The sequence below is a fragment of the Pungitius pungitius genome, chromosome 10, assembly GCF_949316345.1.
Source record: "Pungitius pungitius chromosome 10, fPunPun2.1, whole genome shotgun sequence".
Taxonomy (NCBI): domain Eukaryota; kingdom Metazoa; phylum Chordata; class Actinopteri; order Perciformes; family Gasterosteidae; genus Pungitius; species Pungitius pungitius.
The window spans coordinates 9730801-9802050 of NC_084909.1; the positions used below are offsets into that span (position 1 = coordinate 9730801).

The 71250-nt window shown below is 43.8% G+C and overlaps 4 protein-coding genes across 5 annotated transcripts; 3 read left to right on the forward strand and 1 right to left on the reverse strand.

Annotated features, from left to right (window-relative positions):
- The first annotated feature begins 10352 nt into the window (after nucleotides 1-10352).
- htr1fa (5-hydroxytryptamine (serotonin) receptor 1Fa) lies at nucleotides 10353-23038 on the forward strand. Its single transcript, XM_037489516.2, has 3 exons — nucleotides 10353-10540; nucleotides 20073-20186; nucleotides 20533-23038. The coding sequence occupies exon 3, from the start codon at nucleotides 20534-20536 to the stop codon at nucleotides 21746-21748; it is 1215 nt and encodes a 404-aa protein (XP_037345413.2). The 5' UTR covers nucleotides 10353-10540; nucleotides 20073-20186; nucleotide 20533; the 3' UTR covers nucleotides 21749-23038.
- A 2620-nt stretch (nucleotides 23039-25658) lies between these two features.
- Nucleotides 25659-35082, forward strand: LOC119228470 (zinc finger protein 654-like). Its single transcript, XM_037488055.2, has 12 exons — nucleotides 25659-25830; nucleotides 26850-26995; nucleotides 27791-27872; nucleotides 28096-28231; nucleotides 28649-28851; nucleotides 29127-29263; nucleotides 29447-29588; nucleotides 29817-30101; nucleotides 30205-31338; nucleotides 31604-32391; nucleotides 32549-33576; nucleotides 33684-35082. Exons 1-12 carry the CDS (start codon nucleotides 25705-25707, stop codon nucleotides 33686-33688), a joined length of 4212 nt encoding a protein of 1403 aa, XP_037343952.2. The 5' UTR covers nucleotides 25659-25704; the 3' UTR covers nucleotides 33689-35082.
- Nucleotides 35083-36377: 1295 nt separating this feature from the next.
- Nucleotides 36378-42542, reverse strand: zgc:152951 (uncharacterized protein LOC569013 homolog). Of its 2 annotated transcripts, XM_037488056.2 has the most exons (11): nucleotides 42268-42542; nucleotides 40158-40397; nucleotides 39928-40045; nucleotides 39490-39642; nucleotides 39156-39341; nucleotides 38370-38443; nucleotides 38058-38255; nucleotides 37819-37956; nucleotides 37613-37702; nucleotides 37365-37508; nucleotides 36378-37128 (listed from the first exon to the last, which is right to left on the reverse strand). In XM_037488056.2, exons 2-11 carry the CDS (start codon nucleotides 40395-40397, stop codon nucleotides 37000-37002), a joined length of 1470 nt encoding a protein of 489 aa, XP_037343953.1. In that variant the 5' UTR covers nucleotides 42268-42542; the 3' UTR covers nucleotides 36378-36999. The 2 variants fall into 2 exon arrangements, with proteins under 2 accessions (XP_037343953.1, XP_037343954.1); XM_037488057.2 differs by lacking the exons at nucleotides 39156-39341; nucleotides 39490-39642 and having other exon boundaries at nucleotides 42268-42541.
- A 558-nt stretch (nucleotides 42543-43100) lies between these two features.
- c10h3orf38 (chromosome 10 C3orf38 homolog) lies at nucleotides 43101-46127 on the forward strand. The gene is made up of 4 exons (XM_037488058.2): nucleotides 43101-43323; nucleotides 43476-43651; nucleotides 43797-44035; nucleotides 44261-46127. The coding sequence occupies exons 1-4, from the start codon at nucleotides 43197-43199 to the stop codon at nucleotides 44622-44624; spliced, it is 906 nt and encodes a 301-aa protein (XP_037343955.2). The 5' UTR covers nucleotides 43101-43196; the 3' UTR covers nucleotides 44625-46127.
- The last annotated feature ends 25123 nt before the right edge of the window (nucleotides 46128-71250 follow it).

A 71250-nucleotide genomic window follows, 5' to 3' on the forward strand; every position in this document is an offset into this window, starting at 1 on the left:
AAAAAGATACATATTTAAATACAATTATCTTTTCTTCCTTAAAAGAAAAAGGATGTGTGCTGATGTACGCTAGTACAAACCAATTTCAATATTATGACTTTTACTCATCTTATCTTCAAGTGACAAGTGACGGTCCTCCATAGCTTTGAATTGTGCTACATTCTAAAAATAAAAAGGCTTCAGTCAAATGCAAAGGTCAGGATTTGAGATGATTTGAATCCCTGTCATAACTACGCTGTTCAAATAATCGATTTCACTGGAAAATAATTCACAGTACCGAGGTTTCCGTGGAAGCTTGAAATGGTCTCTCTCTCATATTCCACCCACCACATCAAGTCTATTTTCTATTTGGTCAAAAAATAATTTTATGGCTGCTATTATTTACACTTGATGGATTTGTTTTTCATTGCAAAATTAATTGCCCCGGTTCGGAGGGTATCATTGCAATTCCCCATTGGTAAAATCCCCTTAACAAATCTCTGCTTGCTGGTGAAATTAGAACTTGGAAGCTGAAAAATGAGGTCATGAGCCAGAAAAGACTGGGAAACTGAAAGTGTTAATATGGAGCCTTCTGACACCATAGTCGACTGTTAGCATCACAGCCCTCTGTGAGTGTACTGTAGCTGCCCCTCTGGTGAACTTCCGTTAACTTGAACAATATTTCCCTTTTTTGAATTCTCCTCTCCTTAAGCCCTCGAACGTTTTGGTTGGCTGCCTCAGAAAGTTCTTACTCTGACCGTGAATCCCCAAACTCCCCGAGTAAACTGTCGGCGCGCGAGGCTACAAATCCATGGCAACAAGATTCCACGGGCACCACGGCCTCAGGCCCTGCTCGTCCATACGTCTCATCTGCGTCCGTCACAGTTACGTTCAGTCTACGAAGTATCAGATCAAATCATCGCATTGCTTGCTCTGACAGCAAGTCGCTGCTCTCCGCCTCATCTGGGTTTTTTTTTCATCAAGCAGCAGATTCAACAGATCTAAATATGTGAGAAAACCAAATAGGAATAGAGTCCCGCAACGACAGACCGTACGAGACCAACCAAGAGCTGCACCAAGTACACGCTTTCATTTTGTTGAAAGGGATTTCTTAGATTGTACAGTCCGTGCAGGCTGTTGAGTAAAATAAATCCTTTACAGCCTGACCTCGTTGCCGACAATCATCACACAAAAGCAGCATGAGTCTAAAAAGTAAATTGTTGTTCAGAAGTCACCATTAGAGCGGAACAATTGTATAAATGGGATTTCCATGGTTACTTTTTTAGAGTTTTAAGTGGGAAAGTAAAAACACAGGACATTTCACTGTATGACAAGATGCAGATTGTAACATAGGCAGGTGGAGTGTACAGTGGATTTTCACATCTTTTTTTGTAACTTGCTCAACTAGCACCACATCATGAGAAGGTTGACACTGAAACAGAACAGCAAAGCTATGAGCTGTAAGGCAAGCACTCTCCATGAAGCTCCACCAGGCCATCTGTCTGCAGATTCAGTCCTGGAAATCCTTCTTTAACCCAATATTGCTGAATCAATCAAAGATTTTTTGATCAAAGATAACTTTTGGGAGACTCTTGGTATTTGATTCAGTTTGCCTGGAATATTCTGCCCCGGCTTTCTGACGAGCTCAGCCCAGTGTTGGAGGCAACAACGCGTCACCGCGGCGATCGTTCATGCTCGCTCTTGCAAACACTCAGCGTGTTTGGCCAATTAGAGATAGTGCCTTCTGTGTTAGAAACCAAAAGGATTCTGGGTTGTTGTCTTCTAATGCCTCTCTGAGAAAAAAAGACCCAAACACACACACACACACACACACATACATTTGTACCTTTCTTTATTATAATGATTTGATGAAAAAAGGTCGGCTAATTTCAAAAGCCATGTGTTTAGTTTGTTGTTTGCGTGTGATTCCAAGTGTAAAAGGTTGCATGAATGTTCCAATGATGGACATTTGCTTCCACCCTCTCGTTCATATCAGTATCACTCAAAAATCCTGAAATGCCATCCCACATCAGCACCTTTCCCTTGACATTTAGACCCACGGCAGACTGGACAATGTGTGCATGTTTCTGCTTCTCTTGTCGAAGGAATGATCTGATATGAAATAAGAGCTTCATCACTGCATTGGAAACTCCCAGAGCAGCTTTTTGCACAAAACTAATGCCACTCTTTTAAAACTAGTGACACAACAACTAGGCCACTTTAACTTGTGCATGGCTAAACAACTTATGGAAATTTTTGGAATGAAAAAGCGTAATGATGCTCCATTGTATTTTCCTGGATAAAAGAAAAGAAAATAATCTTTTTTAAGGGGGAAACTAACTGTGTGCTTTGAAGCTTTTTGGGGGCCGGTAATTGCTAGTTGTTTCATTTCTTTTCTGGGTAATAGGCACTGTGAAAATGAATACAGGTCTCATTGAGGTGAGACTGGAGCAAGAAGTCACTCAGGCAAAGATAATCCTGCAGCGGCGTGAATGAAGAATTACTCTTCCACTCTCATTTCGGGGACACACAGATAATCACATCCGAGTGTATCCCCAGACATTTCATAGTGGAGTGATCACCATTCTCATCTTGGGTCCCTTTCTGGATTCTAAAACTCGTCATCTCAGTTAATCCGGAAACATGTAGTTCTCCACATCGGGGACAACCGGGACAGAAATTGAGAAACAGAGAATGAGTCATCTCTCACAGCGGTGAGATTTATAAGAATATATATATATATACATATGACCGTGAACTGTGAATGGCTCGGCCCTGATGCATTCAGTACAGTTTGAAAAGCCGGGCACTTCTGGTAGGTTGAGCAGAGATAATCATCATACATGAGTAGAAAGAGAAAAGAGCGAGTCAAAGGCAAAGAAAAATGATTGATGAGGGATCTCAAGTGTAAGGTAAACACCCCCCAACAGAGCAACCTCTGCTTTAATAGTATTTTAAAGGCAGCCCCGCCCATCTTAACTGGACCTCAATATGAAACATGCATGTTCTATTCACATCCTCAAAGCACAACTCTGTCCACAATCGACCAAATTCACTTGTTCGTGCTCTCACACAGTGGCGTTTTCAGCGGGACAATGTGGGACATCTGAGTCACATCTTCAGGTATTGCTTTACTCCCTCGGCTGTCTTAGGAGGTTCTGAATCACTTGGCAAAACACTTCCTTCATCGCCAGCTGCTCCAGAAAAACAACAACCTACCAGCATGATTATTTAAGTTAAAACATTAAGAGCAGATATCTTTAATAATATCTGAATCATGCACCACTGAAACGCCACTGACAAAAAAAAAAAAAAAATCACCTCCCCGGCCCCCGGGTCTGTTTGTCACCAGGCATTATCTCTGCATCCATTGTTTGATAGCAAATGATCTGATTAAATCCGGACAGCAGAAAATGATCTTGGTGCAGTTTTGCGATTGCCTTGCCTCTTTTTACAGATCATTGCACTTACCAAGGTACAAAGTAAGCACAGACCCTGCTGGGAGTGTTCCATTTGATTCCTTCTGCAATCAGAGCAGAACCTGTAATGAGTTAAAAAGGACCAGATATGTGAAGAACAAACCTAAATGAGCTTATTATTGCATGATCCGCCATCATTGAACTTTAAAGGAATGGTTTGGGGAATACACCTCCTTGTTCTTCATAGCAAACCACTGACTGAACACGCCATTTTTTATTTGTGTGCAGTCTAACAAATTGAAATATTACACCCCTTTCTTGTGTCAAATAAAATCTGACATGAGACGACGATGAGTTGAGTCTCTGGAATAGAAAACATGTCTTGTGCAAAAGTCAATCATTCATTGAAGTGTTAGTGTATTGAGTTAGAAAAATGATTAGCTCTTCCTAATTCAATGACAAGCTCCAGTGAACAACGTGATCCATCCTGCCTCAAAAGGAGATGGGGCCGAAAGCCAATGGAGGTTTGGCTACGGCCTCAAGGACAAGGCGCTGCTGGGAATACAAACCACTAGAGCCCATAGAGACGTTTAACAACAGAGAAGGCCAGGTGGCGCCGAATAGCTCGGAAAAAACCCTTCCCACCTCCTCAAATCCCTGCAATGCCGTGTGTTACTGTGCCCATTACGAGGCATCAACGCTGGAAGGTGGCCTCGTTTTTCTCCATCCAGTGAGTAGGTGAGTGGATCATCGGATCGCTATCATGCTACATTATTGCTTTGGAGCATGCATGTGAGAGGGGCTGCAAGTCCAAGAGCGATTCCTCTCAATTCGACGTGTATCTTTGGTTTTGCGGCCTTTTTTGAGCGTGCGTGTTTGCGTCTTGTGTGCTGTTTTTGTGTGTGACAGCAGCAGCAGCCTCTATTATCCTCTTTGTGGACCCACCGGTCACTTTCCCGTCGCTGCCTTTCCGCGTCGACCCAACGGAGGGAGCACTCTGGAAAATTCTGTTCACAAACCCTCTTAGACACGAGGATGCATGAAACCGCTTTTGGACCGTCAAAGGAAACCTGAACACGGCTCCATGGGGCAACAGTGAACCTCCCACACTGTTAATTGTTCGCGATAACAATATGAAAACTGTGATTCAGAGTGCATTTCAAGGAGTCGAACTTCACTCGAGGAATCGTGCTAAACCGTACATGTCCAGACAAGGACTGGAAAGTCCGCCGACATGTGCGATGAGAATGCAAAGTGATTCTTGGCATCGTCTTTGGACAAAATGCTGGAAACTGTTTTTCCCTCCTTCCTTTGACGGTGTGACGTCTTAGCTTAGCTTGGAGCATTTCCCAGCACAGTATTTATATAAAGAGCCCTGCTAGCAACGTCTATTGGATGGATTGTTGTGCAAATTTGGACCACACAGCCACGGTCCTGTTAGGGTGTAGACGGCTAACTCACTAAATATCAGGAATCATCTATCCATTGTCAATAGGTCAAAATACACATTTTCCCCATGTGCGTTGCCATTGAACAATTCCTTCGCTAATTGGATTACTTACAGCCTCAGCTGTACTTTGTGTTTGACTGCAGCCTGAAAAGGTGAACATTTAATCATTGCCTTTTAGGGATTACTTTACAGTTCATTGTCAATGTCACCTCTAGGAGTCACAAGTAACCAAACTACAAGAGCCCCTTTTAACCAAATAAAAAATAAAAAACACTACCTCTTCATCGAGCCACAGTAGTGTAGAAGTGTTGGTGTGGAGTGGATGCCTGCAGAGTGGGCTGTAATACGATCAAAATGCAATTGCACTGCACTATAAAGCGTTTAATGTTTGATTTTTGTTGAGACTGAGTCTGAGTGGTGGTAATTCAGCTTGTTGGTGGTGGTTGTGTAATGTTTTCCTGAATATAAAAGCTATTCATGCAGGAACATTCCTGTTATAATTATTTCATAACAGACCATCAGCTCTTAAAATAAATCCTAAGAGTTAAAGTAGGTAAACAGTAGGTGTGTATTCGATTTTCAAATGTTCAACAGTGGTAAAAACAGTTTTTTTATTTACAAAATCATAATTTATTCATTTATGAATCTGCCTCTATTCTATTATATTCCGTTAAGGCCTGTTTTACCACAACGGAGAGCTGGAGATCATCAGGGAATAATCACGTCACGATGCCATCAACAAGCCGTGCGACCCATCGCTCTCTCTCTCTTACCAACGCTGGGTCGGTGGCCTTAAACTACAAACTACGACAATATAGGTTCCCCTCTAGTCAGTGTGTCGGGGACAACGCATGCTAGAGGTTTGCTCCATGCAGGGACGAGTGCCGACGAGTCGGTCTCTCTCTCTCTCTCTATGACTTACAGCCGACGATGGAGAAGGCAGCGCTCTCACGTATAAGTGTGACCCAAGGTTGTCCTTCACTACTGTTCCCACTCTATGGAAAGAACATTTGGTGAAAGGATTTGTGTTTGTTTTTGATTTGCAGTCGTGTAGGTGGTGAAATAGCTGATTTTTCTTGCGGAAATAATGGAACGCAGTTAACAGAAAAAGAACAATATCTAAATGCTTGTATATCTAGAGGCCTTTTAAACAAAGTATCTTTCATCCTCAAACAGTGGCAGTTTAGGAATGTGTCAACAAACAGAAAAGAAGATTTAAAAACACCTCTCGGTTCAGAGAACGGGTGTCCCGCAGACTTTTTTCTTCTTCTCCTTTTTAAATCAGTGAGTGGATCAGATTTGACACAAAGCATACTCTCGCCGTCACACTTGGATGATTCAGATGAGCCCTAATCAGAGCTGTGTTGTGACACATAAGAGGCCGGTATCTCTGCAGGGGTGTCATCACGGCTACGGCATCTTTTACTGATCTGATACTACGCATCCTCCCAACTCCAACTCTGCGTCAAATACCTGCGAACCCAGAGGAATGAAAGATAAATCCACACTTTGATGAAAGTGGTATTAAAGTGCAAAGCGTTCTTCCCTCGGTGCGCTCAGCATTTCTTAGAGGTTGTGTCAAATCTCCAAAATTGTGTTGAATTAGTGGTTCACAGAGACGGGTTCCTGGGTTCAACACGTTAGTGTTCTCTTTGCAAGCTTGGTCTCTTGTTGTCTGACGATATGCAATTCGCAACAAAAGGAATAGAGACTTCATGTTGCTTATATTTCAAGTTTGATGGGTTTCCTCAGTATTCATTTTACTCTCTCTACAGTGGTATGAACGCAGAGTTCTCTGTCTCTTATAAAAGCAGATGTTTCGGGGTTTCAAGCTTGTTTAAAAAAATGTTTTGGCAATAATCTCTGTTACATCAAATAGCTTTTTCTCTCCCTCCCCTTCGAAGCTTTGCAAAGAGCACAATGGCATTGTGTGGCCAGAAAAACAGCAATGAAAGAAGCATCGGATTCTCGGTGAGACGGCCACATCGGTGTAACCTCCTGTCGTCTGAGCCATCGAAATCCCACTGTAGCAGACAACGCAGCATCGCTTTTCAGAATAGCGGCCGACTTTGTGCTGCAAACCTGATGACTTGGTTGCATAACTTGCGTGATGGCATAGAGGAGTGAGTAAAATAGAAGATATACAGTAAGAGGAGTAGAAAAGCAAATTAAAGCAGTTTTTTCATTTTGCTTTTGCAAGCTATTTGGAGGCGTTGTACGTTCCGGTAACTAGCGTTTTACGATAGTTGAAGGCAAAACATGAATACTAAAATAGTGTTATTGTCTCCATGCAATGGGTAATTGTTACGTCGGACAGCATTTAACCGGCTCATTATGGAGAAGACAATCACACACGCTTGACTAAACCCTGATTATCGCTCATTAATCCATTCGGCTGTTTCATCTTCTAAAAGCGACGAGATGGGAGGAAAAAAAACTGTCATTGCTAATTAGCAACAAAGATGGTGACAGTCATCAACGCATTCAGGGAAGCCCGGGCGTGAGTACGGACCTCCAGCACGTCAAGCGACAGGTTGTATTAAAGGCAGTGCGATGATTTAAGGCTCAGTGACATTTGGTGCAGACTCTTGCTGACTACAGACTTTAAGGTGACAGGAAAATCGCTGTGGCTTGGCATTAATTCGATGATGGATCAAGATCCTTCTCCCAAGTGACTGGCAGGGTGTTCAAACCACTCCGAAAGCCCCTCTCTCCATTCCATGAAGATGTGGAGCATGATATTAATGTTTCCTTCTGACAGCTGCATGTTAGAGATCTCAGGAGAGAGGGCCCAGGCAGCTTGATAAGCCCTCTCACACATCTTGGACCTCATCAGCAAGGAGCAAGGAGAAGCATGCGGGTGCACAGGCTGGTGGGGAAGGCACATCCAAAAGTCTCTTCCTACACTCTTTCTTACTGAAGAATATATCTGTCATTTCATACAGTGCTTTTTTGCACAACTTCACCAAGATATCTAAATTGTAAGGCGTCTTTCAATCTGTCTACATTTCATTGTCCTACTGAATTTGTTTTTATTGAAACACAATGTTCTTGTAATGTCTGCTCGGTATCAATCACCACGAAGAGGGACATGCTTCGTCAGTTGATGACATATTCAACATTTTAACGTGCATGCATAAAGTTATGGATTGCAGCTTAATATTTATCGAGTTATCGTAATGTGCAAAACAAAAACTATTTGGTGAAACAATAGTTTGGTTCCCCTCTTATCTTCCCCACGCTTCATGAACAGTCCCACATGTGACTGAGCTACTACCAATGATGTGCTATTTTGTATACGAACAATGTATGTAAGACACAGTCATTATTTCAGCTTCAGACCTCTGAGGAACAGAGGGAAGTATATCGCTGTGCATAAAAGAAGAAAAAAAGAACTGCGTACATGACTTTTGCCTCACAGGATCATTTGGGTTGAAAAAAACAATTATATGAATTTACTTTGTGTGGGGCAATTATCATTTTATTTAAAAAATGCACTGATTATTGTGTTGTGTGTTCCCAGAGTTACTCAAGCACAATCCTCCAAGAGAGCATAAGGGCTCTTACACCGCCCACCGTGGCTGGATGAGGAGCCCGAGAGCAACGCTCCATTTATTTTAGCACGGAAGACTCCATTATTTTTGTTTTTTTCTTAATTAACTGGGGTTTGTTTGAAGCTTGTGCACTGCTGTCGTGATTTGGTGTTGCTCTAGGCATTTATTTTGAGGGACGGACCTTGTCATTCTATGAAATTGACTTCAGGAGTCCACAAAGAGTCGCTCACACTTTACAGATTTATATTAAACATTCACCACATCTCATGGTAGAATGTTTGACTGTCAATGCTTGATTCCATTTAGGTCTTTTTTTTAATCATTTGGCAGCAGGTTTTATTTTTTTTAGTGACTAATGTGAGCTTCACTGAAGTGTTATTGTAGGTAGCAGCCGTCATACTTCTTTATTACTGTAAGTGTCTGCGGTGCAGAAAGTGCGTAGCTTAATCATCTAGTCATTTTATGTTTCAGCCGTATGATCTTACTTTATTTAAACAAATTAAACTGGGCAAATTAACACAATATGAGAAAATCCAACATTTCTCATCACGGTTCAAAAAGAACAACGGATTCTAAAACAGAAGGTTCTCCGTCTCTTTAACACACGATAAGTCAGTTATTGTCTGCTGGATCGGTTTTGGCATCTCTCTTGTCCAGGGCTATATATACAGTATATATATATGTATATATATATATGTATATATATATATATATTTCATATATATATGTATATATATATATATTTATTATTTATTTATATATATATATATTTCATATATGTGGCCCTCTACAAAAAAACAATTTCCAGTACATGCAGAGGGGATTTGGACATCAGTCAGAGATTTCTTAGATGAAACAAAGGGACGGCACATTTGCATAATACCCAGCTAGAAGACAGCGGAGAGGGAGGTGAGGTGAGCTGGGAGATTGATGGAAAATGCAACACTACACCTCTAACTGGAAAAAATTGAGCCAGCACATCTTATAACCAGTCCATAATTACAACCATCCTCCAGACCCCTAAAAAAACCTGAATCACATGAACCAGATCTTTTTACATAACATTCTCAGTGCCTTCATAGCCGTTTCAACCCTTTGATGAACCTTTTTGTTGCCTCTGCATAAAACCCGCACAGATTTCACACTCTCCTTGTGAAATAAGGGAATGTGTCTCTGTGATACTGTGAACTAACTTGTTAAAGTGAGCAAGGTGCACGTTGAGGACATTGTGTATTTTTGCTCCAAATCCACTATAAAGACTCTTCTATAGGCATTTCATACCATTTGCATCAAACCAACCTGCATACCACCAGAGCTACTACACATTTGCATCAACGTTCGGGTCTTCATCCACAGAGCCTGTCAGGACTGAGTTGGTAGCGCTTCAGAGTGCAATTCCTCTCACCATGGTAACACATTAAGGAAAAATTGGCCTGAATTGTATGGATTAAAATGTTTCAGCAGGATCCAGGATCCGAGGAAGAAATCCTGACAAAAAGAAATGCTATTGCTTACAATATACTATAGCAAGTTGCACGCTCACAAGTTATACTTTTCCTGTGCAAATACATTTACAACAGAGAGCAGCATTATCTTTTGGAAAAGGATGAAGACTTTTTTTCCCCAATGATTCATTTGAAAAACTTTGATCAAAGAATATGATAATATTTGTCTGTGTTATTAAACCGTTCTAAATACACTCTCTATTGACAGATATTTCTTTTTAGCAAATGTCCTCTGATGAGATCCTAAATTAAGTTTTAAAGAACAATATAGATTAGAAAATGGTCCCACTGACGCTATGCAACTTTGGGTCTATTGACTCAACATGTCATGTCGACTTTCTGGAGAAAAACGCCTCTTTATTAGCCCTCGTTTCTAGAGGGCTGTTATTACTCTTATCTTGTCTTCCCACCTCCTCCTACTCCTCACTGACGCACCTCCCTGAGCTCTGTCCATGGGCTAGCGGCGCGCTCCCGGCCGCGCGCTCCCGGCTGCGCGCGCTCCTCTCAGTCGACACGGTAAACGGGTGTCGGCGTGGACGTCGCTGAGCCGTTAATGGACATTAACGGGGAACGCAATGCTGTTCGCCCACTGCCTGCTTTCTTCGGTCGTGTATTCTCTGCAATGGAAGCCGGGTAAGTTCACATTTCGAATTTAATGCACCCAAAATCGGGGGAAGTAGTCAGACACGCGCTTCATGCGCTACTTGTCACTTGCACGTCGGGGTTAATTGGTTTGACATACATCTGCAGTTTTCCTCTTTTCAATCCTGCGTTCATCAACGTTGCATCTGTACACTTATCCAGCAGAGCACCCACTTTGCCTCCACCTTTGGTGCTGAGCAAAAACTAACATTACTTTAACACATGCCATGAGATAAAAGTCAGGTATCTCTCCATGATCCCATAGGCGTGCGCAAAATGTTCCACTACATCTTTATAGAAAATGTGTTAACGTGTCCAATCCGATTAATGTTCTCCTCCAGCAGACTACTGCATGATAATCACAGGGGAGATATCAGAACATCTGATTTAGCTCTTCTAGAGGCTGATTTGTTCAGGTTCAGATTTTTACCAGACCTGGCTCACCAAGAAGGAGTAACGATTAGAAGATTCCTCTCCCGGGGGGGGGGGGAAACTCAAACATTGCGGCGTCTGAAATGTTTGTGTTTGTGTAAGTCCAGCCTGCTGCATCTGATCAAAAGGAACTTCGACTTTGACTTGATTAAAGGACGTGGGACCCGCCTCGGAACCCGTTTTTGCTCCAATGAAACAGTCCTTTGACCAGCAGCGGTTCCACTTGGGGAGCTCCTGGACCAACCATGGAAGATCAAACCCACAACCTTATACGACGCTGGATCAAGAAGGACGGTGTTTTCTGTAGAGATAGAACGAGAAAGGGGGAGCCACTGCAAAGGTTTTTTTTTTGTCCATTGCAGCGTTCGTGCAAGATTCAGTCCGGCTGGGTTGGTCGGATGAAGAGACAGTGAGGGAATCACAGGAGTCAGTGATTGGCAGTCTTTTACACCTACATTGCCCAGAAAGAAGGAATTGCCTCTCTGTGAAGGAAGGAGAACAGTTCAACACCCCGCTCCCCCCTCCACCACCACGACCCTGACACTTCAATACAGAAAGGAAACCCCATCCTGTATTGCCCAGTGATGTTGGGTGTAGTAATGATGGACATAAATACCAGTATGTGGAGCCAGAGTTGGTTGTAGTTGAGGACATGACACAAGGAGCCTTTCATATAATGCCATGAAATATTGGAGATGGGCTCCAGACTGTGCTCTTTTTGGCCCAGGGGACACATTTGCTCATGGTAGTTAATTACAGTGGGAGGGTTATCTCGGAATGACATTAATGGACACTTGTGGTAGGTAGCAGAGGCAAACCAAGGACACGTAGTGGCTCCTGATGATATAAGGCCCCTGAGGAGCAATGATTCAGCTCTTCGTGTGGGCCCCCTATCAAGTGGACCTTAATACAGGGTTCCACCAGACCCGCTGTTGCTCTACGATACTGATGATACGCTTATTTACTCATACCAAGTACTCAAAGCCATGATCATTTCAGGAAAATGTGGACATTCTTCTTCACATTTAGTCGTTGACTATTAGTGTGGATACCAATACAACAACAACAAGAGTAAATCTACCAGTTACATAAGTAACTGTTATGATACATGCACCTTGCTTGCCTTATTCTTATTGTATTCACATTTCCTTTTAATCTTCCCTTCTATGTGCGCTACTTTGCATCTGCGAGCAGCTTATTTCACTCAGAAAAAAAACATATCATAAACTAACAAATTGATGTCAGCCATTTGTAATAAAACAATATCGGGGCTAATTATATGTTAGAAAAATCTCCAAACTTAAATCTTACATTACCTAACTGCACTAGTTTTATAGCTTCAAAGATGCAATGTTTTCAATTGAGACCTCTCAACATGGCAATGGCTAGCAAAGGCACTATTAAAGCAGCTAGTATAATTTAGTACCTAATAATAAAGGTCTCTATTTACATATTAGTTCAATGGGTTGGAAAGTAATCAGGAAATACTGAGGTTAAAGCAAAGAGATGCAATGACAACAAACATAAATGAAAATGAATGAAACACGGTTCATCAACAAGTGACATGTTTCCCTCTAATTCTCCCAGAGTGCATTTCTGTCATCCAGGTGAGAAAAGACAAGAGTTTCCGAGAGCTTTATTTAGATTCTGTATTACTTATTAAATATCTGCACATCGAGGAAAATCAAATTGAGAAATGAAAAAATTGTCCTGAGAAGGGAATTTTGTGAACTTTATAACCACATGTTTTTTTTTGCATCTATTCTTAAGGCACACAAGCATGCCTCTACTGAATCTCCTTTGAACTGATTGTTTTCTTATTGTACTTTAAATATAGAATTATATCTTCTTACAGCCAACTGGAAAACGAGACACTAGCCGCCAATTCACGTGTGCAGAGGACAAGGATGATTTAGTGATTTGAAATAAGGGTTTACCCTCTATTCATAATGTGCAGAGGTGAGGTGATTGGGTGCATTTGTTATGTTTATAACCTTGTGGACGTGAAGGTTAATTGATCTAAAAGGTTCAGAGTATCTGAGCGTGACTGCATGACCGGTTGAACTAATTATTCAGCTGAGGATTTTCAATTAGGCTTTTTTATACCGCTGTTACCTTCTTGCTTTCGCTCTACTGATGATTTCAAATCCGACATCAAAATAGAGGGTCTTCTGTTCTTTGACTGGATGGGTGTTTGTTGGCTGACGTTCCCCCTTATATTTCAGTTCGTCCTTCCCTGGGACAGAGCTGTCTTTGCCTCATATCATCATTTCATTAGGAAAAAAGCAGTTGGCTCCTGCACTGGGCTGAAAATGCACCGACGTGTCCTGTCACGTAAATTAGATTGATGAGAAAAATACTTTCTCTTTCTTGCCTTGTGGAGCTTTTAAGTAAGCTCCTGGGGTCGGGCTGTGTTTCCTTGGCTAACCAAGCCCGGGCAGACAGAAATCTGATGTACAGGTTTTCACTGTAATGTCAGAGGGGGGGGGGCACCTCCGTCTGGACACATATCTTGCCTATTCACGTCAGACATCTTTGTCTGCTGCCACTGACATTTGTGAAAGAAACTGCATGAATCCGTCTCCTCTAGCTTTTAATTGCCCACGCCTTCAGGAATCAATGTTTAATTAAATTGTCTCATTCCATGAGGAAATGAGAATTCAAATGAAATGGTCTCATGGACACATTAGTTGTTAACTGTATGCAAAGTAATGGACGGCTCTCTTCGTGGATGTTTGAAGGCATTTGAGAACCAAATTGGCGTGGAGCACACTAGCCTGTACTTTCAGCGGGATTCTTCCCGTCCGTTGCACCGTGCGGCAGCACCAACAGCAGCAGCACGAAAAGCCAGGTGGACGCAGCACTCGCTTGCCTTGGGCTGCCCCTCCAGCAGAAAGGAATTCTGGGATTATAGAGTACCTGACTTTGTGAAGGTGAAAACCCAACTAACTTTGAAAAACCTGGAGGGGCTTGGTCTAATGGAATGGTTCAAGAGTGCTGGATGGTCTGCAAAAGTTAATTGACTCCTAATGGAAGAGTGAAAGCCCTTAAAGCCCCCGTAGTGACGCCTAAAGCCTGCAGCGCCGACGGGGTCATGGCATCCTGAAGAAACCCATTTTGTTATTTAGACCCGTCTGTCCCGTTATGGACCACTCCGTAGTGATGGACTTGCGGGCATCACATCCGTCCTGTTGGTGCCGATCTTCCCAAAGAAAATGATTTAATCTGGTAGTGCACCATGTTTATGTTTCTGTTGTTGAAAGCTCGTGGTTTGAGTTGAGTTATTTTTGTGACGTTATGGGGTTCTCATTTTACAAAGTGCATCCTTGCATCCTCCAACATTTCCTTTGTCCTCGCCATAATGATATGGACACTTTTGTCACTTTGTCACATAGGAATAATTGATATGGGAAACTGGCTGAAATAACTGATGCTGTGTTTCTCATTTTTCTAGTTAAAGACAAGACAATTCCTTTTTTTTATTAAATCCAGTAACATTAAAGTTATGAGTAGGATTTGGCAGTCAACTTCTAGATGTGGGTTCTCCACTCCATCTCAACAAAGGTGACAAAGGTGAGTAGCAGCATGTCCGAAAGACCCGGCAAGAACAAACGGCGACGCTTTCATGTCGGCCGTATTTTTACCCTGCAATTGCTCTCAAATCTGGCAAGTTCTGATGCATTATTTAAAAATAGATCACCACCACAACCAAACCAAGCGGAAGGGGGCTTTTGGATGCACTTTTCTATGGAATTTGAAGGGCAGACACAGTGACCAACCAACATCACCATCCTCCGAGCTGCTGGGATGGCAAAGTTTGTCAGAGTTTTGTGCTGCGGGGCAGTGTACAGTTGTGTCATTTATTCTGCTGACAGGCTTTTAAGTAATAGAATCAACACAAATGAAGTGTTGAAAAAACAATGGCCTGGGGTTGTGCAGCATTTGTCCATTACTCATCCCATGAGGACTTGCAGTGACCTCAGCGACTGATTCCAGTCACTTTCAAAACTCTGTGTGTGGGAGGGTTGTAAATGTAGGCAGGATAAAGCGTGTGGGAGTATTTGTGTGTCTTTATGTGATTGTGATACCTGTGAATTTTCTTACAAAAGGATTATTTAGCTTATTTTCTAAATTATTTACTGCACACGTATGATCGAAATGCACAATATGCTTGTTCGGTTGGGGTAAATGTTTGAAAATGTGTTGGTTTTTATTCACCACTAACAGATTTCCTGTTTACAATCAGACTAATGTAACATCATTGCAATTCAGTAAAACATATGTAGGCTACATCTTCAATCTGTTTGTGTGTAATGTGGCGTAAGGAATGTGCCCCCATACCAACCCATAGCGTTTCAATTTCATTGTGCATTATCGGCTACAAGTGGTAACCTCAGTAAAAGGCTAATAGACCTGCAGAAAAGATTGCTTTGGAAATCCCTTGGTCTTTACACCTGATAACATAATTCAATTGGTAATTTGTAATATATTCAACCCCTGCAGCTATGTTACTCTCAAGCAAATTGAAATCATGAAGCTGCATGCTTCTGCACTCAAAAGCCTTTTCACTCACCTTGCAGGTTTTAATCTCACATTGGTTTCTAATAGTGGAAAACAAACAGCTCACGTTAGCAGCATATCAAAAGGAAAATCAGAAATGTCATTGACGTTTCATTGATTTTCATGAACATGTCGCTGTCTAGCCAAAATACACTAACTTCTCTCAAAGATGCACCTTGAACAATGAAAAAACTGCTTATTTTATTTACCATTTCATCATTAGTACATTCACCAACATCCCTCCAATTGAAACATTTACTACCAGAATAAAAAGTCTCCCAGAACTGTGCAACCTTGATCAAACCGTAAGGAGACTTACCAAATACGGGTTTGTTTCCAAGCAAACTCTGACACGCTGTAGCGGACGCCAGCCGTAAAACCAAAAATATGTTATTGATGTCGATGCTGTTTACATATTCAAGTTCGCTTTTAAGACAATAGAATATGCTGCTGAACAGCAACCTTTTCAAAAAAAAGAAATCCCAAAATCCTCCTCATTGTCTTCAGGTTTGCTCGATGAAGGTGGCATTAGTGAGAAAAAAAGAGGACATGCCGTTAAACATTGTTTTAAATTGTATTTCCGCATGAGTTATGTTTATTTTTTATGTGGACCTCCCATCAGTTTAGCTATTTGCTTAATTGCCTCGACCCAGTCCATTTAGACTAAGGTGCCCTCATTATAAGGAAATAAATGAATATTGGCAGAGAATGCATGAAGTGCACTGGTTATCTTGGTATTTATGTTCACATATTGCAAGCAACATTTTTAAATGGAGCTAAGTACTCATGTGCATTTAAATATATGATAAATTTAGACTGCTGTACAAAGTCACTGTTTGATGTTTGCAGAAACATTTTGTGCACATTTTTCTATAAATTTAAATATAATGTTTATACCAACATTGATTTTTACCCTCACTTTACGCTTTAATAATGCGTATTTTCATATTAATGTATTACCCATGCCGGTTGGCAACTTGGTAAAAAAAGGTGGGTATCTCTAACAATTATTTTCTCCTCGATTATAATGTCCGTAACTGCTGGTAGCTTTTGTGCTGCACACACTTTACAAGCACACATTTGAACTTAACACAATTGTACTTGTGAATAATTTAGTATCAAGAATTATAAAGACGAATGCCTTCATGGAGTCCAAAAGAAACAGTTGATGACAGACACCAGTAGGAATTAACCGTTGACTTTAAACTCAGTACAATCATTTTGCAATAATCAGTTTTTTAAATGTGGTGTTACGGTATTATATTAAAGATTTAAAAATCTTATGTGTTACTCCATGAGAAAAGTCAATATCAGTTACTGATTCCAGCTTGTATAGTGATTTAGTCATACAAGTGTACACGTGTCAACTTAAAAGGGGAAAATAATTTGATAAAATCTCAAAATAATAATGAATCTGTCTACTTCCCAGTATTCCAGTATAATCCACATTATATGACCAATGATTGCCCCTGTGTGTATTTACTGTACAAAACACAATAAACCACGTACCCATTTGGATCTGATGAGCGCTTTTAATCACTCCCATTAAATCCAGCTACTTCTATCTGGATGGAGCCATCCGCTGCAGTGAAACACCAGCTGTGACATGCATCAAGTGACTCACTTAACACAGTTCAATGAGTGAGAACAGTGACTCCGCCAAAGTGGACATGACAGCAGTTGAGCCCATTCAGGGTAATTGGAATGAATGATATCAACCCTTTTATGAAAGGCAGGCACGAGTATCCAGTTAGCACATATACAGTTAATTGTCTTTTAGTCACTTGTCATTTTGATCCTAAATAATGTGGTTCCCTGGTTTAATGCCATTTCTTTTCACTTTTAATTTCAACAGAAAACAAAAACAGTTAGTAGGGGATCTCTCGACAGTAAAACCTCTTGCCAGCTTCATCATTTATCTCCGCCACCAAATTAGATTAACAAAGCAGATGACAAGAGATAAAGGGACAGACTTTTACATGAATGATGTTGTGCCATCTTGTGATGCTGCAGTTAGTCATCTATTCGCATCTTTCCAGATCTGTCCGTCAGCGTTTCACAACTCTCCTCCATCGCGATAAAAAACTTGGCAGCTAGATGTCTGCAAGGTCCAAACTGAGATCGTACTCCATGTGACGGATGCAGCTTCACTGTTCAATGTCACAGGGATGGCATTGGGGGGACGAAAACCGATGGAAGCTAGAGTGAGGATGGTGTTTGTATGTGTTTGCATATAGCATATCTGTATTTGTGTTTGTTTACAGTGTGTCTTAAGGCTGCGTGCATATGTGTGTGAGTCGGGGTGGAGAGAAACATGGCTGAGAATGGATTTAACTTAAATCTAGATCATCATCTCTAAATGTGGAGGGAATATTTCCAACCTGCTTTGGCCGGGTCAGTCTCCTTGTGATCCGCTCAACCTGAATCCATTCTGTTTACACCGCAGAAGCATCTTCAAATGATTTGTCTGTAGCTTGGTGTATATATATATACAGTATATATATACAAACTGCATTCATATATATATATGAATGCAGTTTGCACAGTTTTTACCTGAAGAGAGCAAGAAGGATTGTAGCCGACCCCTCTCACCTCTTTGTGTCCCCTTCCTTCTGACAGGAGGCCGAGGTCCATCCGGACCAAGACCTCACGCCACACTAACAGTTTCTTCCCATCCGTCACTGACTGACTCCATTTACACTTGACATTTTCAAATACACTTGACACCTTCACACACGTGTGTATAGTATTGTTGTTGTGGTTGCCTGTGCACTTTTTTAATTGTAAATTATTGCCTTATTGTCAAATGCTATGTACCCACCCCCCGCCATGACACATTCCTGTATGTCCAACATACTAAGCAAATTAATTTATTATACAGTTATTTGATAAACCTGCTGTTATCTGCATTCACAGAGCCTACAGGGTACTGTATCATGTAACAGTATCATGATACTGGTTCTGCTTTCTTGTATCCTTCTAAATAATGCGTAGGTAATTTATATGTACTGTAAAAACAAAAATAGACTGTAATTGTGGCCATCAGTGAGTGAATTAAGCGTTTTTCTCTGTGTGCGGAATTCATCTGAGGCCACTGTGTTTTGTTTGAATGAAGCAGCGAGCAGACTCACTGGCTTACTGGAGCTTATCTTCAGATGGCCTTGAACACCGACAAAGACAGATGATTTTCTTTGTGCACATAAACACTGACACTGTAAAGTCACGCTGTTAATCCACGCACACGTATGCATGCTCAGACGTACACCATCGTAGACACGCCAACCATGCCACTGTTTATGTCTAAATATACGTTTGTGCACAAATCTTCAGACACACAGCTGAAAGCACTTCAGTGCAGAGTGACACAGTGCAGCATTATTTATCATTTACACAGATAAAGACTGAAATCGTCTGTGTAAAGAAACAAATATACCACAGTAAGGCAATTGCTTTAGAACAGCTTGGAAACCATTTTAATTTGTGCCAGTGCAGCATGATGTACTGTGCCTACTTCTTCTCAGCAAAGAGCTTTATCAGAGAGTTTGGTGAAACTGCACTTAAGAAATGGATTTTCTCGCCCTGACCTTGGAAATCTATTAGACAACATTTGCTTACAGGCCGGAGCTGCTGTTTTCAAAACTTCCTGTGGCCCTGTTAAAAGCAGACAAGACGTGTGTGCAAGAAAAATACTAAGTAGGTATTCATTTAGGTTTAAAGAAACACAAAACAAAGATTGGTGCTATTGGGATTTTTGATAATTTAAAGGTTCTTTATGTCTGTATGCTTCACAACCTGTAGTTTTCTGCACAGTAAAACCACCCCACTAAGCAAAGAGGACCGATCTGACTCAGACTGGCCGAGGGAGGCAGTGCCCACACCGTGAATGAATTGAAACAATACTCATCAAAGTACCTCCTCACATCTACACTGTTTCATTCGCTCAATACTTTGATGAAACAATTTTACCAGCCTTTATTCAAAAAGGGTAGTATATTGTGAAAGTAAGATTTATCTGTAATGTTCCCACGCTGAAATGAAAGATGTTTTTGTTCCTGCCTCCTTGACATGAGGCAAAAGTGTTCATGGTGAATTCTTTGAGCCGGCGCTTTTAACTGTTAAGGTTAAGTGAACTGAAATCTCTCATCTCGCTCAGTCGTACCTTTGCCACGCCGCTGACCTCACAAGCCCCTGGTGGACCCACTCGCCGAGACCTGGGAGTTTGGCCGCCTTGGCTCCATCGCAACACTAAGTAAAAACACTGTACTACTTGTTGTTGCTATAGCGACGGTTCCTAGTTGTGTCTTCGGGGGTACCGTGTGAGTGAAGGAGTACTGCGGTAACGGCCCTACAGAGTGTATTGATTTATTCAAAGAGACTGTCGGTCAATATATTTTTCAAATAAGCGCACGCGCAAACATTTGTTTCTGAAGAAGCCTTCGCTGCAGCTGCTGTGTAGGTGTACGCGTCCTTGGCTGTTTCTTTACGCTGCACCGTCCTCACGAGCTCTCCTTTGTTTTCTTCTCCCGCCCAGGTGTTTCAGAGCGGCAGAAGTGATGTGACGGCGGCGCGAGGAGGCAGGACAGAACCGAGGAGACGGCCCGCTGCACACTGACAGACTGGATGCAGCGCGTCGGAGCCTAGACAGGTAGGAGTGGGTCGCTGGATGTGACCTTTTCAACACACTTCTTCATGTCCATTATCCTTCAAGCTAATTTAAATAAAAGCTTGAATTGCATCCAACTTTGCATGTTTTAATGTTAAATCACTGGCTTTGACTGTTGGAATAAAAGTACCATTCTCGCAATAATTTGAATGCACTGACATGCTGGCCGACTGATTTAATTGCCTGATTATGAGCAGCAAATTAATATACAGTAAAAGATAAATAATTAACTACAAATGATTTGTCCTCTAAAAAACCTTTTTTTAAATGTAATTTCCCTAATCTCCTGTATGTCTAATGCACATCTCCCCGTCTATTCCGCCTGCAGAATGGATTTCCCCAATTGCACTGGGGGGGCGTTCGCTACAAACTGCAGTGTTAATGACTCCCTGGACACCACTAAACTCCCACCGACTAAGATCCTGCTCACCATGACCCTGTCGGCACTGGCTATCCTGACTACATTCTTCAACTGCCTGGTGATCACAGCTATCGCCGTCACGCGCAAGTTGCACCACCCGGCCAACTACCTCATCTGCTCGTTGGCCGTGACTGACCTGCTGGTGGCCGTGCTGGTCATGCCCTTCAGCATAATGTACATCCAGAGACAGACCTGGCTCATGGGCCAGGTGGTGTGTACCATTTGGTTAAGTGTGGACATCACCTGCTGCACGTGCTCCATTCTGCACCTCGCCGCCATCGCCATCGACCGCTACCGGGCCATCACGGACGCGGTGGAGTACTCCCGCAAGCGCACCGGGGCCCGGGCCGGCGCCATGGTGGCAGTTGTGTGGCTCCTGTCCATCCTCATCTCGCTGCCTCCTCTGATCTGGCGGCACTACAGCGGGGATTCCGAGCAGGAGGACCAGTGCATCATGATGCACCACCACATGGCCTTCACCTTGTACTCGACCCTCGGCGCGTTCTACATCCCCCTGATGCTCATCCTCATCCTCTACTACAAAATCTACCGGGCTGCTCAGAACCTTTACATGCGCAGGGAAGCCAGCCGGGCGAGCCGTCACTCGTGCATGACCAACGGGAGCATGATCCCTTCGTCCTACCCTGCTGGAGAAGGCGCCGACGACGGCGGCGGCGGACCTCGAAGCCCGGAGCCCGTAAGTCCACGGGAAAAGTCCTTCTCTGAACCCTCGACGGAGGAACCGCCGCGTGAGCGGGTGCGCGCATCGGTGACGACGTTCCAGAGCCTGTCGCGCCGGAAGGAGTCGCGCGCGGAGTCACGCAACGAGTCGCGGAGGAGTCAGTTCTACCAGGGCCCGCGGATCTCCGGCTCGCGGGAGCGAAAGGCCGCATCAACGCTGGGGTTGATAATAGGGGCTTTCGTCATCTGTTGGTTGCCCTTTTTCGTCAAGGAGGTGATCGCCAACACCTGCGGTTCTTGCAGTACTTCCATGGAGATGGCTGACTTTCTGACGTGGTTGGGCTACCTGAACTCGCTAATCAACCCCCTCATCTACACCATCTTTAATGAAGACTTCAAAAAAGCTTTCCAAAGACTCGTTAGGTGCAGCCATTACCTCTGATGGCGCCGCCGTTCCTGCACACCAAACCCGTCTGCACGATTAACCAGGAGGGGCGAATGTAAAGGCCCGGGGGTACTGACTGATTAACGACTGTGTGCCTGAGGGACAATAATGACTGACTATCATTCTCAGAGGCTCCAACGGGGGCCCGAATAGCACCAGCAGAGCAACGAGCTCTGCAGAAAGGTTCCACGTTGAAATCCGAGTCCTGCTGTTAATGGAACAGCCTGTGATTCTGCCAATGCTCATTGGTGTGTTTGAGAGGACACGGACAGGTTGTTTTTTTTAGAAAATGGGCCATCGCTGACCTTTTTCGACGCCTGGGCTCTGACCGTTACTGATCAACGCCATTAAAAGGCCTGGAAGTAGCTGACCGTTAAGGCTTTTCCATCTAATGACCCCCCATCTCTCATGTCCAAGCTGCTGGCTAACGTGTAAAATACCCCAGCATACTAAATTGTTAATTTCCTGTGGCCCTGCTGTTATAGAGGGTGAGTGACGCCGTGATTGTTAAGAGAAATTGTTGTTGAATGTGACCCTGCAAAAAAATAGAAATTATATATTTATATATTTGTAGATTGTTTGAGTTTCCTGTCAGGTAATGGCAGGGACACCGGCCTGATCCATTCCACAGTCCAAAAGGGGAAAAAATTATTGACTGCCTTTCATACATTTCACAGTGCTGAATTTAATATACGTTTTATGTTTAGGATTAACAGCTATGAATGCCTTGAATGTGAATAAAATGTTTTATGACAAAGGATCAAATCATACAATTAATTACACATTCTGAATTTTAAAAGAAAAATACTTCGGGACCAATATCAATATGGAAACTAGGTCAACTTTCATTACTTTTGGACAGGGCTCAAGGTTTTGGGGTTATATACTGTATACGATACTAATACTGTAAGTCATGTTTTACACAAGCTTTACGCTCTATTAAGTTATTTAAGGAGCAATCAAACCCCCGATCTGACCCTTGCCAGCATTGGGACAATGAATTTGAAAACCACCGGTGCAAAAATACTCATTACATGAAACCCACTCAAGTATTTGGAATAAAGCTACAATTTCTTCACTGCCTCCAAGAGGGTGCACGATATGTTGATGGAAATATTGTAGATGAGTCATGTGCGAGGGTGTACTGTATGCCAGAAAGATAAAGTGTGACATGCACATACTGTACAACTGACAGTAAAACAAGTATTGTATAATGCTTCTGTCTTGGTCTCTCACTGTTTCAATAATCAATAATAAACTGCCCAAATGTATATGATGTCCCACTGATCTTCTTTGAGTTAGTGATTCATTTCTCCTTTATGAGTGTGTGCATGGAGAGAATGATAGCAGGACTACCATTAAGGATAAGCTATGTTAATAAAATGAACATTGATAGTATATACTACAATCCAATATTTTACGTTGGCGCCCCATTTTAAGATATTTTCCATATTCTAGTGTGGTAGCGCCATCTTGTGGCTGTTAAAGAGACTGCAGTCTTTCCAGTTGGCTTCACAGCTTCAACGTATGGCCTCAACCCAGAGATTCACGAATCTGAGGACATGAAATCATTTATTTGGCCTCATTCATCAAACAAATGAAAGAGATATGGAAGTAAAATATGGAAGTAAATCTGTGTCATCGGGGGTTGAAATAAAAAGTTGATTGAATTTCTAGTTTTGTGGCACAACTTTATTTTGCGCGACACGGTTCGATTCCCGGTTGTGGCGGATTTTTAATAAATGTTCTTTTGTGTATTACTTCATACGTGGCAGTGACGTAGTGCTCACTTATACAATCGTAATTGCTGCAATGGATATGGGATGCATTTTTGAACATTTTCAGCACAATATGTTTGCAAATGTGTGACGACTCAAGTGACCGAGGCAGACAACACCTGCCTGCCGGGGGAAAACAAACACGCACCCGTAGCCAAACCAGTAGGTTCAAAAACCAGTAGGCACGTAACACCGTCACTGAAAAATGGGTTCTCGTTTCAGACTTTATGAGCAAATACAGGATCCCTTTGAGATAAATTCTAAAGCCTCGCATTAAGACGTACATCCCTGTATGTATGACGCTACTTGCAGGTCGCTGTGTTGTGCCAGATCCTCAATAAAGTTTACCCATGGCCATGAAGACTCATTTAACGTTATGTGGACTTTGAATGCCGCTTAATACCCAACTGAGATCGGCTTGTGCCGCTCAGAAGAAGGATCCTTCCACCGACCACTTTCCGCACTCGGCGATACTGCGGTTATTCCTGCATGTCCTGTCGGGTTTATGCGTCTGCACGCTCCGTTAAAGCCGCTGCGCCCCCCCCGCCCCCACTACGATACAGCAGCTCATGTGCCTCTTCAAGCGCGTTCCTGGATTCAAAACTCCGCCAATCACTCCTAACAGCTTGTCGAAGGATCTCAGCATCATTAAATAAATTCACAACTAGAAGAAGAGGCGTATTGTGAGCGGCTGTACGCTCTTGTTTAACTTCCGCTTAGTTCATGTCCAATACAGTCTGTTAATGTACAAATGTCAGCTGTCTATTACGGAATCTTACAGACACAAACCACACTGATGACATGAAGAAGAGTTAAAGCCCCGTTATTATGGGACATGGATACAATCCAAAGCCGAAGGTGTTTTGGGTGCTCGCTCCCTTGCTTGACGCACGCTCCTGATCTTGAATCTAGAATCGATTGCTCTTCCTTAGTGTCCCGGATGTTGGTGTGCCAAGGTTGAATTTTTTTGGGTTGAATATTGTAGCCTCCATTTCGAATATTTCAACATTTTTTTTTTTTAGGTTGAATTTTTTTGTGGTGTTTTAATGTTGAAAAACATTCAGGTATATAATTTCAATGCATAAATATTCAGTGCTAGAAATTCAATCAACTTTTTATTTCAACCCCCGATGACACAGATTTACTTCCATAGTTTTAATGTTGAAAAACATTCAGGTACATAATTTCAATGCATAAATATTCAGTGCTAGAAATTCAATCAACTTTTTATTTCAACCCCCGATGACACAGATTTACTTCCATAGTAAAACGAAATTGTCATTAATGTGTCACATCCTAAATGCGAAATATATGTTTGCTTATTTATTTTTTAATATACAAGACTTACTGTAAAAGAGAACAGCAAATACAAACCTAAATGCCGGAATTCACTTTAGCCTCCATAGGTTACCCACCAATCACGGTATTATTACTTTTGGGGGAATGCTCCTTTTTTGTTACCGGTACTATTTTGCTCTTTTTGAATACATTTTAGAGACTTGTCTTGTCTGTTTAGTTCAAGTTTTCAAAAATTTCTGTACACCTTGCTTGGAGATTGAATAACTAATTCGTATTTTAAAGATATCTAAATTGTAGCAACTGTGTAACACTCCGAAATGACTCCTGGTGAATTCTAACTTAAAATGGTTTCGTTAATACAATGATCAATTTGACAATAGCCCATATATCTGATCACTGTGAAAGTACTTTCCATTACCACCTCATGAGAATTACATTATTTTCCTTACATTTTTTCACATTCCATTTACATTATATTTTTATTTGGGTATTGGGAATTTTAGATTTTTTAATATTGTTTGACTTGTTTTGCCATGACATTATTCGACCTAGTATATTTGTACTTTTTTTTCCAAAAACCATCTTTTGACCATATATGTTTTCACCTTTGTTTCCACGACATATTTACAGTATAACATTTGTTCATCTTTTCTTTCAAAGCATGTTTCTTTTTTTTCCAAATATTTTTTTGACCTATTGATTATCATTATCAATATGTCAAATGGCTGAACGTGATTGTTCGGTATTGGGAACTAACGAAAACATTATTACCGTTACCAGGGGGTTGCCAGGTTGGTTGTATTTCCTCTTGTGGGATGCGAGGAAGCTACGTTCAAGTCTGGCAACGTTGACTATGCGCTGGATACAGCAGACAGTATGGCGGACAGCGAAAGTGATTTGGAAACAGACGGACTTGAATTAGCCCTGGACACGTTGTGCGATAGACATTGCAGCAACGAGTCGTCTCTGAAAAGCAAAGGCTATTGCTCTGAGTTTTGTGAGGTACGCTCGTCTCCATTTTCTAAAATGATCTCCAAAGTCGGCGTCTGTTTACTGCTAAGGCTAATAGCTTTGCTAGCTAACGTAGGTCCCCAGACCAGGTAGCTTCATGTTTGCCGTCATTGTGTAGGCAAGACTGTGTATAGCCGTCACAGCATATATTATTAATATGATCCAGAGAGATACCGGTACAGGTTCTTTGATATGGTAAGCTGCACGAGTTCCTCTGAATAGGCCTATTCGATATATGAAATTATTAGCTTAGCTAGTTAGCTCTGTAGCTAAGGTTAACTTCAGGCAATAAAGTTAAGCTTATTAATGGAACGAGGTTAACATGGGGCTTCTAACAAAATGTATTTAGTTGAGCTATTTGTTATTATTACAGGTTTGTTTTAAACACAATAAAACTCCCTTCTGTTATTGCTTGTCTAATTCCAGTTAGACAACTTTAACATTAAATAATAATAATTAGTGTTTACTAGTCTCCCACAGCCTCAGCGCTAAAGAAACAGCTGACATTACTTTACAAACGACGTGTTATAAAGTCACCTCTGTGGAACCTGATTACCAACAATCCTGTTGTCATGTTGTCAGCAGGACAGTGTGTCCAGGCATTTAACGTTAAGTTGGCTGGTGGTAATTACAACTTACTGTAAGTCACAAGACTGAAATCATTGTATGTGCCCCGCTTGCTGTTTTCTATCAGTTTAATATCCGCGTTATTTCTAACATTAAAGGTAGACCACGCCAAATTACTACTCGCTAGTCGGTTATACTTTGGATGTATGTTTGAGTGGTTTAACTAGTGGTCAGTTTCCATGGTCACAGCATTACACTTTTAAGTGACATGAATGTTATTGTCATTGTCCACATGCGATATTCTCATGCACTTTGAAAGAAACCACGTCCGACGGGCCCGGCCTTTTTAAAAATAAATACTTAACTGATAAGAAAACCAACGACACTTGTGAACAACAGGAATATATTTCATGTTTCCACATGTCTGTGTTCTTCCTGCTCAGCTGGTTGAGGAGTACACGGGGCAATGGCAGGTTCCTCTCCCTCAGCTGAAGGTGTTGCGGACGGCACTCTGCAGTTTCACCAAAGCCACTGCTGCCTTCCCCGATGACTGTCACCACATCCACTATGTTCTCAGCAGTATGGCCCTGTAAGTAGTTTGTCCCATGTGCTAAGCTGTCAACATAGCGGGCTAAACCGGCAGACCATCATCTCAATGCAGTGTTAACCTGGGGGGAGGTGATGTTGTACTTCCACGCTGACAAAGTGGGTGGGAGCTGGGTTGTCGTTCAGAGTTCAGTTACTCGCATCTACGAACAAGCACACGCTGACGGACAGGCTACGTAAACCGAGCACAGAGAAGGTCCACTTAGAAAGGGAGGAAGACTTCATTCTCTTTGCAGGATGCCATGACCCGACTACTTTGACATGGATAATTGTTTACTGCTTTATCAATGCTCCGATTTTCCAAATCGGCACATTTTGATGAAGAGGCATACTATTTTCTTTCAGTAAAAAACATGTTAACTTGAAGATCAGGGTGTTAGAAGTGTGACTTCTGAGCTTGTTCATTGGGAAACAATGTTTGTTGATATTTAGAGTGACAAATAAGCCTTGTGCTCGAGTCGTGCTCGAGTCTTACGGGCAGGTTTTAGCCTACCAATACGCCACAAGTAATATCAAACTTAACCACATGCCATAGTGAACATGTTAAACTGGTTTGCATATCGTTTCTCATTATAGGCACATAATCCAACATGTTTTCTGCTATAATTAAAATGCTTTTTGCTTGGATTAGCTGATGAGTATTGTTTTTTTTTTGAGGGTAACACTTGAAAAATACTTTTAAAGGTTTGATGAGCTGATTTTTACAGAATAATATATTTTCTACTGTTACTCTCTTACTGTTTTTTGGCAAACTAATGTTCCTCTCATTGCCTTTCAGGAGCTTTTTTGAACTGATGCTGTTTTTTAGCAAGGAAGAATTTGTGGAAGAGCCTTTAAAAGACATCCTTGATTCCTTTCAGGTAACAAAAACACATGTGTACCAAGCCTCTGTTTTTCTTACTCACATTAGTAAGTTGTGATTAGTGTTCACTAAAAGTTACCAGCACTTGTGTTTTATACTAGAACTCCATCTGTATATATTCAATTTCTTAGTTTGTAAATATTAACCAACGTATCTTAAAAGCAACGGTTGTGATTGGTCATAGCACATGGCACAAGAACGTTTTTGAATGCTCTTTGCAGGAGTGCCACTCTCAGCTCCAGAGGCACAGGAACATCTACCTTCAGCATGTGAAGCTGATCATCAAAGCAGGAGGCCCATGGGAGAATCTGGTGCTTCAGGGAATCCTGAAAGAGGCGGACTTGCCATTAAAAGAAGGTAGGCTCATGGCTGTATTTGTTGTAGTTCAGCTGCTGTGTTTTTGATGGTCTTGTTCAACAGCTTGCAGGCTGTCAGGGCTGCCAGGCCAAAAGGCGTGTTTCATTTCTGGTAGTTGGTAAAAAAACTACAGCAATTTTTAATGCAATGTTGCATTTAATCTAAAATGTATGATAAATCACAAAATATATTAGCTAACCTAGCAGCAGACTCGGTGTTTCTAAATTTTTAAAACATTTTTTTACAATACATCAAACCCCTAACCAACAGAGCTGAGAATAACAAAGCGGAAGGGCCAGTAAATATTTTTTTTGGCCTCAAACCTATCTGTAGTAATTTGCCTTTACCCTAAGCAACATCTGTATGTAAATACCCTTGTGTCTTGCATGTTAACTCATGTAATCCCCCTCCATGCAGTCGATGACTACTTAAGCTCAGAGTTGCCGGTATTCTTTGAGCTGCGGATTCGCTATTTGCAAGCCTGTGAGCGAATGCAAGAGGCGATGGCCCTGTCCAAAAGCTGCCTGGAGAATAGGGAGGCTGGAAAACATCTGTACTTCCATCAGGCCTACCTGACCTGCCTCTACAAGGCCTCACTGCATGAACATCTTCACAAGGAGGTAAGAGACAGAAGAGTGGCGATGGATGTGAGGCTTTTTTAAATCATGTGTTTTCCCAATAGATGGCACAGTAATAATCTTAACTATTATAATTAGTAATAAATAAAACATGACTCAATATTAAGATGCTGCATTTAAATGAAAGTGAAATTTCTCAGCTGTATGATTTCATGTAATCTTATTGATTGTAATCCATTTAGATTTATTTAGGATTTGGTGTATTTATTTAAAGCATGTTCGTGTGTGTGAAGGCATCTACACGTCTTCTTCCACAGATGGCGGAGATAGATGGCCGTGATGCTGTGGAGATCATCTGCAACACCGAGAGCGTTGAAAAAGATGAGCTTCTGTTGTCCCTATGCAAAGCTTTCCTCACCCAGCAGCTACACAATGGAGACATGTACTACATCTGGTAAGAATAACCTATGGACATGTACTCCCATTTACAAAATGTGCAATACATCTAGTAGTGAAGCGAGCTGTTGTTGAGAGGCACCGTTTTATATTTGTTTATTTTGCTTGGTACCACCTCGGTCGCCTTGTTGTTTAATCAAAGCATGTAACGGACGTCTTTGGCCTGTTCTGCCTCTTGCAGGGACCTGGTGTTCATCTGGAGCAGGCTGCACCTTAGGGCCCATCCCTCCACACATGGTTTCCTGGCCGAGTGTTTGCAGTTGGCTTCTTCTGCCACTAACGTCAGAGCCATCTTCCCCTTCATCAAACTGGTCACCACAGAGGTGCGGCCAACAATATTGTATATTTAGCTCAATGTTGGAAGCTTGCATCTGAAATGTGTGAAGACAGTCACAGGGAAAATCAGATGAGGATCTGTTTACCTTCCTTGAGATATACACTTTTGAGTCATTCAGTCAAAATCTAAATGATACCTTCTTCATCTAGACCCTAATGTGATTGTCCCATCTAGCATTTCACCTTGTTTTAACCAGATGTTGGTTTTTGGACAGCTGGGGGTTGAAGGAGTCCCGGTCTGCGTGGAGCTTTGTGCCAGGGCCTTGCAGCTGGGCGACACGCAGGCCGACGGCGTAACCCGCTCCCTCGTCTGCAAGACCATCGCCTTCCTGCTACCTCACGACCTGGAGATCTGCCGAGCGTGCGCCCTGCTGGTCTTCTGCCAGGAGCGCACCCTGGAAGCTTACCGGACGGTGTGCCTGCTGTACATGCACCCCGACCAGGAGCCGCATCCCCGAAACAGCCCCGTCAGGACCAACGTTCGCTTCCACATCGTGCAGGTCAGAGGTGGTGGAGAGGGGACTAGGTTATCAGATCTAATGATGTAATTGGCTGTGTTAACGTCATGATTCATGCCTATAATGTTTGTCTTTTGCTTTTTAGATGCTCAAGGAGCACCTGTGTTTTGACCCGGAGTTTTGGAACCTCATGACCCTCAGGACTCACTGCTTGGGGTTGATGAGCGACAAGGTCATGAAGGCTGTTGTTCTCAGCGAGATGATGGAGGAGGAGAAGGAATGCAGTGAAGAACTGTCAATAAATACACGTGTAAATGACTCGTGCACACAAGGGTTTGAATCCGGCCAGCGCACAGTGGCTGGAGGGAGAAAAAAGTGTGTGTCCCCATCAAATATTGTTCTTCTGAAGAGGAGAAAATGGAGGAACCGCCTGCGAAGCAGAAACCAATCTTTGTCTGACGATGAGGCCGACCGCGGTGATGATCCAGAGATCAAATACAACCTCAAATCAACCTCTTATGGTCACAAGCCTGTTTATTCACTAAGGCGCATGAAAGCTAACATCGAAAACTCCGCCATAGTAAAACCCCCGCTTAACCGCAAGAGAGAATACTTGTCTAGATGTGTGAAGAGCCAAATCTTGAAAAGGAAGGGTCGGAAGAAAAGATGGTTGCAGGGTCTTCCCAGGCTGGAGCAGGTGCAGCCACTCAAAGAGAAGAAGGTCAAAGTCGAGGAGAATAAGAGCAAGGGCAAAGGGAAAAAACGTGGACGGAAGCCGTTACAGAAAATGGAACTCTCTTACCCTGATAATGAGATGTGGCTCTCTGAGGAAGAGTTTGGTTTGGAGGATATAACTGACACAGATGACAGAGAGCTGGATATGCCTCTGCTGGAGAACGAACTTGAACAAAAGAGCCGACGTAAAGAGGGTCGATTCGAGCAGATGGATAATCTTGAGAGGGAAAATGAACTTGAGAAACACCCGGACTTGGTGTGCAGCATCAGTCCCAGTGAAAACCCCCCAAAGGGATCTAAAACAGAGTTTAGTGAAGCTCTTCCAGAGGAGCCTCGAGCGGCTGTTCCTTCTGTGGAAGCGGATCCTGAACTTGATGGTCCACCCTTAGAGTTACTGGTTTGCCCGATTGAAGTGCTGCACAACTACTCTCTCAAATCCAAAAAGCCCGAAGGTGAGAAACCTCCTGAGTCCTTGGACTCGGAGGAGGTGAACAGCGACTCCGAACAGGAGGCCACAGAGGAAACAGAGGTGTTGAACACTGAGGTCAGTTGTTTTTCAGTATTTAAAGGTTCATAATTATTGGGCACATGCATTACTAATTAATGACTAACTGTTTGATGCATTTTGCCTCAAACAGAGTGCAGTGTGGACACAGTCCTTTGAATTATTAATTATATTATATAGTTATTCAAGAGGAACTCTTTGACACACGGATATTAGTAAGGAAAGACGTGGGAGGGTTTTAGTTTGTTGTCCTGCAGACCTTTTATGTTGAACTTATATGGGTGGTTTGTTGTCTTCCCTCCAGGTGAAAGCCAAGAGAACGTGGAAGGACCGAGTACTCCGCACTCAACAGTACGCCCACTTGACGTACCACTGCAACTTCTGCCACAAAGACTACAAAGGCCTGAACGTTATGAGGCACGCTCTGTCGCACCTTAAGAGTAGGAAACTCAAGTGTATACTCTGTGGAAAACGCTTCAAACAGCTCCCCTTTGCCAAAAAGCATATCCTGGACCACATCGATGAAATGAGCAAGCCGAAACCCCCCTCGAGACAGCCGTGCACTGGACATCCGGCCGCTAATGGAGTGGTACATGATGTGAAAAATAAGAGTCCGCCTCCGAATGAAAGCCTGACTTCTATCTCGGCAGAGGAAACTCCCGAACAGAAATCCGGGGGCAAGACCAAAGTGTCGATGCTCAAGAGGGAAGACCGGATCATCCGAAACCTCCGCACGCTCATCAAAAAGACGTCTGTGCTTCACAGGAAGTGCAAGAATCCCGAGGCGAGAACATTCAAGCTGGTGGAATTCAAGGACGAGCAGGTCGTCATCGACGACGGCACGGTGACTGTGAGAGATCCGTCCGTGGTGGCGGAGGAGGAGGAGGAGGAGGAGAAGAAGAAGAAGCCGGCCAGGGAAAACGGCTGCGGCGCGGACACGTATCACCTGTGCCCCTCGGAGTCCTGTGACCGAGTATTCCTGAGGATCAGCGCCACGCTAACAAAGCATGCCCTCAAATGCCACATCACCGAAGAGAAGGTGCTGGAGAAGACGTTTGTGTGGACCAAACACAAGTGCCCCCTGTGCCTCAGGTAAGGTACCTTCTGCATATCAAGAATCACAAATGTCCTCATCTAGAGTTGAGTGAGATACTCTTCTGTTCTATTGTCTGAAACTGAGTGGCAGAGTAGTTTTGGTGATATATTTTTGAAAGGTTGTCATTGGGCTCACTTTGCTTTCCTCCCACAGGCCCATACAGTTTCTCCAGCATTACAAGGACCACATGAAGCTCCACGGTACTGCTCTGCAGCACTTCTGCTACCACCTGGAGTGCAACCGGCGCTTCTCGACTCTGCAGGACCTCAAGGACCATGTGAACACTCACCAGCCCTTCAGACCTCAATGTTCAGTCGCAGACTGCGAGAAGCTCTTCTCAAGCACTCAAGGTCTCTATGACCACGAGTGGAGACACTACATCCCGGCGCCTCAGAAAGAAGAACTCGAGTTGGGACCCAGCAGACCGATGGAGCAGAGTGAAGAAGCCCCGTGGAAGCAGAGAGTGAAGGTGGAGGATCTATGGCTTCAGAGTAAGAAGGGCCAGAGAGAAAGTCCGAGCCCTGGTCCTCTGGAAGCTTTAAGAGAGATGAACCAAACCGAAGACCACGCGTCCAAACCTCACAATGGCTCCGGAAGCGCAGTCGGCCACGAGCCCACGGGCGGACGCAAGGACGCCGTCAACGGACACGAGGGCGAGACGAGACCCGGACCGTTGAAAGCAAAGGCTCTGGCCTCTCGTGGCGGCGCGGCTGCGAGTAAGAGCTGCCGGAAGAGAGCGCCCGTCGAGTGGGACCCCTTGAACGTGCGAGACCTGGAGGAGATGTCCACTTTGTCCGAGGGCGTCCAGAAGACACTCGGAGAGCCGCACATCACCGAGCACAAGACCTTTAAACCCGAGGACCCCGCGTACGCCACCTTCGTCAAAGCGCCCTTCATCCGGCCGCCGCCCTCCACCTACCTCGACGAATCCAGGCTGTCGATGCGCAAGAGGCGGTCCAATGAGGAGGCCGCGCCGAAGAAAACCGTCTACTGGAGCAATAAGAAATACAAGGAGGCCGTCCCGGAGAAGCAGCAGGCGGGGGAGAACGTGGCCTCCGCGCAGAAGACCAGGCATCGCTGTGACAAATGTCTTTCCTCTTTCAGCACCTTGGAGGAATTGCAGAAACACAAGAGCCTCAACACCTGCTCGTCGCTCTTTGGCTTCGATTCAGACGATGAGAGTAAGTTCACCTGCTGCGCTGATTATGAAGTGTGTCTTATTGCATGGATGCTTCTAACCAACTTTAACTCGGTAATCAATTTTTTTTTTCTTCCTTTTCTTGCTTAGGTTAGTGTGTGAGAGGAGCTGTAACCACGGTGACCATGTTCTCCTCCTGGCGCGGGGCGAGCATCGGAGAGAAAGGAACGCCGGAGCGCTATGCTTATGAATGCCACTCGGTGTTGAATACCAGTTTGTAAACAAAGGGAAAATATGTGCCAAAATGTTTAATGATTGGATTTCCTTTTTCTTTCTGTTAAATTGATTTGTTTTAAAGAAATAATTTTCAGCCAAAACTAGTTGTGAATGAATATATATTCCCCTAACGTATGGCAATTCGATATTCATTTGCTTTTTCAAGCAACGTGGTTACAAAGAACCTCATTTTCATTTCTTACAGAAAGCTTGACGTTTTATTTTTGATAATGAAAGACATTTGTTGTAACATTTGTTGTAACACTAAAATGAAAATGTAAAATGTGTTTATTTTTCAGTTTGATGGGAGGGGAGTTATGTAATGCTTACATCTGTTGTCTCTTGATTTTTGGAGATTATTGACAAAAGGTACCTTAAATATTCTTCATTTAGCAATAAATGGACCCGTAGTAATTTATTTATGGGACAGAATGCGTTGGTATTAATCTGGCTTTGAGTTGGGGTTTTTTCTCCTCATGCCTTGGAGCGACTGAGGGACTTCTTGAACATCTGGCTTTCACACCTGTGGTGTTCAAATATTATGCCAAATGGCTCCAGTCCTGTCCTTTGTGTTGTCCATATAAAGTATGTGGAAAACAGTCCTTGCAACTGTATGAAATATACTGAAAATCCTATTGATTGGAAAAGATCAGCTTAATGAGTGTTGCCTTCTCATGTTTGGAGAAATATCGCTGTCTTCCTGAGCGTTGGTCTCTAACGAGGATGCACACAAACGGTAGACCGGTAGTGGGTCCGTTCAATTTGATTTGAATTCCAAATAAATGCTCCAAAGCGTTATCTCCTGCAGCAGCTTTTCAAACTGAGGTTCTTTGGTCCTTACCTTTGGGTTTTAAAGCATCGGGTTTGCCTCAAGAATCACTCTCATCGAAGCATTTACCAAAATGTCCGAAACCATATAGATCTGCCTTCATACTGTCACAATATTATCCTCTTCAGTATCGAAAGAATTCACCACTACATTTGTGTCAGGTCTGAATCTCAGTGGACTGTAGGTAAAGATCAACATCATACAGTGCCAGTTTGCTCTAAATGTTAAGTTTTCTTTTTACTGTTTGACACCACGATCATCATGTGACTTTTATGTGTATATATTTGAGATGGTTGATCTGTTCATCTTTTTTAATGTAATCTTTTTATGGGACTGCTTATTTATATGTACAGATGTTAATATATTGGATTTGAAAAGGTATTGATTCCCTATTTTTCTTAAAGAAAGTGACTTGTGATGTTTTAATAAACAAATTAAACTAGATGTATGTTGTTGCCAATAATTATATTGTTTAATATTCATTGAGGATTAAGTTTCCGTATCCAATTCAAAGTATATATTTTACATGCAATCAGATGATACAGCAAGAGAAAGCAGACAAATTTATTTCAGCATTGCATAATCATCATTCATAAACATATTGCTTTATTGTAGACCCCAAGGAAAATAGTATATTTGAATCGCTCTTTTAAAAAACTTTTTGCATCACACTTTTCCTGATACATGAGGTAATTCTGAGAGCACAGGATGATCAAAGGTAAACAAATTCGCCTTTTTTCTGTCCGCTTTGTTCCACGTTCACCGTCTTTAGCTGAAACAGCGCTGCAGGGTAGAATCTCTTTATTCCCACTTTTTAACTGCGGTCAAGGCCAGAAACAAAGCACCGGCTACAGGATCGGCGAGTCTTCTAGCATCTTGTGAAGCACATGCATTCTAGTTTTAATACATGCTTTCTTGGACTTGTGTTTTGGTGCTACATATAGCCGAAGAACAAAGTAACTGAAAGTTCCAGTAATGTGTAGGACCGTGCTGAGAGTGAGACACAACATGCAGCACACTGAGGACATCAACCCACTCAATGTACAATTATGGAAAAATAGGTGGCAGAAAAAATGGGTTCACCAAGATTAATAAACATTGAATCAGATAAGTTAATGTGTGGCCATCACACTGGAAGATATGTGTAAAACAGAGTCAAACAACAACAAACGTTTAAGGCCAGGTGAAATGAAAAACAGATTTAGTTCAATTTCAATGACTGAAAAATAAATAAGAGGATCCTGTACAGTTTAGTAAGCCTGCGTGGAGCCAAAATGAATCAACATAAACTGCTACATTTAACTTATGAAGAAAGGAAATGCAATGAAAATATTTTCCCGTTTCCACAGATCGCGTTGTATGTAAAAGAGGTGCAAATATGTCTCAACAGCATTCAAATTTGGCTGTCAAGGATGTAGTTGTGATCATTACAAATATTCCTGTACATCTTTTAGAAAACATCCGTAGCTCTTTTTCGTTTAAAATGGAAGACCTGGATCAGAAAGAGGGGCGGAGGGGGAGGAAACAAAATACCACTATAAAATTAGAAATGAAAGGGCCCGAGCACTGCATCCGTCTATGCGCTCGAAACAGGAAGCACTTTCTATTTTCACTAAGTAACTGGAGCCTATAAGAGGATGATACACACCAAGAAGAGACCCTCATAGCCACAGGTTGGACTGTGGCTATGAGGGGGATAAGTGACCCCAGCAGCACTTTGCAGGGGGTGGTGTATAATATAATATAATTCATACATTTCATTATCAATCTTTTTTGTTGTCTTGGACCGAGGGAATCGTAATAAAGGTGAGGACTGGAGCTCATGGAAACCAAAGTGTAGATTGCCAATTTAATAATTATTAAGAATGCCATGGTTAGCTCTCTGTTCATTTACTCTCACATAATCTGGGAAATGTTCAGGCTTTGACATTTTACACTGGACGTCTAATAAGGGGAGTCAATATGTGCAGAACAAAGTTTCAGTGTGCAAAATCATTTCTGTTCGGCTCACTGCTTGTACCTCGAAAACCAATTAAGTTGAACGTGCAACTTGTGTGCATCTTCCAACAACACATGACCTTAAAACTAGGATAAGCCCCAAAAAAAAGTAGTACGAGTCAATGGTACAGTGCAAAAGTGCCCCTCGCACCGCTTGGATTTACAGTTCATATTGCATAAAAACCATTTGCATGGTTGAGGACCATTGGATTGCATTAGGCAAGCACATCATCATCATCATCATCAGCAGCAGCACCACCACCACCACCAACCTGGTTAATCAGAAGATGCAGCTCAGTAGAAAGCAGACAGAGTCTTTGCGTATAGCTGGACGTGCGTGCACGTGTGTGCGTGCGTGTGTGCTCAGTGGGAGCTGTTGGTGCCCCAGTCGTAGGGCAGGAAGCTGACTTTGGTCTTCCCCGCGGAGAGGACACCCTGCAGGCTGGTCTTCTTCGGAGAGTCGCCCATGTGCTCCAGCACCCAGTTGAGCAGCTACAGGGGAGTCAACAGAGAACACACCGTGAGGTCTGGTATTTCTGCTTCCCTGCACATCTTCTACTTTCAGTTGCTTAACACTAAACACATGCAGATTATAATACAAAATCTAAAATCAAGAAACATGTTATGATATATTTTTAAAGCGTATATAACAAATATTAATGAATGCAGGACTTTTAACTGAGTAGTCGTAGTAGTAATAGTATACTTCTTTCACCCCTCAGAACTACCTTTTCATCAGTTCCTCCAAAGTCAGCTTTGTACCACTTGAATATTTGACTGAGCCGCACTTCACTTTTCCCAGAATCCACCAAACAGGCCTCGTCGTTCTCCAAGAAGGCCTCAGCCGCTGTGCGCAGCTGGCCGTCGATGTCCTGATGATGAAGAAGGGATTTTGGAACATTCGAGCTCCTAATATTTACGATCCATTGTAGATACCCAAGACACCCCCATAGTATTTATTTTTAAATCTGCTTACCTGGGGACTATACGTTTTAATTGGTGGGCAGCCCTTTGCTCCACAGTTCAAGGCAAAGTGGATGAGGGGCTCAGCATCTGGGAGGGCCACCTAGAGGACAACCAGGGAATTGGAACTCAACGTTACATGATTTCTTAAGCATCAAAAGGGTCGTGGGGGGAATCAGTGAAATGTTCAGCTGTGACTTGACCCGGATGTCGGAATACTTGTAGTCGTGGGTCCGTTTTGGAGAAGGGTTTTAGAAGCTGCGCGACACCTTTTCTGTTCCCTCTCAGAACTCCGTTCTCGATGTCCTGCAACGTGAACACTTCTCCTCCAATCAGGTAGCTCACGTAGTTGAAAAACTATAAAAAGAGTGGTAAAGTACATGAGATTAAATACAAGATGAAGAACACCGTCCCAGTATAATTATTGCATTTGAAGGATTTTGGTAAGTGTAACCTACTCTGTATCTTTGCCACATGTTGGTGGGGGCCCCCAGGCGGAGGGAACCGTGGATGACCAGTGCATTGTAGATGTTGATGAAGAAGGCCAGCTTCTCCTCCCGACTCAGTGAAAGCAGCTCCACCCTCTGTAGCTGGACGGCCAGCTCACAGTACCGGTCGAAGGCGGGGTTACCCAACATGCCCTTGTAGTCCACGGACTGCGGGAACAAGTAGGATACGGACCCGTTGGCGCTTAGTCAGGGGGAGTGGGGGGGGGGGGGGGGGGGGGGAAATGCGCCGCGCCAGAAGCCACGAGTTAAGGAGGACGTTACCTTCCCGTCGGCAGAGAGGTGGTCAGAGAACAACTTGAGGATGAGCTCCCGTACAAGCAGAGAGAGTTCGGCCGCTGAGGAAGAGAGAGAAAGGTTTCCTGGTTGGATCCAACAAACCGACATCCGGATGCAAAGAGCACCGGTGTTAGCTTAGCCCCAGCACCTTGACAAATATTGCATCGATTTAAAAGACTGAAATAAGCTCTATAAAAGGATCCGTCTAACCTCCACGTCATTGAAATGAGGTTAATCAAAAAACAGCCAAAGGAGCATTGCTGGTAAACAGAACAAACACCAAGCATGTACAGCGACACGAAGAGGAGCAGAGATTAGAATCCACCGTGTGCTACGTCACAGATCAGCTTGTTAGTTGGGTGTGCAACACTGAGGTAGAAGTACGGTACAGAGCGAGGAAGCATGTCTCACCACCGCCACAGGACAAGAAACGCTTAAAAAGTAAATGAATTTAAAAAATAAATAGATGACAGCAAACCTGCGAAAAAGAAAACATGGTATTGAAATAAGGCTTTAGTTTTCCTCATTTCTTCAGAGTTCCTAGACAGTTAATAAAATAATCAAAGAACTGAATTAGAGGCCACATTACAGATATCGCTAAGCTCTACTTCAGCTCGTCCTGCCACTCAGATCACTGACGCGATACACACACCAAGCCGGCAGCATCGAAAGGACAGGCAATGGAGAGCATTGATCCAGCAGTCGGCGTGGCCTGGGCGAGGGGGGGGGGGGAGGCGGAGGTGCCCACAGCCTGGTCCAGTCCTAACCTACCCGGGATGGGGCTGCACGCAGCCGTCTGTCCAGCGTTTAGAGCTGAATTTGGGTCGTCCTCCAGCAGCCTGTACAGTGAGTCTTTCCCTTCTTCAAAACTGCCTTCCTGCAGCCCCGAGCCACGCACACTGACCATGTACTTCTTCTGCAACAACGCCTGGCCGGTACTAATGGCCTCGGCCCTGGCTGGCGCGCACAGACACACACACACACAAACACACGGCCACAGTCAATGTCGACAGATCTGGATTTGAATGTACTTTGTATGAATCTGGAGACAGTTCCTGGATCGGAATCGGATCCAAAACAACGGACACAACACGGCCTTACTCACCCATGCCCTTTTCTTTCTGCAGCCAGTCAACCAGTTGATCATATGAGAAGCTCTTTTTGTACAATGTCAGTCCCCTCCTATGACTGCCAATCACATTGGCATGTTTCAGGTCCCCTACCAGGTCTGCCAACTCATCTTTCTCACACACAAACTCTGTGAGGGCAGGAATGGGCCAAGCCACACAAAAACACACATACTAGTACACGGTGTTTCATACTGGCACACAAATGATTGGCAATAAGAACGGAGAGATTTCGTATTTTTTAGCAAACACTGAATTGATCTTGCTGCACCAAAGGAACCCTTTAGACACGTGATGAGGTTCCACCTGCTGTTGATTCACTTTGCTTATAACTTCATCAAAGCCGACGCCTCACAAGTTTCAACATTCGAAGAAACAGACGCGGCGTACTTGTGTCGAGCTGACAAATGGCTCACCTCCATCCGTCTCCCCCGCCGTGTCCTTTGGTGGATTCTCCTCCGGTAGTGGTGGAGCATCTGCTGGAAGAGGCTCCTTCTTCACCAGATTCACCAACCTTTGAAGCTCCTCAGGAGCCTGAGCGAGTGAAGCTGGTCAATTTCATTTCTTTTTGAAAGATGCAATAGGAGTTTGCCATTTTTAAAAAGGAGGAAGTAGTATCTTTAGGTGTTTTCCCACCCCTACTCACCAGTTTCTGTAGGTCATCGTTGCCCCCGACGTGAATGTTGTTAAAGAAGATCTGAGGGACCGAGCTTCGTCCCGTCAGCTCCTTCACCCTGGCTCTCAGCTCCGGGTGCCTTCCCATATCCACGTCGCATACGGGTACTCCCAGACGCCCGAGGGTGGCCTTGGCCTGCACGCAGTGCGGGCAGCCCTGGATGGAGTAGACCGTCACCCGGCCCGGAGCACTGCCCTCAAACTCCTCCATCTGCAGCAACAACGGGAAGACGAGAGGGAAAAGGGTCTCATGCTGCAGCTATCCAAAGAAACCCGGGCTGAGCTTTTTCTACTTGTAATTTTGTTCTTTCTGTGAAGTGTGGATATGTATGTGCGTAGCTTGTGTTGAATAGAATAATGCATGCAAAATGTGAGGTTACTTCTGTGTGTGTACACACACAAAAACATTTATTTTTCTACATTTGGAGGAGAAAATGAGGTTTCATATTGTAGGTTCATTCCCAACCCTTCCTTTAACGAGCTCTGCCACACATCGACGCTTACATTGTTGAATCTATGTTTAGTATTTGTATACATTCCTTTCAGTCACAACGGTGAAACACTTGATTGATTGGGCTCAATGCCGAATGAACCAAATTCATTTCCTTGAGGGTGCGGTGCTCTGAATGCAATCTTGTAGTTTGGATTTGTTTGATCTCCTGGCCAGTTCAAACCAGCAGTACAAGGGTGCCTTATAACTTCTGGGTGATGATTGACAGTTGAGGAACTGTATTTGTCAGACTTTGAGCAATCGCTGACGCAAATTCCTCCCAGCTCATTTTGCGTTTCCTTGTGTGGAAAGCAGGCCGGTGGGGTGTGGATATCGACCATGTGAAATGCTGGCAGCTGATTTGGTTTTGTAAGAAGTGAGCCAATGGCAGTTCCTCATTCGTTGTGACACAGCCTCAGGCCAGCAGTTAGTCAATACGAGTCCATGATCATGAAGGACAGATCAAACCACGGCTCACGTTACTGATACAAATCTGTGCTGGTTTCTCTACTTCATCCCCACGTTAGTTTGTGGAGCTCGTTACATCGACACGCCGTAAGTTTAGATGGTAGTAATATTTACATCTGGGACATTTTGACGGGGGATGATGAGCACAATCTGGAAAGTCACTGTGAGGTAGTGAAAGAATACAGAGTTGTAGAAAAAGTTGTTGGCTACATTTTAAAAAGGGGACGTAACGCCAATCGTTACTAAAAATCAAGAATTTATATTGCGATTAATGGAGTTTGGAAGAGAATATCACGTTTGCTAGTTGCAATGAATGAACACTAATAAACAACTGCGGTCAACTCGCCAGACGCTTGAATTTTAGTGCACGTATATGCTGACATTTACGGTATTAAACGCCTAACCGGACAATGTGCTCGGATAGAAGTGTGTATACAGGACCTCTGACTTTTCTTATACAATAAATGAAATATTTTTACTGTACAAATTTAGAGATTTCTCCAACGTAAAAGCCGTAGTTCAAGTTCAAAAAGACCATTTCTATTGGGAAAAAATGTTTTTATTGCAACTCAAAAATGGATAAATGATGTTTTTAAACATACTTATGGGATATTTTGGAAAAATCTTTTATACAGTAAAATTATGTCATATTCAACATCCAAGAGAGTTCCTTAACACAAGGACATTGATCTTTGCTTGAAAAGTTTTTATTGCAGTTCAAAGATGAAGAAATGGTCGTTTAGAGCATGGAAATCTAGGGCTTTTACTGACTAGCCATCAAACTTTGTACAGTAAAAGCAGTATTCCTTTTTTTTTGTTTAACAGCAGAACACACATACTTTAGTAATTGTCGAGAACCTTTCATTAAATAGCTTTTATTCAGATTACTTCAATACCGTAAATGTCAGCATACACGTGCACTAAAATGCAAGCGTTGCGGAGTTGACCAGGGAAATAAACACGACAAAACGGGTCAACAATTGTTGAATCCGTTTCTTACACAACTCGTCCAGTGAGATATGAGCACTACCTAACGGTGGATGTAACGTCATCGCATTCAAGCTAAAATATGGAATGTCGGGCGTAAATAACGTTTAATTAGCAAATAAAAACAGTACGTTACCTTTCAGCGATTGACAACTTCGCTTAATTCGGAAGCAATATTACTATTTAAAACAATCCCACAGCTGCTCCCGTTAGTCCCGTTATTTAAAACATGCGTGTTGAGACGTAACGTTAAGTTATGTGTAACGCCACCCGGAAGGTCACTTATATTGCAGGTAAATTACCCAGCTGCATTGGCTGAAAATCATCATTGCGCATGCTAGCCATTGGTGTCAAATGAGAGCGATGCTAGCCCACATTAGCTTCTTTATTTAGCTAGCGCTATCTTGTGTCATGATGCCTTCAGGTACGCCTCGTAAACGAACCGAAAATTAAATCATTCCAGACATTTTCTCTTTACCATTGTTGTTGTTTCATCTGTAAACGCACGTTTTCTATTGTAAACATAACGTTACATCAAAGTTATGGAGTCCGTTTATCATCACCGGTTTATCCAAAGACATAGCTAGTTATCTATTAATCTATCTATCTATCTATCTATCTATCTATCTATCTATCTATCTATCTATCTATCTATCTATCTATCTATCGTCTCTACATGTATCAATTATATTACTTTATTACTGTTATTAATACGATTGTTTTTATTTGCCCTGCAGTACTCAATGTTTCAAAATGCTAACGTAATACTTGAGCCTAGATACTTAAAAGGCGATGGTAAATGTTAGTAGCTTGTTCCCTTACATATGCTATGTTGGAAATAAAATATGTTCAGGTAAAAGAGTAAATTCATGAAAACGTATGTTATTTATGGACACCATTAATTCCCATGGTCTTAAAAGCAGCTCCATGTTTTTCCGGATATTGCCAAGGTTTCAGGCGGAATGTTTCTCTGCTGATACATGTTCCTACACGGACACATTTCTAGCAGGGCGTGAATGGACGATCTTTGGGAAAAGGAGGCATTTATATTTTGCGGTGGCGAAAATGTCAGGCCTGTCAAAAACAGAGCGCGCTGGATGTACAAATATACTGAAGTTAATGTCGAAAGGCCACCTACTCTCACTTACTGACACAGTCACGAATAAGATGATAGCAGTGGAAAATGTGGCAGGTATCGTATGTTTTCATATTTTACCTGTTAGCAAGGAGCACGGTAGAAAACATTAAGCGTTATGGTCAACGTTCGTCAATAACACTTCCTTGTGTTTAATTTTGTATACACTCACCTCTGCCTAAACATAGAATGCTCATATGTTTGTATAGAGGCCTCGGAAACCATCCTCTGCTTCACTAAATCTGCCGAGGAGCTCCTGAAAAGGAAAAAGGTCCATCGCGACCTCATATTCAAGTACCTGGTCGGAGAGGGCGTCGTGATGCCGCCGAACAGCGAGAAACACCAGCTGGTGAAAAGGACCCTGGAGCTCTGGTCGTCTGGCAAGGTAGTCGATGAGGTTGAATATTTGGATCAGATGGTGCTGCTTCGTTAGGGTGTACGCCACTGTTTGCTCTAAGGGTGTGCTATTGGAACACGTCTACCTAAAAGCAATTCACTTGAATGCACTAATAAGGTCTCGTGTCTTTAAGGCTGTGGCTGACAAAAGCCCTCCGGGACAGAGGGATGACACAAGACCGAGGACGGCCACGGAGACGCTGTCCACGGAGGGGAAGGCCGAGGTGGGCTTTGACCCGCAGGTACTGGGCCAGCAGTTCTGCCAGTGGTTCTTCCAACTCTTAAACAGTCACAACCCCTCGCTGGGCCAGCCGCCTCAGGGTTGGGGGCCACAACACTTCTGGCCAGATGTGAAGCTACGTCTCCTCGCCAAGTAAGTCATGTCATCAAGTAGTTTAAATTTCACTGCTGGTAGCGCTTCTTTGTTGGCCTCTTTTAACTGGATCAACTGCTCAAATTCGTTCAGAAGGATCTGAAAGACGAGACAGTAGATGCAGATGGGGTTTTGAACTTGATCTTTCTTATTAAATTAGTTCCAATTGATTGGTGGGAAATGGCTTATAGCTCAACTGTAACAGAGCCATGTCGCTCTTTTCAGAGCTGGCAGTGAACAGATGGAGGACTTCCTGGGGGCCGAACTGGTTAGCCTTCGTCTGCTAGCCTTGATCAAGGAAGAGCGCCTCCTCCTCAGTCCCAATCTGCAGCCTCATGGCCTCAGGACACTGGCCTCCCCCCACGGACCGGTACTGGTGGCTGTAGCTGGGACCATCCACAGAGACGAAGCCTGTCTGGGCATTTTTGAGCAAATCTTTGGTTTGATTCGTTCCCCGCTGGAGAACAACAGCTGGAAGATCAAGTTCATGAACCTGAAGATCAGAGGGCAGGATGCTCTGGGTGGGACAGATACGGTTGCCCCTGCCTTGAGTTACAACTCAACAGATTTGCAGCTTCTATGCAGTTGATAAACACAGTTTCTTTAACATTATTTAACCAGTGAATGTTTGTCTGGAAAAATATATTTATATCCAGGGAATGGAAGGGAAAGACCCAGGCAACGTGTACTGGACGGACCCCTCACGTACCCTATTTTTAGCATGTCAAGTTGTAAAGGCGGGTGTACATCTGAAAGTTTTAAAAAAATCAAAAAGTTTCTAAAAATTTCCACTTCACTGACGTAACATAAGGTAACGACAAAGCTTGAGCTTAAGTTTCCAAGTGTCTTACTTTTCAGAAAATGTCAGTCTCAGTTGCTTCTTATTGTGGAAATATTTCTGCTCCAAATGTTCTGTTACTTTTTTAATAGAAGTTTTGCTTTATGTGCCTTAAATACGATACCATGTAAATAAAGATATAGATGTGGTTTTGTAAATATGTATCATAAAGATGTTATCAACCAATGTGTACACTTATGCTTTGTTATGACAAGGTCACTACTAGCAAGCAGAATGCCTTTTACATTATGTTTTTTTATGACACTACATAGTCAACTACAATGTCGAACATAATCCAAGATTGCTGTGCCTTCGTAGGATGAGTAAAGGTCAACCCACAATGTTAATGGCTGATTAGTGTTGTCTCAAAGAACTTCACAAACTGACTGTAATCATGCAAAAGGCCTGTTGTGGGATCTCGGTGTCATCTATCTGCGCAGTGAACAGATGGAGGAGCTCCTGGGGGCTGAACCGGTTGCCCCCGGAGCTCCGGCCTTTCCCTCATTACGTTGTGTCAGTAGGTGCTGCAAATGATATCAGAATATCTAATGAGATATACTTCCTATCCATCAGCAGCATTTCAAATATAAATTTGAAGTTCTTTTGGATGCAACTCTCTCTATTTTCTGATATGTTTATCTTTCCACTTTAATAGACGATTTTGTGACAACCACTTTCTTTAGGGAACATTGTTGACAAAATGTTGTGACTTAAATGTGAGTTATTGACTTCTCTCAGCTGTAGTATAGAATAGCTACCCCAATACTGAGTATTATTCTCATAACATTTCACATTTTGCCCAAATTTGCATGATACGTTTTATTTGGGCTGAACCAAAGCAGAACAAAAATGACATTGAATTATTTAAATTGTTTGTAATTATGAATAACTTTACAGCCTATGACATATGCTGTATTGGAGAACATTGGTATAATCACTTAATTTACCAAACATTTCTGAAGATGAACAGATCCCTTTTCCTTCTGACAAATTCCCTGTTTTTGGGAAAAACACAAAGAACGTCTTCATAGAAACCCCAACTCTTTGTTTCTGATGTTCACAGTAAGGGAGAATGTATTTTTTACCCCCACTTATTATTATTTGTTTTCAACACATTCAAACACCAGCAGAGGGCAAGCATGTGTACATTGTGCAAGCATCCCACACACACACACATGTGAATGATTACTGAGGAGGGTCAGACATCTAATAAATAAACACTTTCATTAACTGCTCAGGGAGAAAACTGCCATTTTGTTCTTCACCCGCCCCGAAATGGCCCACGACTTGCAGATCAATTGGCCCAGCGCTTGTCAAAACAGCTAACGTCCTACATTTAGCGTCGGGAAGTGACAAGCAGCTAAAGCAGGTCAGTCCTCCGCACTGCAAGCCTGGAAAGATGGATCGGATGGATCCGAGTGACGAGGAGGCTTCAACACGGGACTCAGTTCGCTTAAATAAAACAACCAAAGCGACAACTGAAGGGAGACTTAACAGGAAGAAAAATAAGGGATTTTAGCCCCCCGTAACAGCATTAACAACTGGCATCCACATTTCACTCGCTACATTAATTGTAGAAAAACTAAATAACAAATGTTCAATATGAGTAACAAGCTTCAAGCTTTGGAATCCTTACTCATAAATTGGCTCTGATGTTCCACCGATACTCCCACAGCAGCCGGGGCCTGGTGGGGCACCGATGATGCCAGTACGCCTCGGTGGCTTTAGTGGGAAATGTTGCATGTGGGAAATTGTTCTTGGCAGTTGTCTTCAAAGGTCCCTGGAATAGTTTGTATCTGTGACGGCATGGGTTGGAGAGACGTGGCCCTTTGTGCGTTGCTGGGCCATAGTTGTGGCGAGGGGAGACCACAGCGGCCATTGATCTCAGCCTGTTCACCTCTCAGAAAGAATAATAACAAGCTGCTCGCCTTCTGTCTTTATGGCACTTGGCTTCCCTGCGTTTTAATAAGTGGTTTTTAGCCACGGGCGCAGCCCCTCCGCATGGGTTCAGAAATACCGCTGCACTGGCGTCTGGTGAGGGTTGGGACTCGGAGAGCTTTTTACTTTTCTTCTTTTCTTTTTTTTCTTTTTCGTTCCTGTCCTCTAATAGGGAAGTGTGTTTGTCATAAAGATCATGCTAAATCTTAGATGCATGGGGCTTTGAAATAGCTCACGAGTGGTGAACCATGAAGTCTGCTGCCTTAATCATCAATCCATTTCTTCCAAGACTTTATCCCATTTCGTGAAGTATTGGATGTTTGGTCCGATCCTAAAGATTATTTTATTAAACACTTCAAGCTACAGCCATGTTTCTCTCTCTGACAGTCTGATGGCTTTATAGAGCCATTAATGCTAGTGGTTTTTTTTTTCTTTTTGTCTGCAGCAGTAATTCTTAAAGTGGAGCCAAGGGGCACTCAGGCTTCTTTCAGGGAATTCAAGGAGACCTTGTCGTGGTTATATGGAAAGCGAGTAATACGTGTCCTCTTTATAGTGTTTATTTTTTTCATAGAATTTATCCTAAACAGACTGAAATAACTATATATATACAGTATATATTTCATATCATCAAGCTAGGTACTATATCAATATGCCCATATGGATTTGTTTTAGGTATATAACGTCAGTATGAACTTCTTTACAATGATTTGAAATGACTCATAAACATACATCATATTCATTTTATTTTGCTCAGTGATATCGGTCGATGTGTTTTGACCTCATGGCGACTTGAGGCCAGAAGAGGGCGGACAAGCCACAGCAGAGAGGAGAAAGACTTTGATCCTGGGCAATGGAGAAGGGGGGGGGGAGGGGGGGTACAAATCCATTTTACACCATTACGTGAGGAAACTCATCAGCGCCTCAGCGCAATCTGAGGGAGCTGATGTTACTCGGCAATTTCTTGCTGGCCACTGCCGTCAGGCACACCGTAAATCTTCGGGTTTGAATTGTGTTTCATTAAAGTAATGGGTTTCTAAAAGAGGGACATGTTACACCGTTACCTTTCATAGGCACAAGCGAACATATTTCAAAGCTAGTGTCAGTAATTTATTGATACCTGTGAAGGATTTAAAGGAAATGTTACCACCAAGCTTTACAGACTGCTGGATTTATGAGTAGAAAGTGACTCGATCAATAAGTGATGATAACTCTCCCGCTGACAAAACATGTTAAAGGAAAGTTTCATCCAAATGTTTCACAACTCTGACAGAGTTGTTTTGTCCTTTTCGTGGGGCTTGGCCTCCAACCCAAGAGTGTTTCATAAACCAGTACACACGAAAACCGCACAGAAACAGTCACATAACTCCAGCAGGAGGGAATGAGGTCACAGTCCACAACTCTCCAGCTTAACGCGTATCGTCTGTTGCAGGTTAGGACGGAGGTTAGGATTTCACTTTTTTATTTTATTTTGGAAACCTATTGGACGCTCTGTTGAGATTTGAGTTTTGTGACCCGACTATTGATGTTCCGAGTGTGCCCAACTCTATTATATGAATGCCCAAAGAGAGAGACATTACATCACAACAATTTGTCAGGTCAATTCCTGCCACATGTTCATTTCCTGGAGAGGTCCACATAGATTACAGATGGAAGCAAAGATGTACAGTTTACATTTTAAGGACATTACACGGTGAGGGAAGGAGTTTTAACAACGAGGCGGCATCGGGTTTGTTTGACCTCACGTGACCTTTAAGCCCGAGCCTTTACTTCCTACGTGCGTTCCTTTCGGGTGTTGTTCCGTTTCAACGCAAATTGGTTTGGACCTTTCGAAGCAACCGTCACAGTTCACATCAACCCCTCTCTCGGGCCTAGCGGTGTATCCTTACACACGCATCATCATCTCACGTAAACAGTGGAAATGCGAGACCGCCGCGGGAAACGAACGCCGTTCAAGGCAACAGTGCGAGGGGCTGAGTGAAAAGATCCTGGCTGGTGACACTCTAGTTTAGCGTCAATTAAAGGGAGCAGGGGTCCTTTCTGAAGGCAGCTGGGTCCAATGTGTTTATTTACACTGAGGCAACTATGCATGTTTGAGGGAATGCATGCAGCCAAGGATGTTTCAATCAGACAATCGCGGAGGCAACACGAGGGGTAACAAACACGTCCCTCACATTGAGATGAACTTGAGTTGAGCTCGCACACAATACCCCCCCCCCCCCCCTTCCCCCATCTCTCTTTTTTTTATCTCTTTATGTTCCTCTGTCTCTCTCCCTCTCTCGCGCATAGTGGCTCCACTGTGCAGCTTTGCACCGAGTCCCTTCTTTTTCGTCTGCGGTGCCGGGGGCCCAGACGAGGGCCTTCCCTTGGCTCTCGAGCTAAACACAGACGATGGTGTTATCAGAATGCTGCCAGGAGGCTGTCAGCTCGTATTGGGCCCCGGGGCGGCTGCGCGAGTGGCCCCGGGTTTGGCGGAGGCGCGTCGACGCCAGTTCTTCCAGCGCCTTCCCTCCGTGGACATCTGCTGCGCGTGGAAAAGCCGCGCGGTTCGTCTGTGGTTGCATCTTAATCCTCCATCTCTCCGGCTGCAACAGTGGCCAACCGAGCAGACCCGGCAGCTCTGCTCGCCTTGCATGTATTAATTGCCCTTGCCTGGCTCGCTGTTTGCTTCTGATTACACTCATTAATTTCAATTCCCCGGGAAGCCACCACCACCGTAGCTGCCTATACGCGCACGCACACAATCTTACTCCCACATACAGTATATGTATAAACACATAGTTGCATGGACACCACCTTGCATTTCATGTACAGTGAGATATTTTTAACATTCTTTGAAAAATGGATTTCTTTGTCTGAACGGTTTCTCCCCAGTTGGCACACCCATGTGACCCGGCAATAATGATTCAACATAGAATTTTTGCCATTGAGTGGGAGGGAATGTTACACCCCATATTTTTAATATTTTTAAATCAGTTTTAATGTCATTTTTTATATTAAATTGAATTAATTCTAAATATCATTAGTTATGCTATATTTTTATCAATAACATTCGATGGGATATCCTGATCAAACGTGAACTTTGTATGAGTCTCTGCAGGATAACCAGTTTCCTGAGGGGGTAGGTGCAGATGCTCATCCAACTCATCTTTCTGTGCGAGACAGGAGACAACAAGAAAGTGGTTCTGACCTGCTGGTCATAAGTCATAGCCCTCATCTCACCAGGTGGACCACATCTGGTAAACTCCCGACATCTGGGCTGGCACGGTGGCCTGGTAATTATGATGCTACAGATTTAGTTCAAAATTGCCAGTAAAAATCAACATCACACCATGTTATTACTTTGACTCATTAGATTCATTAGAACTCAAAACGCAAACACTTTCCTCACAGCAAATGTTGCATAATCAGCTAAAAAATGCAGCAGCTTAAGTGGCCTTACTGGTGAGGGAAAGCTGTCCCTAATAAATAGCTGTGTAGAAATAAATATCAAGCAGTTCCAGTATTCGGCACAGGAACACACGCCCTTGATTCAGCATAATTCATTACAGGCAAATAGAGTTTTAAAATGTGTGGTTGCACACAAGTATTTGCTTCTGTCCACACTGATGCCCACAGAGTGTATCCGCCACAGCACTATCATCAACTGTTTTTTTTTAATGTACTTAAAAGTTAGAGAATGACGTGCTGAGGGAAGCTGCTACTCCTCTTCAGCAGCGGCTAAGCTGACCCTAAGGGGCCTTCAAATCCTCCCATAATGCAAAGCTGTGTGGCCTCTCGCCCCGTCGCCCTGTCACCTCGGAACCTGGGAATTTGCTGGCAAAAAGTGGGGCTTCTGGACTGACTTGTCAGACAGCTGTACCTTAAAGGGCCTCACGGGGGCATCGCCTCCAGGGTCACTACTCCGGGCTGTGATTTGACGGCCAGGCACAAATAAAAACCCCTGAAGCTTGACAACTTCCTCGCTGAGCCCACGTAACCCAATTAGGGAACCGGTCCACAGTCGGAGAAAATGAAAACATTGCGGACTCATTTTCCCGGGACGGCCATGGTCGTTTATTTCATCCACTTCTTTTTTTTTTTTGCCCTCTTCAAGATATTTTTCTAGGACTGATTTTAATGATCCATCAAGGAGTGACTCAACAACTCAAATACCAGCGGGCTGCAAATAAACTCCTGTCTGCGCTGAATCCCGAGACAAGTACCTCACATCATTACGTGAACCCACTGCTATCTTTTGAAAGGATATCCGGATAATGAGATTGCCTCAGCTGGTTGGGGGCTGAAAGCCTACACGTTACCCAGAGTGCAGTGCAGGCCGTGGGGCTAGTGCAGGTGCTGCAGGCCGAAGGCAAATGGAAGAATCACTGCTCTAGCAGAAGGTCCTATTGATTGATAAAGCACCCTGTGGATTGAGCTGTGAATTGTTAGCCCCCCATAGTGTTTTTTTTGTTTTTTTGTGGGATACCAGACTGCTGCCCCGAAGGCCCTGAGCAATACAGACAAGCAGAGAAAGACAGCAAAATCAATGACTGTCTCACTCAGGGCTCTGGTATGTTCTTCCAAATCACCTAAAGTGGCTCCCTTGGCGCCTACCTCTGCCTACCTCCACTGGATATCATAACGGGATTTGTTAAAGACACTACAGTTCAAGGAGGAACGGCCAGCGTCTTCTGCGGGGAACCAATCAATGACTGAAGACGGATGAATTCCTCTAAAAAATGAAGACAATTTGGCTGTTAGAAAGCAACTCGGACACACGAAAGACCACCAAATCGCATCCAGCGAAAGACGAGGACGGCGAGGAATGCGAATGTGATGAAGGCTACATTTGTCTATTGAGACAAGACCAGGCCCCCAAGTGTCTTCTCTCTCCCTCGCGGGGGCCACTGACAGAGCCAGATAGGCCTCTTCACTGCTGACAGCCAATGTCCTCATCCATCCTCGTCCCAGACAGCGACCCCGCCTAGATTTCCCCCGACGAAACCCCAATGCAGAAGTCCCTCGTCCCTGGAGTTGGGAGTGTCCCCCTCCCCCCCCCCCCGTGGCGCCTCTGTCAATATGTCATCATCGTCACAGCTGCCAGTTGGCCAGCAGAGTAACCCGCTGCAGTCGTGTCAGCAGAACAGTCTCCATTTTATTAGTGTTTCTTTCCACTGAATATCCATTGCAGGAATACGCACTTCTTCTCCGTTGCTCGCAGGCAGAGGGTCATAACTCAGGCAGCCCGCGATGTGCTCCCCACTCCCGTGACGGCGAGGTATTTGTGATGATGAACGGACACATGGGGGGGGGGGAGTGGGACTTGTTTTCGGGGCGGAGCCGCGCGCAGCGAGCAGACGTAAGCACTTGTGGTCCGATGTGGCTCTGCTGACAACACAATTTTGGCCTCGTTTGGAGAACAAACTCAGGCCTTTTAATGGGACGATACACCTTCAGTACAAAATGAAGCCTGTGAATTATTTAGTTTAATCCTTGTGTGTGCGGCTGAATGTGAAGCTTGCGAACTTTATAAGTGTCTTCTTTGTGACAGAAAAGAGCTGCACAGGAAGAAAAGTTTGCGTTATAGAGCATCCCACATACACTTGAAACCAGGAAAAAATGAATTTTTCATGTCGCCATCCCTCCTCCACTGCAAGCTGAGCGTGATTTGCAATACTGGTCCACAGCAGTATCATCACACAAGATATTAATAGCACTAATTCATTTAGAGCAGAAAGTGCACTTTAAATGTAAAGCACTTTGCTTATGTCCAGGAAATCATCGCAATATCAAAGCAATTTGGAGAACAGCATCATACTTAGAGGAACATTTCTGGGTTTCATATAAATAGGCTTGACAGTAATTTTCCTGCCTGTAGTGAGGGTCCCAGAAAGAGTGACAGGGGAGAAATGGGACAACTAAAGACAGAGGAAGAGTCCCAAGTGGAATTTCTCTTCATGGTAAATTACAGAATGTGGCAAATTTGCAGCTATTGACATTAATTAATTCTGCGCGCCAAGGAGGAGAGCATAACAAGTCTACAGATGTTGCCTCGACATTGCCTGAACTGAAGCGTAATGCACAGCTAATATGGGATGAGATTGCTCTGAGATTTCATTTTTGGGGGCAGCAGCAGCAGTAATGGCAGAGATGATGGTCGTGACTGCATTGCAATTGGATTCAAAGTGTATGAGACATTGTGTGCATGTCCCCTGAGATGTAAATACATGAAATCTTTCCTCGGGCTTTGAAGCACACAGATCTGTACATTGAATGTGTGCATGTCGGAAAACTTTGAGGATTCATTCTAGCAGCTCGAGGTGTTTGGACAACTTGCTGCAACGGCCCCAACACACTCGAACTGTCTGAAATGACATCCATCAGTTAAACTTCACATAACGTAACTATACTTTCAAAGATCACAAGTTTTCAGCTACACATAAAAGGACACAGGCTTTTCAGGAATCCAGACAAACCATAAAAATATCCGGCGAATATAATGTGCAATACTGCCAAATAGTTCATACTTTTTTCTCCAATGTTATTTTACACTGTTAATGAATTTTCATTTTTTATAGATATTTAATAGATTAGAACATTTTAAATTAAATGGTAAAGTTTAGGATTTAATCTATTAACAGTGTAAAATATATGTGCTCACATTAACAATATTCTTTTCTGATTTTTTTGTTACATTTTTTATCTAAAGTGATTTAATGGATATTGAAGTCTGCATTAACAAGGTTGGACACAAATAACAAATTCTGCTGTGAGTTATTGCTTAAAAAGATCTCCAGCACCACCACCAGCCGTCTGCAATGGATGTTCTGAAAAAACCACACTTGAATAAATCAAAGCCTCTTTGTTGGAAAAAGAGATGGACTGTTATTTGCATTCTTTTTTTTTCTTTCAATTTGTCTGATATAAAGTCAGACGTCCTTCCCGCCTCCATAAATCCTGAGACACTAACAAAGTGAAGGAGCATCCAAACCAGCTCAGTGCAACAGCAGTCGATGGCCGTTCTCCCAAGGACGCTGATTGACGTTTTATACAGCTTCTGCAGGTTAGTGATATTGATGGCATTCAATTGAACTGTATATTCTTTTAATAAGGGCGCTGCCAGATGCCTGTGGCTTTCAAAGTGCTCTTTAAGAGACAGGGAGTTGCGGTGAAAGAGAAGGAGACACAAAGAAGGTCAGGATAAAGTGATGTGCTTTCTCCGAAGCAATTATTTTAAGATAGTAGCTTTTTTTTTACTTGGCTTGGTTAATGCTGTTGTCAGATAGAGACACATTTTATCATTTGGCTCTGAACATGGAGTTAGATTTTCAATGAAACACTGGCTTTTAGGTTGAAGTGCTTACTGTCAGCTTTAATGTGACGGTGTTATATCAACATCAGAAAGAATTAAGATAGTTGACTCTGCTGGAAGAGAATGTAATTATGTCCTTTGCAATTAATGAGGCCCCGTAAACATATGGTTTCTACCATGCCGGGTCAAATCTTTACTTGTTGCTTGTTCAGGGACAGTTTGCCTTCAGTTTGCTCATCAGAAAATTGTCATTTCATTATGTGAATAAACCTTGCTCGCAATGAATGTCAGATACTTGAAGACTTTGAATGATCGAGAGCCACATAGAAACATTCAAAGTGTTGAAAGGCATCTTTATCCTCGTCTGACTCAGTGGTTCGGGCCACAACATTTATTCCCAGGCATGTTTAATTAATCCATCTGCATCCTGAAAACTAGGCCAGTCACACAGAGAGCCCAGACTATCCACTTGTCCTTTGTACACGGGGTGTTTTATTTGTATTTTTCATACTCAGGTCAACTGCACAGTGCTGTGCTCATATCATTTTTGCAATGAGAGCCGCCCATCAGGGGGCAACAGAGCAACATCTGCCAGTAGGACTATGCACATTCATTTCGCAACAGTTATTAGCAAAAAAGTTTGCCTTGAGTTTGAAAGGTCCAAACGATAGTGAAAGGCCGCTTTAGTTAATAGTGCTCTCTCCCCGGCCATCCGCTTTCTAAATGCCATCGGGCATCCACTTAGTCTAGACGCTCGACCACACAGGGCGGCGCAGGTCACCCTGAGTCTGAGGCACTGTGCGTGCGGCTCAGCCTGTGTGCACCGAGCCACTTACACCAGAGGAAAATAAGGGATTCATGTGGCACACATGTGCGCCACGTGGCTCTGACAGTATGAGAATGTGTGTGAGATGCCACCCCCCCCCCCTCCCCCCCGCACCGCCCGGTGGGCACACGGAATCTGTGGCAGTATCACCCGCGATGGCTACTGCTTTAATTAAAGCCCTAATGATAGGCTTTCAACTGAGAAGCAACTTATCATCACACATAATCGCTCGGCGCTAGTTAGCGCTGGCAGAATTGCAACCATCTGCTCCGCTGAGCACACATTCTGATCATTCTTTATATAGTCGTGGTGGTTCACTTACAGTATTTATAATAGGAGGCCCCCATTATGTAAAAGTCTGTTTAAACGTTGTACATTAATGGGGCACATCTGTGTTAGTGGCTCTTGGATCAGCAACACAAATGCATAGCCAAATATCCGCTTTTTAGAGTAACATGAAGACAGCAGGCTGTAGGTGATTGCTGGTTAGAGGATGGATGCAATATTTCCTTTTTATATCTTTGTCATTTGCTTATTTTCTTCATTTCCCTTGCCTTTCAGCAGTTTTTGCAATTAGGATTTAAAATGTCTTGTGTGTCCTTCCAAAAGGTAAATCAGAGTAAATATTTTTCATCTGAACTTATTAAAATAAGTTATACTTTATAACTTTTTGCATATTCTAGTAGCATTTGTTACTTTTGGAAAGAGCCGACCTGTTCGCCCTCTGAGTGAGGCGCAGATACCCGTGTAGCTTCAGTTCTTAGGTCCAACACAAGCTGTAACACATGTATTAATGTGTGTCTGCACACTGGGTAGGAATGGATGCTGGATTATCGATTACAAAAGCTAACAAAAGGTTAAACAATTACAATTATACAAAGAAAGTGAACAAGCAAGAACTGAACGTTGAATTTTCAAAGTGAATAACTTTAGCTTTAAATTACAGCACATGGAAAAAGTCATTTGAAAAGCTCCACATCACATTCATTTCTATGAATTCACCAAGCAAGTGATTTATTGTTTGCTTAATGCGTGATTGATTGACTCAAACTGAATTACTAAGCTACAACAGACTGTTTTCACACTTTCATTAGAGCGCACAGCTACGAGATTTATTTCCAACGAATCAATCCGAGGTCAAATAAGGAGCACTTAGGGATTATTTTCTAGCTCTGAGATATAGTCCCAGTCTTGCTGACAGAAAAGCTGCACTCTAAGAGCTGATGTAATTCCCCTCCGTGTTGGTTCCCTGAAATGCTTTGTTGAAGAGAAAAAAAGAAAAAAAAACTCTGCTTCGGCGCAGCAAAGTGATGAGAGCAGCTCACCTCCACTGATGTAAATCCTGCCTCTGTTTACCCAGGGTTCCTCATCAAAGGAAGCAAGGAGACATTTAAGGACATGAGAAAAAAGGAAGTTGCAGACTCTTTAGGTGTGTTAGTTTAGTGTGTGAGGGGTTAATGTGTCACGGGGTGGACAATTGCATGTTTATTGGTTTATTTTATTGATATTACTGCATGGTTTTTGTTGTTTGCTTGCATGATTTGTGTGGCAATTTGTGTTTGCAGTTTTAATTGGCATGGTGTCCTTAATTGACAATCTGCCCCAGTGACACACCAACAATCAGCCGCTAATTGGCAAAGGGACCAATGGACAACTGCCAAGGGCGGGGCTGTTCCCTTTTTAAGACAGGTGGACAGAGACTGGGGGGTGCAGAAAGAACAGAGAGAGGACACGTGGCAGTTTGGAGCTGGAGCTGGAGCTGGAGCTGGAGCTGGAGCTGGAGCTGGAGCTGGAGCTGGAGCTGGAGCTGGAGCTGGAGCTGGAGCTGGAGCTGGAGCTGGAGCTGGAGCTGGAGCTGGAGCTGGAGCTGGAGCTGGAGCTGGAGCTGGAGCTGGAGCTGGAGCTGGAGCTGGAGCTGGAGCTGGAGCTGTGGTGGTAGCAGGAGCAGCAGGAGCAGCAGGAGCAGCAGCAGCACGAGCAGCACGAGCAGCACGAGCAGCACGAGCAGCACGAGCAGCAGAGGGCGGCTGTCAACCCAGTGTTGTGGCGGGTGGGAGATCTACGTGCGGGACTCTGCTGTGGTGGCCTTGGATGGACTATTTTAGGGTTTAGGATACATTTTAAGCATTTATATTAAAATAAATACCTTTTTATTAGTATTTCCGCCCTTGTCTCCTTTTGGGTCATTATGTCACTGCTCTCCCCCAAATATAAAGAACCTGGACTTTTGTTTTAGTTGAGTTCCTAGGGCTCTTAGCCTTTACCTAGGTGGCGTTGTTGGCAACATAACTTATTTTTTCTTCACCTCGGCCGCTGACATAAATTTGGCGTTGTCGGCAGGATTTGGATTTTTTTGGGAGCAGTGAACAGTGGCCTAAAGGATTGTTGTTTAACCTAGCAATGATGATGATGCCCTTATATGCTGGTGCCCCCTGGGTGCCCAAATATACAGGCCCTAATGGCAGTCTACAATATGGGGATTGGAAGGAACAGATCCAGGGACTTTTAGGTATTCAGGAATTTCCTGAAGCAAGGAAAATAGAAATTGTTTTGGGAGCTTTAGGGGGGGAAGCCAAACAACAGGTTGGTGTTCTGGCTGAGGCTGAGCGCGATAGAGTTGCTAAAATATTTACTTGTTTAGATGCACTCTATGGGGAACAAACTTCTATTCCTGCATTGCGGGCCCAGTTTTATAAGTGTCATCAAAGGCCTAGGGAAACTGTGAAAACTTATCTGTTACGTTTGCGAGGGCTATATTGCAGGCTACAGCAACGCAGCCCAGATGACGCCCCCACAGAAAGCAATCTGCGCGAACAGTTTCTACTCGGCTTGGAGGAAGGCGCCCTGGCCCAGGACCTAAAAACCTATGCCCGACGTAACCCGGGACGGAGTTTCGATGACCTACGCCAGGAGGCGATGCTGCTAGACGACGAGCATGGTGGCAAAAGGCAAATTGAAGCAGAGTGTTCTGCTGTGCGAGAATCCCAGGCAGTAAAGCCCTTGACATCGGAACGGGATTGGAAACAAGCCTTGAAGGATGAGATTATGGCAGAAGTTGCGGGCCAGATGAAGGGGCTGACTCAGGAGATCGTTAAGGAACTAAGGCCTCTCCTGGAGCCTATGCAACCTAACCATTCCCTTTATCCTCCACCAGTAGGCGGACGACGACGAGCTACATCAGATTGCTCCAATACATGGGATACTGAAGGTAGGCCTATCTGCCGTCGCTGCAAACAGCCGGGACATGTGGCTAGGTTTTGTAGAAGAACTTCAGAAACCCAGCTGGCTTTAAACTAGTTAGCCCTGCTCCTGAGGTCCGAGTAGTAGGGTCAGACGGTATAGCCAATTTAGGGGCCGCCCCAACTTTTGTAGGAAATTGTCCACTAGTAAAGGTTTGCATAGATGGAGTAGAACTCTCAGGGTTACTGGATACTGGGTCTCAAGTAACTTTAATGCAACAGCAAGTACTGGAACGACATTTCCCTGATTGTAAGCTGGGGGTGGGAGGAACCTCTGCTGTATTGACTCTCAAGGCGGCTAATGGCTTGGATATCCCGTATATAGGCTACGCAGTGATGAACTTCGAAGTGGGACACATTAAGATACCGAATAGGGGTGTTGTCATTGTAAAAAACGAGTGTTCAACCAATCCCTTGATTCTGGGAATGAATGTCATTGGTGCTTGCTGGAAGACTCTTTTCCAGAATACAGGGGGATCTGCATTGCCCTGTGATAGCCCTCAGGCTCAAAAGGCTTGGAGTCATGCCTTTGCTACATGCCGTCGGATCAGCGTCTCAACAGGTGAATTGGCCACGCATTATATCCGTCCTGCTACCCGCCAGAAGGTATGTGTTCCAGCCTTCACCGAAGTGGTAATATGGGGTCGTGCTTGTATGGGCCCGAAAGGGACTGATTATTGTGGACTGGTGGAACCCCTCCCACACACCAGTGCCGTTGGCACTGCAAGATCCGTGGTAACGGTAAGGAAAGGAAGACTTCCTGTTCGCCTTTGTAATCCTCACCCATACAGTCTGTCCATAGGCCGATACCAGAAGTTGGGGACTATCAGCCAAGTAGAGGAGGCGGACTTGTATGGAAAGGAGAATTTGAGCCTAACACAAGACTCGGAGGGGGTAGTTCAGGTTGGCGTTGTGGAGGCCTCTGAGGTCCCAGAAGGTAAAAATCCAGACTGGTGGGTTAACAATTCGGTTGACCGGCCTGATCTAACTGAGCAGCAACGGGTGGACCTTGGTGTTCTATTAAAGAAGTGGAGTGATGTTTTTGCCGCCAACGACGATGACTTTGGTCGGACTAACATTGTCCAACACAGAATACCCACGGGTGATGCGGCTCCAATTCGAGACCGGTTCCGGCCCTTACCTCCAACTCTGTATAAAGATATGAAGAGTCTGCTAGCAGGTATGCTAAATAACCGTGTCATTCGAGAGAGCTCTAGTCCATGGGCCTCACCTATTGTGCTGGTTCGAAAAAAAGATGGAAGTTTGAGGTTCTGTGTGGATTACAGGAAATTGAACTCTGTGACTCATAAGGATGCGTTTCCCCTCCCCAGAATTGAAGAGACCCTTACCACCCTATATAGGGCTGAGTGGTTTTCAACCTTGGACCTGGCAAGTGGCTACTGGCAGGTGGAAATGGACCCCCAAGATCGCGAGAAGACCGCCTTTACAACACCGCTGGGTCTTTTCGAGTTTGATAGGATGCCATTTGGCCTTTGTAATGCCCCTGCTACTTTTCAGCGCCTTATGCAACGATGCCTTGGCGGGCAACTAACAGAGTCTCTGCTGGTCTACCTGGATGACATCATTGTTTATTCAAAAGATTTCCCCTCTCACTTGCAGCATCTGGAAGAGGTGTTTAAAAGACTGCAGAAGTATGGTCTGAAACTTAAAACCAGCAAATGTAAACTCTTGCAGCAACAGGTGAAGTTTCTAGGCCATGTGGTCGACCAGGAAGGCGTCCGTCCTGATCCTGAGAAGGTGTCTGCAGTCACTGAATGGAGTCCCCCAACGACCACCAAACAGGTTAGAGCCTTCCTAGGGTTGGCAGGTTATTATAGGCGTTTTGTATCAGGGTTCTCAAAGATTGCCCGACCCTTGAATGCGCTTTTAGCAGGTATTCCCACTGATAAAAGGTCAGGGTCTCAGAAGGTGATTTGGACAGAAGAATGCCAATCTGCTTTTGAACAACTGAAGGCTGCCCTAACCCAAGCTCCAATCCTAGCTTATGCAGACTTCACGCTGCCTTTTGTAGTGTATACTGATGCCAGTAACAAAGGACTGGGCGCAGTCCTTGCCCAAGTGCAAGGGGGCCAAGAGCGGGTAATCGCTTATGCTAGCCGTAGCTTGCACCCGGCAGAACAGAATGATTCAAACTATAGCTCTTTCAAGTTAGAACTTTTGGCCCTAAAGTGGGCTGTTGTGGAAAAATTCAAAGACTACCTCACCGGAGCCAAGTTTGTAGTATTCACAGACAACAACCCAGTGGCTCACTTACAGACTGCTCGTCTGGGCGCTGTGGAGCAGCGGTGGGTTGCACAACTTGCCTCTTTTGATTATACTGTGAAGTACCGCTCTGGAAAGGAGAATGCTAACGCTGATGCCCTGTCCAGGTTCCCCCAAGTGTCCATGTCCACAGGCAGAGCATCGGCTAGGGTCGACCTCACCACTGCTAGGCTCGACCAAGAGGACGGAGTGGCACTGCTATCTGGAGAGTGGGGAAACTGGCAACAGGATGACCCTGACATTGCCATCGTCAAGAGGTATGTGGGCCAGGGACTTCCTCCACAAGGACCAGAGAAAAGGGCTATGACCGATAAGACCAGAAGGATCCTCCAACAATGGAAGAAATTGGTTATCCGAGAACAGGTCCTCTACCGGGAGGTAATAGACCCTAACACTCACGAGCTACGATCCCAAATTGTGTGTCCAACAGCTAGGTGCCAAGAAGTCTGGCAGAAGTACCATGTGGCAGCTGGACATCCAGGGGTTGAGAGGACCTTGGCCAATATTCGACGCTGTTTCTACTGGCCTTGTATGGAAGAAGAGGTGCAGGGGTTTCATTCGGGGTGTGTCATGTGTAGCTTGAAGAAAGACAAAGTAGAGGCTAAGGCACCCCTGAACCCAATTGTTGTGTCATACCCTCTTGAGGTAGTTGCCCTTGATTTTCTTTCTCTTGGTAGGCCTACAGACGTGTACCAAAATATCCTTGTGATGACTGACATGTTTACCCGTTACGCATGGGCTGTACCAACTCGAGACCAGACAGCGAAGACTACAGTCAAGGCAATATGGACTCATGTCATTCAGACATTCGGCTGCCCAGGTCGTTTCCATTCCGATATGGGCCCAAACTTCGAATCCACTTTGATGCAGCAGCTTTGCGCTATGTATGGAGTAGCGAAGAGTCGAACAACCCCCTATCATCCAGCCGGAAACGGTAGGGTAGAAAGGATGAACCAGACTCTGCTAAACTTATTGCGCACCTTGGAGGGTGAAAGGCAGAATAGGTGGGCAGAGCATGTTCCTGAGTTGTTACAAGCCTACAACAATACTGTCCACAGTTCTACAGGTTTTGCCCCAGCCTACCTTATGTTTGGCCGCCATCTAAGACTCCCAGTAGACGTCGAGCTGGGAGTAGCGCCCCACCAACCCGAGTTGACACTTAGTGGGTGGGTGGAAGACCATCATCATAAGCTAACTTCAGCCTACAAGCTCGCAAGAGGTAGGATGGGTCATGCTGCTGAACGTGATAAGAGAAACTTCGACCGTAAGGCCCAGGCGTTATCCTTCCTCCCAGGTGAACGAGTGTGGGTAAGAGATAGGAACAGACAGGGGCAAGGGAAGCTACGGTCATGGTGGAATCCAGAGCCCTATGTTGTAGTTAGCCTTGTGGGCGATTCTGGAGTGGTGTATAAAGTTAGGCCAGAGCGTGGGGGGGAGGAAAGAACCCAGCACAGGAATGCTTTGAAACTTTGTATAACCCCTGTCCATGTCCCCCCTGAACCAGAAACTAGAATCGAGACAGGGGCGGAAGTAGACCCTGTATGTTTTGGATTTTATGTGGTGCCCCCAGAAGCAGGGGCAGACTTTTTGCCTCAACAACAACAACAACCAGCAGGAGTAGTGGAGAATGTGCTCCGCCGGTCGACACGAACTACCCGTGGACTACCACCAGGCCGATATCGAGACTAGGCTTGTCCAGTGGCAGGGACTGCCTACATTTAAGTGGGGGGGTATGTCACGGGGTGGACAATTGCATGTTTATTGGTTTATTTTATTGATATTACTGCATGGTTTTTGTTGTTTGCTTGCATGATTTGTGTGGCAATTTGTGTTTGCAGTTTTAATTGGCATGGTGTCCTTAATTGACAATCTGCCCCAGTGACACACCAACAATCAGCCGCTAATTGGCAAAGGGACCAATGGACAACTGCCAAGGGCGGGGCTGTTCCCTTTTTAAGACAGGTGGACAGAGACTGGGGGGTGCAGAAAGAACAGAGAGAGGACACGTGGCAGTTTGGAGCTGGAGCTGGAGCTGGAGCTGGAGCTGGAGCTGGAGCTGGAGCTGGAGCTGGAGCTGGAGCTGGAGCTGGAGCTGGAGCTGGAGCTGGAGCTGGAGCTGGAGCTGTGGTGGTAGCAGGAGCAGCAGGAGCAGCAGGAGCAGCAGCAGCACGAGCAGCACGAGCAGCACGAGCAGCACGAGCAGCACGAGCAGCAGAGGGCGGCTGTCAACCCAGTGTTGTGGCGGGTGGGAGATCTACGTGCGGGACTCTGCTGTGGTGGCCTTGGATGGACTATTTTAGGGTTTAGGATACATTTTAAGCATTTATATTAAAATAAATACCTTTTTATTAGTATTTCCGCCCTTGTCTCCTTTTGGGTCATTATGTCACTGCTCTCCCCCAAATATAAAGAACCTGGACTTTAGTTTTAGTTGAGTTCCTAGGGCTCTTAGCCTTTACCTAGGTGGCGTTGTTGGCAACATAACTTATTTTTTCTTCACCTCGGCCGCTGACAAATGTAGCGGTCCAATTGCCCTGCATTAAACTCATTCCATTTCTCCCTAATGTGTCTGGTCTGCGTCAGGTCTACCCCCCCCCCTTTCCCCTCTCTTGCTCCCCGCTGAAAGTGAACAGAGGACGACACAAATAAAAAAAGGTTTACAGTCTGCGGTGTTCGACAACCCTTCGGGGCTCTTTTAATCATTCCTGCTTCATTAACTGGATATCTGTTATCATTTTGTACTTCCGTAGGAGACAGGTGGGGGTTCACGTGGCGGGAATCAATTGACCTGAAACATAACAGATTTTCTTTTTTTTTAATCGAGCCCGGCAGAATAACATTGAACAAAGCAAACTTTTGGACCTCAAAGCGGGTCACCGAGCCCCAGCGTTTGAAAAGCTGCCTGTCGGGCCCAGATGTGCCCTCATCACAGCACCACCACTTACAAAACTGTTCCCAATCCTCCACGGAGCTGCAAGGAGCAGCTTTAGAGATTTGCTGCAGTTCCATTAATCTACAGAATTTTTTTCGGCGCAGGAAGGAAACAATAAAAATGCTTACCGCCGCCAAAGCTTCACGTCGACAGAAATGCCTCCGAGCCGGCCGGTATTTTATGAGAAAGTAGCTCAAAGCAACCAACCTGAAACCTGTAATCTCATCGATGCGGACTGACTGCTTTAAACAACTTACTAGGTTTTATTTTGAAATATTGGGGCCCCCAAAATGGGCCCTTTTTTTTTTTTTTTACCTTAGTGGAAATCTGTTTATTTGGTAAAAAACTGGATGCGTTTTCATAGATCATCTGTGGTCACTTTCATCCATTCAAGCGCAAACCTCACGGGAGCCATTTGCTCGGATCTCCTCCGGCCCACCCAGCCAACATGTGATGCTCCGATTCAAACGTGTGGCTCCTCGTGAGCCGTGATGACACGGACCACGACCATCGGCCTTCAAGGACCCGCCTCTCGTATCTCGACAGGCCATCGACTGCGTGTGATCCCCCCCCCCCCCCCTCCCCCCGGTTCCTCCTGCTGGATACGATCGGAGCTGGGGAGCAGATGCGAGGCCGGGAAACGGTGGCAGTTCACCGGAGTCGAATTGTACCCCGGAGAGGAGGAAGTGAAGTTTTTCTATCAGATGGAAAGATCAGAGGAGACGGATAATTCAGTAATCACATCTGCAGTGATTAGGGGGACAGGAGGCGGGTTTGCCGATAAGGATCTGTGGGCTTCACGGACGCTCTGTTCGGTTAATAGGAAACCAAAAAAAGTCTTCTCCTCTAGGTCGTTATCTGCTTCTTCTTTTTTTTATCACACCTCGGTTTCATTTTTAGTAATCTCTCACCTTGTCTGATCGGGTCGTCTGATCTCATCTCATTTACTAAAGGGTCGGTGAACTTGTAAGATTCAGCAAATCAACACCAACGTCTTTCTGCTTCATCTGGTCTACGGTTGTTTCTTCTCATCTCGTCTCATTTTCTGTTGACTTAAATGAGTTTTTTGACCCATGTCGTCCTCATAATCGTGTGTCATTCATACGGTTTCAGATGAATACAAGCCCAGGCCTGTGAAAAGTCATCATGTTGGGGTTTGGTCACCCTGTCATTTTTCCATATTTAACCTCCTCTCTTTGGATGTGACCTTTTATTTTTGTCTTTATTATATTACCTAAATCTTCACAACATTCCTAGTATACATCTTGTCCGATGTCGCTTAATCCTCATTTTTCTTTAATGTAACTTAAAGAAAATGCTTTTCGATGGATGTTTTTTATTTATTAACAATGACCAATAAATAAAGTTGACACTCATCTCATAACATTCGTCAGAACATGGACCAGCTCTCTCTGTGTATATTTTATATCTATGTTTATATATTTTTTGCCTCATAACATTTGAAATTGAAATGCTAGCAATTTGGGTCCATGTCTCTCCTAATAAAGAGTAAGAAAGGCAGCCCAACATCGAGGGACCATTGTAGAAAATGTGTAAATAGAAATTCCATGGCGCTCCTTCTCTGTCTGCCCGCAACTCTACAAGAATTAATCATATTTTTCCACATGAAAAACACTCCAAATACTCCAAATACTTGCCTTCATATCCGTGAATCACGTTCCGTTGTGGATGCCACCTTAGGACTAGCGTGAGGAGTCCTCTCACCCTCTCCATCCCAGTAGAGCCTTCCGTGTAAATATGCACACACACGCACACCCAAATCCTCCTCTTTTTATTTCTGTTTTAGTGTGTGTCTGTGTGTGCATGTCTGTGTTTGGGATGGTTGCAGTCTCATGTTAGAGCTGTCTGCAGAACCACGTTAGTTTTAATTTGAAGGCCTGCAAAGTATGCATATTAAGTCATGCCAATAATATACATATATATGTATCTTAAGAGAAATACTTTTCATTATTTGCAATCTCGTGTCTTCTTAATTTAAATTTAAAATCAATACATGGCATGAAAAAACAGATCCGATGTCACATAATTCGACAGTGTAACGTCCACCACGTGTGGTCACACCCACGTGTGGTCACACCCACGTGCACTGACAGGGACACGCGGCTGGTTCGGCTCTGTGAAACAAATCCAGAGGGATCCAGATGACACCACGGAGGACGAGTGGCTTCCAGTGGACATTTTCAAACTTTACATTCAATCATCTGTTTTCTGCTACGTCAAGGCTCTGAATTGCTACACAGAATAATCAGAGGTGATTTATGTATTTCATCCGCACGAATTGCTGATGTACTTGAGGTGCGGAAAAACTTGACCTTTGCAAGGAACCGATAAGGGAGGTTTCCCCAAAGGGATGAGTAAGTTCTAATTTCATTAGTAGTCCAAACCTCACAGAGTGAATGATTCCATACAGTTAGTCATTGCCCTTCGTTTCCACTGATGATGACGTTTTCAAAACACACCACAGCTGGGTGGATCTCCCAAGTGAATCCTTCACAACTGTGGGCTTGGACGAGGGCCGATGGTGATAACTGGCTTGCATTATGTCCTTTACAGTAATGTCACCATGGATACAAGGCGTCTGAGTCAGCAGTGCAAACACAGAAGAGTGGTGGTCACTAATATTATAGTTTTAATCAAATCTCCCTGAAAGATTAGATTCATGATTACATCCATCCAGAAATAATAGCACCTCGCCTGTTTTCAGTAAAATGATCGGGGGAACCATTTAACAATGTGTGCTCCGGATTGTACATTGGCTTGACGACTTGAAATCTAGAAGTGTGTCCACACTGAGCACAAACCCCTTTTTCACTTTGCTTTGCTTGTTAAGTTGTGCTGCCATGCAAAAGCCCCTAACAAAGGAACCTCATTTCTGCAGACTACTTTCCTTCAAAGTTGCAAAAACAACAGTTTCAAATGAAACACTCGTAACTTGTGCTCTTACTTACAGAATTTTTTTTATAGATCAAATGATTTTTACTTATTACTTAACTGCTCGACATTCCCCTCTTTTCTCACTTACTAGCCATTTAAATCATATTTTAACAGCAAATGGGAGCAGTGGAAATAATCATAGATCTAATGTGCTAATGTATGGTACATGACCTGAGGCCATTAACCTCAGCAGACGTCTCGGGGGTATTATACCTTACCAGGGTTAACGTGCTAAATGATATGCATTTAACCTCTGTCACGTTATCCGTTCAACTTTCCTGGTCGATTATCTTAAAGGTGGACATTGGCTGATTGGTGTTACCGTTTGGTGCTCAAGTTGTATATGTAAGATCTTGATAATCTATTATTAACAATTAATTTGGTAAGAGTAAGCAAATATATGTTTGATTATTAAGCTATCACCAGTGAGCAGAAATAATTAAGGCAACACAACCCAACACTGGCAGCCCGAGTCACAAATCATACTAGTAGTTGGCACTAAGTCAATGAACCAACTTTTAACTTCACTTCAAAACATCTTAACCTACTTAAGTTGGCACAGTTACTTATTTTCCAGTGAAAAATGTGCCAGATACAGTATAAGCAGTATTAACATATATGCAGAAGAAAAACTTCAGGGCGGATTTTATTTCCCCCAAATGCCCTTTGCTAACGCAAATCAGCCTCATGTGAGCATAGCCTGTGAGAGATAAAGGTTGCCCTGCGGCTCACTCTCACATGCCAACCTCTCTTTGGACGTCCTCGTCTCTCTCTCTCTCTCTCTCTCTCTCTCTCTCTCTCTCTCTCTCTCTCTCTCTCTCTCTCTCTCTCTCTCTCCCGTATCTTTGAGTGTTTTAATGTTTCCCTGATTGCTGCCACAACATGAATTTGTCATCGCGTTCGCCGCACCCACGAAACAACTAATAGAAAGAAATGAACTGTGCTGCCCACTCAAGGGGGGGGGATGTGACCGTTGGTGAGTTGGAGGGGGGGGCTGCTCTCCCGGTGTCGGCATCGCGCAGGTTTGGGCCGCGCTGGCTCGCTAAGTAAGTGTTTGCACGCAAACTGGTGTTATTTGATCCACCTCAGTGTCAAGCGCTTCCATCACTTTAAAAATTGAAAAGGAGGAGGTTCTCTGGTGGCTCTCAGCTGGCAGTTTGATTCAGATTGTATTATACGGCCTTGGTTCTATAATAAGCAGGAACTGTCCTGTACGATTAGGCACGCTCGGGGGCACCCGCCCCCCCCACACCCCTAAGTGAGAGGAGGAGGAGGAGGAAGCACCCAACGCACACCACGCTCGCTCCCTCCCTAACTGGTGGGGTAGGGAGCAGGAGGGGACCTGCTCCATGGACTTAACCCTTTAACTGCCCCCTCTCTGGCCTTTGCCCGGGCCTGTCCAGCTTTTACCTCACTGGGGCAAATCACGGTATGGCTGATATATCTGCTAAACTCTGTTAATAAATTTCCTGGTAAATGTTTGAAATTTTTTTGGAAAAAAACCCCACCTGCTCTGCATTTCAAACCCTTTTACAAAATAAAAACAGTTACAATACCCATGTTGATCACAACAACGGAACAAAACTGTATTCATATTTGTATGGCACAGAGTAATTAGCCATTTTTCTTTTTAATTCTTTCATGGGTATTTATTTGAATGACGAAGGCTTATGAAGCGAAGGTGAATATTCAGCGTTGATATATCGTGTGTTTGTTGTTGACAGTGTAAATAAATGGCCAATGTGTTTCAGCTGCAGAGCCATTCACAAACGGTCTCACATCGTGTGTATGTGTTTGCATGCTAAGCTAATCAAATGCTATACAAACCTCATGAGAGAAAAAAAAACTCTCTTTTGGGAACTAAGAGACGTATGATCGTAAGTCTAAGACAAAGGAAAAATTCTGACAAACATGTAAAGTGTTAACAGACATCATGAAATAATGAATTTCACAGCTTTCAAGGCCTTGTTTCATCTGCTTACATTCAAAAAGCTCTGTTGATATACTAGTGCGTGTGGCTATTTTTTTTAATACCTAAGGCGAATGGTGAACATAACTTTGGTCAAACTTATGGTTGTGGTCAGTTTCTATTCGAACTTGTTAACCAAGAACACCCCTTTGGGGCACAGACCTGAATGGCCCTCACCATCATTGAATCAAAGAGTTTGTCCCCTCTACAGAGTGAGGCCGTGCATCCTGAGGCACTCAGCTGCTGCTGCTGGAGACGATATACACCAGCAAGCATATTTGCATACCTGCAGGCCTATGCACCAATCTTTTAACAATTCATCACATTTAATGCAACATCAGGTACAAAAATTAAAGAAAAAAGAAATAGTAACATACGTACCAAGTTTTTTTAAATGTTAAAAAGGGGTCACGGCACTCGAATGTTCACCCAGGCCTCGTTTTTTAGTAAATAGGGCAAGCGTTGCATATGCTGTCTGCACATTTTGTCATTTTCTGGGAGGGTGGGTTATGCAAGCCTCCTTTCTCTGCTAATTCCATCAAAGCTTTAGAAGCACTTCTAATTGGGCGTCTCTATTTTTGGTTGTCTTCCAGCCGTGTTTTCGCTGCCTGAGTAAAAGCAGCGCAGCGAATGTAAAGCTGTGCGATAACAGTGCCATTCGCCACAGCACTGCGTTTGACCCTGCAACCAGCCTCCATGACGGATGAGAGATGATTCCTAGCCCTTCGGCTCAGCGCGACACACTCAGCACAACTCAAATATAGTCTCCCAATCTCTCTCACATGTTCCTGTGTTTCCTGCCTCTCTCTCTCTGTCTCTCTCTCTCTCGGTCTCAGTTACTCTACGGATTGACTGCATTCTGTGTGCTGTCTATTTAAAGCTGGTGCCGTAACCACCCACTGCTTCTTTAAGAAGTGGTGAGTCATCTAAACAGTTCACAACAGTAGACTGGGCTTGTGTGTGTGTGTGTGTGTGTGTGTGTGTTTGGGGATGTTATATCATCTCGGCTTTAGTTCTATATTTTCCCTTCTTTGTTTGGTGACAAGTGCAGCTGTTTTCTAACGATAGCACTAGTGTCAAAGAGGTGTCTGCAGGATTCTCCGATTAATGCCAGCACACTCAACAATCTGTGCACTGAGTTGTGCGCTATTCTGGGTGCATGCAGGGGACTTCCAGCTTATGGGAAAAGCAAATGAGCACATTGCCATTTTCACTACATCGCTTGGTAATGGGATACATGCAAAGGGATATAAAAGTGCAAAGTGAAGGCTGTGTGTCTGCGAATACTAGGCTACTAATTACAATAAAAACAGGGCAATGTGTATTCTGAATTTGTGGCGGGAGCTTCCAGGCGGCCGGGGCGAGCAGTTTTCACTGCCATGGTTTTGAGTCGCCTCCCCCCCCCCCTCCCGCTCTCCACGCCCCCACTTCTTTGCATTATTAAATAATCCTTGAATAATTCACCCCCTTTCGTATCAAACAAATATTTTTGCAACTTGCACCTGCAAATATGAGGGGAGGCCTGCTGTACCATACTGTATTTAGTTCTGTATGTTTGCTTAGGATCTGCATGCTCTGTCTGCAGCAGTGTGAGCATCGCTGTACAGAGTACTGCTCTACTTCTGTAATGGTAACTGCAGAGTGCTCCACCCAGTTACAGGCCCGCGCACATAACTCTATGTCGACATACAGGCTTCTTTGTGATGGGATTTTTGTCTGTATTCCACATTATTTTGAGTACATGCAATACATCTAAAACACCTTTTCAGGCGTGTGAAGACTCTTTGTTTCAAGGTAATCTTTTATATTAAGCATTGTTATCCTGTGGGAGCGAGACACACATCACCTTCCGCTACAGTTGACCAGCATCTCACTCTCACCTGGAATAACGAAATTTCACCTAAAGAGCCGTGCAACAGAATGTTACCATGCAAACTCTGTGTGGTGGCGATTTTCAGAGCCCGCCTGAGCGATGACAGGCGGCGTCGAAGCCCCGGCGATGACGCTGCGATGTCATAGCGGGCAAGGACCGACTTGTGTGCTGACTTGTTAGTCACGCATTGGTGCACAGTTTAAAGAGGACTCCAGGAAGCAGGGCGAAGGCGCATGCGCAGTGCAGGCACACACGGAAAAAACACACAATTTTGCACATTTGCACAAAATGACACACAGCCGTTGAGTGCATAAAAGGAAAGCGGCTGCATCATTTGGGAGTCTGACATGAGGTTGCTTCAGAATGTTGCAGAATTCATAAACTAAATTTTAGCATCAAATAATAGCGCCACAGAATTAGGTCACTCTTTGTAAAAATCAAGAACTACAGGATACAAAGTAACGAAACAAACATTCATATGATTTCATCATAGTCCGCTGTTTTAGTCATGACATTGCTTTTAAAATGTATACACGCTTAAACATAAGGGTTGACACAATTGCAGGTAGGCTCCCAAAAAGTTTATTGAATATCCTTACATGTGAAATAATAACCCATTAAAATCTGACATAAATTGTATCAGTTATGTCAAAAGGGTTTTTTTTCAGGGCTCGTGTTAAAAGTTGTAAACACTTGTCCTGGAACTTTAATAATTATATTCAGACAGTCAGTACAATTTAAGTAAGTCCGGAACATTACAGCACTAGTGATGATTTCAAGATATCATCTTTTATGACATTTGTATAAACATTATACTGAAATTGTACTATTTAATTAGATATCGGGTTTTAAAAGTAAACTACAATGTGATAACCTAGTATAGTTATAAAATTCAACTCTGTAAATCTTGTAAAAATATGGCATTAAAATTAAAGTGTATAATCTGCTAATAAAATAAAAATGAACAGAAGGAAGTGATGTCCATTAAATTAATTCATTGTAAAGCTGACATTAGTCTTAAAATAATTTAACTCTCTAAAGTGACCTTTCTTACTGTTCTGTTGAAATTTG

Excerpts from the sequence above, each read along its gene's own strand:
- c10h3orf38 (XM_037488058.2), top strand. The coding sequence starts at position 43,197 with ATGTCAGGCCTGTCAAAAACAGAGCGCGCTGGATGTACAAATATACTG. Across the intron at positions 43,324-43,475 it reads AGCAGTGGAAAATGTGGCAG|AGGCCTCGGAAACCATCCTC; the intron begins GTATCGTATGTT and ends ATGTTTGTATAG. Across the intron at positions 43,652-43,796 it reads AGCTCTGGTCGTCTGGCAAG|GCTGTGGCTGACAAAAGCCC; the intron begins GTAGTCGATGAG and ends CGTGTCTTTAAG.
- htr1fa (XM_037489516.2), top strand. The coding sequence starts at position 20,534 with ATGGATTTCCCCAATTGCACTGGGGGGGCGTTCGCTACAAACTGCAGT.
- LOC119228470 (XM_037488055.2), top strand. The coding sequence starts at position 25,705 with ATGGCGGACAGCGAAAGTGATTTGGAAACAGACGGACTTGAATTAGCC. Across the intron at positions 25,831-26,849 it reads ATTGCTCTGAGTTTTGTGAG|CTGGTTGAGGAGTACACGGG; the intron begins GTACGCTCGTCT and ends CTTCCTGCTCAG. Across the intron at positions 27,873-28,095 it reads ACATCCTTGATTCCTTTCAG|GAGTGCCACTCTCAGCTCCA; the intron begins GTAACAAAAACA and ends TGCTCTTTGCAG.
- zgc:152951 (XM_037488056.2), bottom strand. The coding sequence starts at position 40,397 with ATGGAGGAGTTTGAGGGCAGTGCTCCGGGCCGGGTGACGGTCTACTCC. Across the intron at positions 38,256-38,369 it reads ACCTCTCTGCCGACGGGAAG|TCCGTGGACTACAAGGGCAT; the intron begins GTAACGTCCTCC and ends TTGTTCCCGCAG. Across the intron at positions 37,129-37,364 it reads TTGGAGGAACTGATGAAAAG|CTGCTCAACTGGGTGCTGGA; the intron begins GTAGTTCTGAGG and ends ACTCCCCTGTAG.